This window comes from Schistocerca nitens, chromosome 11 (genome assembly GCF_023898315.1).
Source record: "Schistocerca nitens isolate TAMUIC-IGC-003100 chromosome 11, iqSchNite1.1, whole genome shotgun sequence".
In the NCBI taxonomy this organism is placed as follows: domain Eukaryota; kingdom Metazoa; phylum Arthropoda; class Insecta; order Orthoptera; family Acrididae; genus Schistocerca; species Schistocerca nitens.
Window position 1 is genome coordinate 8,957,480 of NC_064624.1, and position 72,089 is coordinate 9,029,568.

Consider the following 72,089-nt stretch of genomic DNA (forward strand, 5'->3'; position numbering starts at 1 on the left):
TGTAGAGGGTTATTCTAAATTATGCACCTATTTTCAAAACTTCGTATTTATCCAGGTAGAAGTCCAAAATGAACAAGCTTTATACCAATGAAAACAGGAAGTTTCTAAGTTTTTCATAATGTCTGATATCAATTTAATAATTTGTAATTAGTTTTTAATAATTAGATACGTGATTAATGTTCAATGTGGCCACCATTGGCAGCACAGCAAACATCGACGCGGTAGACAAACTCGTCCCACACAGGCGAAAGCGTGTCTGCTGCTACTGGGTACACGGCGGCGGTGATCCGGTTCCACAGATCTCTCAGAGTGGTCACTACAGACAGGACATAACAGCTTCCTTCACACAAATCCATCAGAAATAGTGGCAGGGTGTGCGATCAGGAGACCTCTGTGGCCAGAAATGTAGAGCCACGTCCTCAAGTCTCCTGCGACCGATCCAGCGCTGAGGAACGGAGTCATTCGAAAAGCCACGTACATCACAGTGCCCATGGGCTGGAGCTCCATCCTGTTGGAAAATGAAGTACTGGGAATCTTCCATTAACTTAAGGAGACAGCCATTGTTCCAACATGTCCAGCTATGTGATTCCTGTTACAATTCTTTCCGCAAAGAAAAAAAAAGGTCCATAAACCGTACGACTATGGCGCAGAACGTGTTGATCTTCAGTCAGTTTCTTTCATGTTGCAATGGTGAACATGGATTTTCCAAACCCCATATGCGAACATTGTGTGTGTTGACTTTTCCATAAGGTGGAACGCTGCTTCATCGCTAAAAATTACACGCTGTAGAAATGCATCATACTCCATCTTTGCTAGCACACAACCACAAAATGCGAGGCGCTTCTCTTTGTCATTGGGGCTGAGAGCCTGGGCAAGTTGTGATTGGTAGGGCCTGTACAGCAAACGTCGTCTCAGAACTTCCCACACAGTTGGTCGGGGTGTTCCACATCTCGACTGGCTCTATTAGTAGACTTACTGGGACCGTGCACAAAACTTTCTCGAATCCGTCGATCATCATCCTCTGACACACATGGTCGTCTTATGGTTTTTCCTTTGTCCACTCTCCCAGAGTATGCTTAAATCGCTTAAACCAACGGCTAATGCTAATGGAAGTTGGTGGTTGAATACTGAATTTGGTACGAAATGCCCAGTGCACTACAATTTGCGACTCACTTCTTCCGAACTCAAGAACGCAGAAAACTTTGTGCTCCTCAGTCGCCATCTCACCGACAGTGAAACGGAATGATGGGCACATTCCGCGCGAACTCTACCGGCCGCTTCTGAAATCTTCACCACCCGCCCGCCAAAAACCTGGAAACTTCCTCTTCTCATTTTGGATTTGTACTTTAATACAAATTTTTGAAAATGGTTCCATTATTTAAAATAACTACTTGAATACATACATTATTTTGAAAATGGCTCCATCATTTGGAATAACCCTGTGCATCTACATTTTCTCGCGACTGTTTGAATTAAAGTTCAGCTGGTGACAACAATAGCAGGCCGATGCAGCCCCATCTATTGATGGTTTACGATGCCACCGCCGCCACTGTTTGGAATCTCCCGTCGCCAACATCAAGAAAACCCAGTTTGTTTATTTCGACTCTGAAATTTTCAACCACAGTCTGACTATGTACTAGTGATGGGCTAAACTGCGATTTTCCGATATCAGTGATTTCTGTGAATGCTACTTTTCAGTATCTGCTATTCTTAACTGCGATTTGTCGCAGTTAAGAGTCGCAGTTAAGGAATATAGGTCGTGTATCCCTCCGCCACTGCTATTTCTGCTACTTCCGCGATTTCTGCTACTTCTGTGACTTCTGCTACTTCTGCGATTTCTGTGACTTCTGCGATTTCTGTGACTCCTGCTACTTCTGCGACTTACTACTGTATGAAAAAGTTACATCTGTCAACACGGAAAATTGCATCGCAACAAACCTGTCATTGGCAAGTATGTTTTACGTTTTTTCTTCCGTTGGCTTTAATTTTGTATTAAAGAAACAACTGTGAAAATATTAATAGTGTAATTAATATGTAAGTAGCCGTACAGTACCGTAATAGTTCGTATTTAGAAAATGAATTCTAACATATTGTTATGTTCACAGGTACCTGAACTACATTTCAGTCACTCAGTAAAGTGATAACTGAAAACATCATTGTCAACAGATCTGAAGAAATTGCCACTGCATCTTTAGACCGTTTTCGTCAGACGATAGGTTAGTTTCTAAGCGTTTCGATGGACTTAATTACTTCAGTGAGATCGTTCTTGCAAATGTGATATGCATTATAGCAAATATTAGCAATCTACTCTGTCAATTATACTTCTAGTAATTAATGACAGCAAAAATTGTTTAATAATCCTTGTGTTTTTGCAGACACAGTTCTGACTCTGATTACTGGTTGCTGTACGTATCTATCCACATCAAGGCTGTTGGGAGGGACTCGTGAAGATTCAAGACAGCTCTTAGAGGATTTGCAGTTTAAAAGTGAAACAGTTGTGAAATAAGTGTGTTAATGATTAAGCTGTGTTTTATCGAAGTTGTTGTGCGATTTTAAAGGAATAATAAATGTCAAATACAGTGAGTGAATAATAAAAATCTCATTTTCCACATGTTTAAGCCGTCCTATACCCATAATTTTCCGCCACTTACTTATTAGTAAACACTTGTTGGAGAGCGACATGCCCCCCCCCCCCCCCCCCGCCCCCTTTCTCCACAATCTTGGTGTGACACTGACCTGTAACATATCCCAAAGTCTACAATATGCATTTTGAGGCTGTTGATATGAAAGTGGGAAGTACAGATCTTCCAGTTAAATCAGGAATAGCTTAAGTGCATTACTTGAAAGTAACACAGGAAAAGCTTACTTATGTAGGTGGTAGTAGTGTCGGCAAAAAGTTCTTGTGTGTGAAGTTGCCATGTAGAACACCAGGTGTAAAACTTTTCTCCCGAGTCTTGAACTGTGTCGTAACAAAAGTGAGGCATTCATATGACACAATAATACTGTCTTTATTTCACTACACTTATACAGGTGTCTGAGTTCTGCTGTGTTAACATTGCAAAGTCCTGTAGGCATGTGGAGTATTAACCAAAACTGTCATATTGGAAGCAGAATCAAACACATTTGTTACGTTGCTTGATATTTTCAGGAGAAAACGGCAATGTTGCTTCTTATTAATATAATACATTCAGAGTCACAGCAGTATTTGACCAACCATAACTGATGCTGAATGTGCATGTCGTCATATAATATGAAAGGCTTATTTCAATAGTGGTACAAGTCCATTACCTCCACTTTTCTGTCTATAATGCTTCTGAAATTAGTGATCCAAACAAACATAAATAAAGGTTCATCTCTAGCAAGAAGCCATATGCTTGAATATTTCTGGTATCTCAACTGCAGATTTTTCAGCGCTCATGTAACTTTACGACTCTATATCTCAAAATTAACAAAAATGGACTTGTACCACCATTGAAATAAGCCCTTCATATGCACACACAGCACATCGATCTCGTGAGGCACAAGGCTCTCATAACGAAGTACGTACGTCGGTCAACAGATGACACTAGGAAAAGTATGTTAACTGCGCTTTTTAGTTGCTACTTGCGACTCTTAGTTGCGATTTGTCACAGAAATCGCAGTTTGACTCGGTAGCGAATAGCGTAGTATGAACTTTGCTCAACAGATGGCAGTGCTAACCGCGCTTTTTAGCTGCTACTTGCGACTCTTAGTTGCGACTTGTCACGGAAATCGCAGTTAGACTCCATAGCGTACTGCAGAGATGGACGTAGTACGAACTTCGGCCAACAGATGCCACTGTTAACCGCGCTTTTTAGTTGCTACTTGTGACTCTTAGTTGCGACTTGTCACTGAAATCGCAGAAAGCAGTGCTAAATTCGACCAATAGATGGCTCACGTCTTTGAATGTGAAATACTACTTGCGACTGCTAACTGTGACTGAAATCGCAGTTAGATTTTGTAAAGTTGCTACTGTGATATCTGTGACTTCTCAGTCACTGCGATTTCTAACAGATACGCGATTTCCTGCCCACCACTACTATGTACTAACGCTTGCTCATAAGTTACGTTCATTCTGTATCATGGCAACTAATGCTCATTATATCGCATACGATTTACATTCGTTTTGTATAACGGGAGAGTCCCTGTTTTGACTAATGATACAACTGTCATTGCACTGAAATTTTTCCCGTTTTGTAAGACAGTTCTTTTGTTCTGCTTTCTATTCACAAATTGAAATTACGGTTATCTGTATTTTTAACGATTACGATATCCCACAATCGATAAATCGCACTCGGTTGAGGTCGGCCAGTGTGTTGAAGTGTTTACCTCTCGCATGAGACGTTGCTGTCTGGAGATTTTATTTTGTTTTATTCTGTTCTAGCCTAGTGTGCACATCATCATGTCAAGTTGGTTGCACACGGCGCACGCCGTGCTTTTGCCACAAGGCTGAAAATGTTAGTATTACTGTCATGCTCCAAAATTTGCCTTGAACGTGATCTAACTGCCGTCTTAATTCATGATGTTTGCACAACTCTATGGGGGATTTGTTACGAAAACTGTTGACAATGAAAGTTGTAAATAATTTAAATGTTTAACTACTACAGCTCTCATTTTTTGTTCAACTGCAGGTAACCTTATGTTCTTTTAAACAAAACCAATCGTGGTATACTACAAAGTACAGAAGTAGTGGTTTCTTTTCATTAATCATTGATAACATACTTGTACCATTCAACTTCACCAGAACTGGAAAGGTGCTCAAGTAAAGAATGATGGCTTCATTTTCTTTTGGCTGATTTCAAGGAACAAGTGTCAACAGTTACACCTGGTGTATACTGGGAAACCGCCACCATAACGATAATGTGAGCACAGAGCATTTCCAGATTGAAATTCTCCAATTTTGACAACTTTTCCTCAAGCATCTTAAACCTACCTACTCCTCTGAACTGAGTGTTGTTAATCACATTCCATATTCCAATGAAATATGCTTTCCTTCTCTGTATCAAAGTAACCTTCTAAAAATATACTGGATATCAATTTTTGGAACACTACAGTAAGTATTCAGTGTCTCTTACCAAATATTATTCCTGGAGCATTATATATATATCTTCAAAATCATTGTCGCAGGTATATAAAACAATGGTGATTTCAGTATCTCTCAAATTTCTGCACATTCCCATAAAGCACATAATTATATTGTGTATTGGTGATATTAGTTCCTTGGATATTAGGCTGTCATTTGAGGCATGTTTCTGTGCATAAAATTTCATCTCTAAATGTTGCAGACACCCTCACCCTCAGAGGTTACGAATACTTTGCTAGTTACTTTTTGAAACAAGACCCTAAAACCATAATGACCAAAAACAAATCCGGGTCACAATATGCTACACTGTGTATTTAATAGTTTGTATGTTCACAAACGCACAACAAATCATAACAGCATACTGTTTACAAACTTTGTGTTATGTCCTGTATATGATATGGGCACTTTAATTTTTTGGTGCTTAACATGATGTTCATATCATATGGTCTTTGTGTTGTTTGTATGTACATTAATGTATGTCAAGTGTAGCTGATTAATAACACAAGGTTATGCGTTTGTATTTCCTAACCCTCTTAAATAGTCCATCCTATAGCTTCGTTACAAGTTACACATCATGCCTGCCCATTTGATTTCAGTTGATTTCATGTTGAAAATAGTGTCCCTAGAATTCTGATATTAAGTGAATACAGCAGACCATATTGTGCAGCTGCAGTTTGACCCATGTTCCCACTTGTGACATTTTTAGTTTCTTGTGGAATTGCAGTTTTACAGCTAGCTTTATCATGGAACTCCATAATTTATGAATCATGAGAGAGAGAGAATATTCCGTGTCTCTTGAGAAGGAGAACAAAACTACCCTACTGCACAGCTTTTTCCTCTGGTTTAAAGCAACAACACCAAGGTGGGAAAAGGTAAGAGACAGTTAAGTAGACATCACATTAGGCTGTACATATATATTTCTTTTTAAAAACATCACAATTACAAAAAAATGACAATATAATTATAACCATTAGGATTTCAAACATAAAAAATATCGTTTCACCATTAATGTATCTACTAAACATCTTCATTTCATTCTTGTATTGCTATAAAACTGAATTCCTCTTATTGTTTATTACTATTAAGATATGTCATCTTTGGATGCATCGAGGTAGAATAGCAGGTGACACACTTTGTGCCACAGAGGGGATGGGCCAAACAAAAAACCAAACAGCATGGGAATGTGGGATTTTATGTAAATTTCTTCACAATCTCCTGTATGTCTATGTGCGTATGGGGGGGGGGGGGGGGGGTCTGGAAATGACCTGCAATTCTCCAAGAAAAACCCATGGTGGAAGGACTTGTCACCTTACTGAAAAATACACCAACAAAAATGAAGAAACCTAGCTGAAATACGAACTCCTAAGCAAAAGGTCTGGACAATCAGAATTTGATACAAAGCAACTACTCAGAATCGCAGCACCGAGGAGCAACAGAGGAGACATAAGTATGAATGATGGACACATGTTTTATAAGCTATTTTCACGATCATGCAAATGTCGAATTTTAGTGAAATAAAGTTTCTGGAGCCTGTTAATGTTTTTTGTGTCTTTCCTGATGCAACTAGTATTGTACAACAAGGAAATTTTCGTTTCTATATGTAATATTTGAACGCTCATTTTCAGTTGAGCATTTTATTTGTCATAGTTCCAAAATAATGTGGCTGTTTGCATGCTACAAAACTAGTATAGTAGAAACAGGTATATGATGCCACTCCCAACTATTTGAAATTACTAGTCTACATCAAAAATAAGACACCAACATGTTCCGGTACAAGCTGAAAAATCAGTGCACAAATATATGTAATATTTACAGGCACCAGGAAGTTTATTTCATTAGTTGTACTACAAGTCACGAAAATTTTTGAACGGCAGCTACTTATCACATTCAAATTCATCTCCCCACTGTTGCTAGAAAAAACAGAATCTTGTCAAGGCCTCTGTATATGACAAGAAATGAATCAGAACAGATTAATTCAGAAGCAGATAGGGTACCTGCCACCTCCCACCATACCATTCCTCATGTTAATGCTGAAACTGCATAGACTATTTTCAGAGGACTGTATGTACCGGCAGTTGGCTGAACATGACAGAAAGCCAATTGCTGAAATGGGAACGGGAAGGGGTAGCTATGCACAGCCAGCCTGATTACCTTGCATGTTCACAAAACATGCTTCTAGACAAGAGATCAGGTCAGAACAAAACCATTTATCATTTGTGAGGTCGTGTCTTCATCTGCTTGACAAAACTGTATAAGTGAAATAACGATTGTAAATGTGGACACCACCCTGTGCACTGAAATATACCATCACTGACACTCTTTGTTCCTGAATTAGTGTCAAAAGTTTATACTCCTGTATTGAAATATATCTTTAAAGCCTTGCAAGGGAATTCAGGAGGTTAAGCAGACCACATTCCTTTGAAATGATTACCCTACCACCCTCTGGCCTTCAGAGAAGTCTCTATTGATGTTCAATTCAGACAATTATGTGGAGAGAGGCTGATCTGACATTACAGAACCAAGAGCTGGGGCAGCAATTCAACTAATTTGAATTTATAGGATGGAGAACCAGACTAAATACTAATATAAGTTAAAATAAAGATCCAAAAGACAGTTTAGAATCACTAAGAAAGTGATCAGTTTGTTGTTGAAATTTAGTCAGCAAAGCTTCTCTAACTGTGCACTCATTCATGTTCAAAGCATTGAGGACCTTCGCATTTCCTTGGCCCAGTAATCCTTTTCCAGGTGGAAAAACACATTACTGATAAACTGATTAAGAAACCTTAAGGAAACAAAGAAAAAAGTCACTAAATTCTGTACTTTTATTGATAAACCCTCTATTTTTAATGCTATGTACAACAATAAAAATTACAAATAAAATCCCTGATGTTCTTCAGGAACCTTGTGTCTTTAATATAGAAATGGAAAATAATCTCAATTTATAATTAATAAACAATTTTAATCATAAATACCTGGGAGGAAGTAAGTACTCACCAGGTCAATATATTCTCTAATTTTCTCCCCCACTGGTAAATCGGCACAAAAGCCTTTTTCATAAGTCTCAATAATAAAGACCCTATAAAATGAGTATAAAACTGTGACTGGTATAATTCTGACAATACACACGACATAGGAACAATACACAATGGAAGCTGGGCACCCGTCCACAAATGTCATTGTGGACGACAGCTCTGAACTAGTGTGGGTCAATTAATCAACAGGCAGGGGCTTTTCCTAACTGTGCAAACTTGTTCTCAACCCAGATCACTAGATCACGCAATGCAACTTTTTCCCACCCTTCAGCCCAGAACAAAGTTTTGCAGTCATCAAAGCATCTATCACCGAAAACATTGCCAATCAGTCCAAACTACTAACAAGAAAGGAGGACTCTACTATAAGCTGATACTGGCCAGGAACAACCCACAAAACTGTCAACAAGCCTCTCAATGAAGCAGGAAACAATGTCACTCTTTGTAAAAAATATATATACTAACAATAAACAGAACTATACTAAAACTATCAATATTGTCCAACTGCAGAATTTACATCAGCATAAATTACAAAACAGTACCTCCTGTGAAGGATATTATAATAATAATAACGTTTGACCCCAGGTAAATAGGGGAACATGCTGAAAAATAAATTATTTCTCAAAAATGTGTGTATCCATAGCAACAGAATAATAGTAATAAAATTATTTCACACAATTCTTAACAACAAAGGAAAAATTTGTACAGGTGGAATGTATACACCTACTGTTATTTCTTTAAAAAAGCATAGAGTCAGAAGTTAGCTTTAAAACAAGCTTGTAAAGTGTGTGTTTTCTGCCTGAACTCCTTATACTTATTAGGAAAATCTCATGTACAGGAACAATAGAAAACTCACTATAGAGTAACCATTACTTGCACAAGTTCATAGTGTAAGTCAAGATTCTGTCCTCGACACGTCTGGTCGCATCACAAAATAATCTGTCAGTGATCACCCACCCACCCTCACACACACACACACACACACACACACACACACACACACACACACACTAAGATTTTATCAGAATGGAAAGGGCACCAGCAATATTGTTTGTGAGTCATCACTTTTGTATCCATTTGACTTATTTCACAACTGTCTTCAAGATACACACTTTCCTAGTTGAGCAAGAAAAACGGTATGTTCACAATCTATGATGCCACTGGGGAATTAACCACATACCCGACAGATGTTTTCTCTCAATTTATAGTATAGATCGTACAAACTAAGGTACGCAATGTCCCACCTGAGTAGCAGACACTATTTACAATTGTATCGCCTGAACAGATGAGGTGAAATAAATTTATCCACAGCCAGCAGAAAATGCTGTTGTCAGTATGTAACTCCTCATGAAGCAAGGAACACACTGGCTTGTGAGCAAGCCGGATCAAAATCTAGAGTTTAAGTATAACCTTGTCCATGCTTAAGTGGAACATTGGTTTCCACACCAGTGTGCAGAATCTTCCTCAGACATAAGAGCCCTATAGGCAGTAAAGTTACTAGAAGGATATATCTCCTCACATATCAAAGTAGATGCTGTTCCATCAGAAAGGAGAAAAAAAATCCACTTGTGCAGTTTTATACTTTTGCACATCTGATCACAGCAGGATTTTTGCAACAACCTTGCAATCTACGTAGACAAAGCCATCACTATGCAGGATGCACGTTGTCGATTATGGACTCGAGCTAATTTACAATGTCCAAGACTGTAATCCACATTCGTACATGTTAAAAGCTTCAGAATACCTTTGTGTTCAAGGTAATCTAGCTCCCAAATATTGTGGGGTCAGAGGCAGACAGCCCTCATCATACACCCAATGTCCGATACCTGTAGTCCCAGGTAAATGTAGTCTAAGCTCGGGTGTCTGCTCTTTACATTTATTGTGCTGCAACCACAACTTGACCGTAGCGCCGTGGAGACACACCTTGAGCTGCTCCGGGGACTCTGCGCCAGTGTGTCTCGCAGTGCTTGAGCATGTGGTCCTTGCGGATAAAGCCCTTTCCACACACGTGGCACCCGTACGGCTTGTCACCTGTGTGGATGCACATGTGGCGGCGCAGGTCGGTCTTGTGATTAAACTGCTTCGGGCACAATTCACACTTGTACGGTTTATCCCCAGCATGCTTGGAACAGTGCCCCTGGTACAGGTCGTCCGTGGCAAATCGCTTGCCACACCGATTGCACTTGAAAGGCTTGTGACCCGAGTGAAACGACTTGTTGTGCTGGGTGAGGTAGCACGCCTTGTTGAAAACCTTACGGCATTCGAAACACTTGTGCTGGGGGCCACCGGACACCGCGGAGCGGGCGAAGGACCCCGAAGCACTACTGCGAGCAGAAGAGTCCAGTGCGGGTGGCGTCGTGGAGTCGGCCGTGCCACTGACCGTTTCGGGTCGCCGTTGTGTCGGCAGTGTGCTCCTCGCCAGGGGTGGCGTCGGGACACTGACCGGGTTTCCCTCACCGACGGCTTCCAGTGCTGCCACAGAAGGTGCAGCTGTCAGCATCAGGAGCAGTGGCTGTGGCTCCAACTGTTGGCTGTCCGCTTCTTCCACAGTAGAACAAGGAGTCTGTACCGGTGACGGTAGGTCACACCCTAACTCCTGCTTGAGGTTGAACCCCACCTGAGGAAGTTCTGCAGGGCTGCTCCCCTCTTGCTCGTAACCCAACTCCTCCTTGAGGTCGAAATCTCCCCGAGGTAGTTCCAGAGGGCTGGTCACTTCCTCAGACTCGAACTTTATCTCACTGCCCAGGTCGGGAACTATCGCATCTGTGACGTACTTGTGCTCGTCGTACGGTGTCTCGAGCAGGTCCAGCTGGCACCCACCAGACGTGATGCCAGAGAAGGAGGTACCGACCTTCCCCGCAGTCGAGTCGTCCAAGTCGCCGTCGTCGCCGTCGATGTCAGCACCGATGTCGTCGGCACTGGCAGTAACGGTGGTGGTTTCGGTCCCCCCCACGTTCCCTTCAGCTCCTACCAGCTGCCCGAAGGATGTAGGCTGGTGGTGGAGCTGTGCAAAGCCAGGCAGTGAGAACAACCCGTCAAAGGGGTGGTACTGCCGCAGGCCTTCCAGGTCACTGCTACCAGAAGGGAGGCCTGAAGAAGCCAGGCTCTGCCCCCGAGCCAGCGGGATCAGCGTCGGCAGTGGTCCGGCGGCGCTCAGGCTCGAAGAAACGTGGGGGGTGTTCGCGTTTGGGTGATGCTGTGCCAGATGGGGGTACAGCTGTTGCTGAAGAAGGTGCTGCTGCTGCTGTTGCTGGTACAGCTGCTGCTGTGTCTGTTGCTGTTGGGACTGCTGAGGTATGTCGAGTCCGCAACCATTGCTGTGGGGTTTGTAGAACTGCTCCGTCCCTAGTCCCGGCACCACTTGCTGTTGCGATTGCTGCTGCTGCTGTGGCGGCGGCGGCTGCTGCTGCTGCTGTTGTTGTTGTTGTTGCTGCTGTTGCTGGAAGGTATGCAACTGGTGTGGGAATAGTGTAAGACCCGCCCCTCCACCAGCTACTGGGGGTGGTTGTCCTAGTAGTTGAGGGGGCGGTGCCTGCTGTTGCTGCTGAAGAGGTGACACCTGAGCTAATGCTGGAGCCGGTGGTGGCTGCTGCTGGGGTGTGATGCGCCCACCACCACTGCTACTACCAAAGGAATCGTCACCGCCTCCAGGGCTGGGGGCAGATGCCGGAGAGGATGCAGCCGAGCGGTGGTTGGTTGTACCTGTGGGCACAATCATATATTTACCGGAAATCTACCAGTGTGCTAAGGCTTGGTTAGATCATTTGACAGAAGTTACGAAGACTAGGCATTATGATTGGTATTTATTTCACAAAGTGGAATCCTATTTCTGAGCAGTGAGTATGCAATCCTGAAGCAGTGGAATGGTTTGGATCAGAACTTCAACCAGATCTACAATAACAGCAAATCAACGTTGCCTAGTAAGTCACAGCATGAATACTGGAAATTGTCATGGCTGTATATACATTTATATAAACATTTGTACAATGCAAAAAGAAACACCCCCCCCCCCCCACACACACACACACACACACACACACACACACACACACACACACACCTGCGCGCGCATTTCTCTGTGTCGAAACTTGAGTCTATGCAGGTATGCAGGGAAACGATAGCCAACAAAGTCAAGGATGGTGCTTCTATTTCTTCCTGAGATCGATATGAATGTGATCATGTGGAACACTACTTCACAATATCTGGGCGAACTGCTACTGCTACTGCTACAAAACCGCAGAACAACCAGGAATTTAGAATGCCAATGTTGAATAATCAACGTAGTAATGGAAGGACTGTGCAATGCCACACTACTACTCGAAGTGTCAAGGCCCATCAACTATCTACGACAAAGGAAGATCCGTGACAGCGTGTGTTCCTTTCAAGTGACAAGGATTGGTATCAGAACAGGTGAAGATATAGTCATCTGGAAGTGTGGCAACACAGATGTGTCCACTCTCCTTTACGATCATTTGGATGATTTTTTTTGTTTTGGTTTTAGGGCGCAAAACTGTTATGGTCATTAGCGCCCGGTCCGTGACTTAGGAAACAGTAAAAAACCGAAAATGGAAACCAGCAGCAATGGGAACGAAACTCAAAAAATTGGAGAAACTAAAAGCAGGAGGAAGGCTTCAAAATCAACTACAGAAAGAGGTTGGTTGTCCCCAAAAGAAGCTTCAAATGACTGACGTCATTTCACTGGCACTAATAAATTCGAGAACGCGGTCGGCTGAGTGCGTGTCATCTGCTAAAATGGACGATATATCAGGCGACAGCTGTAGACGGGCGCGTAACGGAGTAAAATAGGGGCACTCAATTAAAAGGTGTCTTACCGTCCACAGCTGAGAGCAGTGGGGGAGGATCGCCGCTAAAAAGATGTCGATGGCTAAAAAGACAGTTCCCTATCCGGAGTCTAGTTAAAATTACCTCCTCCCGACGACGCGTTCGGGAGGAAGAGGTCCAAGCACAAGGAAGAGCTTTCACTTCCCGCAATTTATTATGGGGAAGTGTTGACCAATGCGCGTGCCATAAATGAACACGACGACATAAAACGCTCCGTAGATCGGCGAAAGGAATCGATGGGATAGCTGGCCGAAGAAGAGAGACTGCAGCCTTGGCTGCAATATCGGCCGCCTCATTTCCACAGATACCAACGTGTCCCGCGAGCCAGAGGAACGCCACCGAAACGGAAGGTTGACAGGTCCTAGATGTAAGGAGGGTGGAAGAAATTCCTTACGTCGCCACAAACGGTCTTACTAGGAGAAAAACGGAAGCCGGTTGCGATGCTCCAAGAGTGGAGGCGATCGAGACATCCTTGAAGACGTCGTTCAAGAAGGCTGGTCCGTTGAGAGCTGTAGTAGATCGCAAAATCATCCACAAAGAGGGAGCCCGAGACATCGGGAAGGGGAGAATCCATAATTGGATTTATAGCGATGGCAAACAGTACAACACTCAGCACGGAGCCCTGGGGTACCCCGCTTTCTTGGGAGAAAGTACGGGAGAGAGTGGTGTTCACCCGCACTCTAAATGTGCGCTATGCCATAAATTCGTGAAGAAGAAGGGGCAGCCGACCTCGAAAGCCCCAAGAGAACAGTGTGCGGAGGATGCCTGTCCTCCAACAGGTATCGTATGCTCTCCAGATCAAAAAATATTGCTACTGTTTGGCGTTTCCGGAGAAAATTGTTCATGATATAAGTGGAGAGAGCAACAAGATGGTCAACTGCAGAACGATGCTTTCGGAAACCGCATTGGGCTGGTGTTAAAAGACTGCGGGATTCCAGCCACCAAGCTAAACGGTAATTCACCATACGCTCCAAAACCTTACAGACACTACTCGTGAGAGAAATGGGGCGATAGCTAGAGGGGAGATGTTTGTCCTTTCCAGGTTTCGGAACGGGAACGACGATAGCCGCCCGCCATCTTCTGGGAAAAGTACTGTCGGTCCAAATTCGATTATAAAGGCGAAGGAGGTAACGCAGACTATGGTATGATAAATGCAGCAAAATTTGGATGTGGATACCATCCGGTCCTGGGGCGGAGGAGCGAGAAGAAGAGAGTGCATGTTGGAGTTCCCGCATGAAGAAAACAGTATTGTAGCTTTCGCGATTTTGAGAGCAGAAAGCAAGAGGTCGCACTTCCGCTGCACGTTTCTTCGGGAGAAACGCCGGCGGGTAATTTGAAGAGCTCGAAATCTCAGCAAAGTGTTGACCCAATGAGTTAGAAATTGCGACGGGGTCCACGAATGTGTCACGCGCGACAGTGAGCCCAGAGACCGGGGAGAAACTAGGCGCGCCTGAGAACCGTCGAATCAGACTCCAAACTTCCGAGGGAGGAAGTGAAGGTGTTAAATGAGCTAGTAAAGAATTTCCAGCTTTCCTTCTTGCTATCACGGATGACGCGACGGCATCGCGCTCGGAACTGCTTATAGCGGATACAGTTGTCCAAAGTAGGATGGTGGCGGAAAACGCGAAGAGCAAGTCGCCGCTCACGCACTGCGTCACGGCATGCGTCGTTCCACCAAGGAACTGGGGGGCGCCGGGGCAATTCGGAGGTGCGTGGTATTGAACGTTCCGCAGCTGTAAGAATAACGTCTGTAATATGTGTGACCCCATCGTCGACGCTAGGAAAGTGACGGTCATCGAATGTCGCTAGAGACGAAAAAAGTTTCCAATCGGCTTCGCCAAACTTCCAGCGTCGCGGTCGCATATATGGCTGTTGAGGCTGCAGTCTAAGGACACATAGAAAGTGGTCACTCGAGTGTGTATCACCAAGGGCGAACCATTCGAAGCGCCGAGCTAGCAGAACAGTACCGACCAAAAGGTCCGAATGAGAGAAATTTGTCGTGGAGGCAGACAAAAATGTGGGGTCCCCAGTGTTGAGGCAAACTAGATCCGCTCGGTGGAAGACGTCTAGCAGTAGTGAGCCACGCGGACAAGGATGTGGAGATCCCCAAAGCGGGTGGTGGGCATTGAAGTCCCCAACCAGCAAATAGGGGGGTGGAAGCTGACCAAGATATGCTCGTGCCATTGGTGTAGACGATGGAATGTATGCAGTACAAAGAGAAAAAGTATATCCAGAAAGAGAAGGACAGCGACAGCTTGGAAGGAAGTGTTTAAGGGGATTGGGTGATAATGGAGAGTATCGTGGAGAAGAATCATGAGTCCTCCATGGGATGGAGTGCCTTCAACAGAGGGGAGATCAAATCGGACGGACTGGAAGTGGGGGAGAACAAAGCAGTCATGGGGACGCAGCTTTGTTTCCTGAAGACAGAAGATGACCGGCGAGTAGGATCGTAAGAGGATCGACAGTTGAATTCATCCCGATTGGCTCGAAGGCCGCGGATATTCCAGTGGATAATGGACATTGGGTGAACAGAAAATGGAGGAATGTGACCAAGGTTGCTGTCAACTCAGCGACTGCTCAGAGCTTGCGACCGACAGCATGGAATGGCATTCAGCCGAAGGCAGAAGATCCTGATCCATAGGTTGTTCAGGAGCAGCTCCTGCCACCAGCGATCGGCCGGTTGACCGGCCACCAGCAGTGCGCCTCGGCGACACAGAAGACGGCCGAGGGCGATTTCCGCCAGGTGGCGCTGTGGATGGGACACGCCTTGGCGGAGAAGGAAGTATGAGGTTTAGATGAAGGAGGAACCGATGGTGGTGAAGTTGCGGTACGTAAAAAATCTTCACGAGTATGCTCTTTTTTCGAAGTCTTGGTGTCTGACTTTTGGGCTCGAGATTTAGCAGAACCCGACGAAGGGTGAGCCATAGAGAGGGCAGTCGAAAGTGGGGAGGTTGAACGGGCGATCTTTGCGCTGGCCGATCTGACGACCGTGGCACTAAAGGTAAGGTCACCAGTCTGCGTGGCCGCCTCCTTTGTTTGCCGAGGAGAGGCAAGGACAGTGCTGTATTTTCCTGTCTGAGGCACGGTGGGCTTTCGACTGGCGAATAATTTTCGAGCAGCAAAGTTCGACACCTTTTCCTTCTCTCTGATTTCTTGAATGAGCTTTTCGTCTTTAAAAATGGGGCAATCTCGAGAGGAAGCAGCGTGGTCACCCATACAGTTGATGCAGCGAGGGGATGGAGGTGGACAAACACCCTTATGGGCATCCTTGCCACGCGTAACACATTTGGCCGGATTGGAACAGGACTGGCTGGTGTGATTGAACTGCTGACACCGATAGCAACGCGTAGGGTTTGGGACGTAAGGGCGGACGGAAATTATCTCATAGCCTGCTTTGATTTTAGATGGGAGTTGAACTTTGTCAAACGTCAAGAAGACAGTACGAGTTGGAATGATGTTCGTGTCAACCCTTTTCATGACTATGAACAGCCGTTACGCCCTGGTCAGACAGGTAGTGTTGAATTTCCTCGTCGGACAATCCGTCGAGGGAGCGTGTATAAACGACCCCACGTGATGAATTTAAAGTACGGTGTGGTTCCACCCGGACAGGGCAGGTGTGTAGCAGTGAAGTACACAGCAATTTTTGAGCCTGGAGGGCACTGACTGTTTCTAACAACAAGGTGCCATTTCCTAATCTGGAACAAGACTTTACAGGACCTGCAATTGCGTCGACACCTTTCTGAATAATGAAAGGGTTGACCGTGGAGAAGTCGTGACCTTCGTCAGACCGAGAAACAACAAGGAACTGTGGCAACGATGGAAGAACTGTCTGTGGCTGAGACTCAGTGAACTTACGTTTGTGAGCAGACATAGTGGAAGGTGAGGAAACCATTGAGGAAGAATTCCCCACGATTACCGGTGTCTCCGATGGCGCGCTCCTCCCTTGTGGGGGCCCCCTCTGAGGGCACTCCCGCCTTAGGTGATTGTTCACACCTCACGTCACACCTCCCGACAAACGGACGGAGGGAGCAATCGGCACCTTCGGAAGGTATCAGCTCGGGTAATCACCCCTCCCTGGGCCTGGCCACTGACAGGGGGTACGTACCTGTCTACCCGGGGCGGGGAATTACACGTTACCCCGTCACCGGCTACGCATGGAAATGCGTGGGTCGGCCTTCAGACACGCACAGGGAGGAAAATAGAGAAATGAAAGGAGAGAGGTCTCAAACGCCGCAGCGGAGAAAAGGGCAAAGAGAAGAGGTAAGGAAAAGAGAAGGACAAGGGAAGGACGAAGACTTGCAAGCGGAGAAAGCAAAGAATTTGTTACAGTTTCGAGCGTCCTTCTCCGGACGTATGCACAAACCATACTCCCAGAGGGGGAGAAAGGGAAGGAAAGAGGCGGAGGTGAGGGGGGGGGGGCGAAGATTGGGGATGGGGAAGGATGCGGAATGGGAAGGTATGCAGCCCGGAAAGGAAGGAAGGTCACATTAGCTCGGGGTCCCTTGCTCGCTACGCACGTATCCACAAAAGAGTTGTGAACCCCCTGGGGGGTTGGATGATGGTGTGTCTACCACCAGTCTCTTAGCAAACTGAACCACATTCACCCAACAAGCAGCCGTGCGGCCATACTCACCAGAAGCCACTGCAGGATCGGGCTGGCCACTCTGCTTGACAGCATTCTTATGCAGTGTGGTGTTGTAGTGGCGCTTGAGGTGTCCCGAACTGGTGAACCACTTGTTGCACGCCGAGCAGTTGTACGTCTTAGGGCGGCGCAGCTCGTTCGCCTTCCAACTGCCGGAGGCCGCCGCCGCCGCAGGGGAAGAGGCGGCAGCAGGTGCCGGGGGTGTAGGTGCACCGTGGGAGGTGGGCGGAACTGTCCCCAGGGGGCTCCCCGGGGGCGGGTGGTGAGGCTGTTGGAAGAGCTGCTGGTGATGTGGCAGCTGGTGCTGTGCTTGGTGCTGGTGCTGCTGCTGGTGCTGCTGCTGCTGCAGCTCGAGGTAGTGGTGCGGCTGGAAGAAGGTGAGCTGCTGCTGCTGCAGTGGGAACTGCGGGTGGCCGTGCCCGTGCACGTCCATCATCACCAACTGCTGCTGCTGGTGGTGCTGGTGCTGCTGCTGGTGCGGCACGTGGTGCAGCAGCTGCGTGTGGTGTGCACCACCCCACAGGGAGCCGGGGTGCAGCCCGTGAACCCCGTGGGGAGCGTCTCCCTCGTACACGTGCACCTGAAATGTCATCTACAATTACTACCGTGGGGGTTATTCGTGCTGTAACCGTTAGTTGACTACTGAAAGTTAACAAATGCCCATAGAGACAGATTATACCAAGGAAATAATTTCTGGAAAAGCAGAAACTGCTAAGAAGCAATCTGAAATAAGTGTTTCTGAAGACTTTGCCTAGAGTATAGCCTAATATGAAGTGTAAAGTGGGTGAAACAAGATCAGACAAGACGAGAACAGTTATGAAATGTGTTGTTACAGAAAGATGCTGATCATCATATGGGCACAATATGGCAAGAAAGGAATCAGTTGATAGCAACCAAGAAATTATTAATTTGGTAATGGGGTGACGTACACTGGGTAAAAATTTTAGATGAAACCCTAGGCATGACTACAAGCAACCAGAATCAAATGGATGTAGACTGGATCACTTATTCAAAGATAAACAGACACTAACTGAAGATCACAACAACAACAATTAAAACACGAATATATGAGGCAGGAAAGAACTTATTGTCATGAAAGCTGAGTGATTAAATAGCATTGCATACCAGGACACGGACTGCACACACTGCCATCGTCATTTCTTGTTATGATTTTGAAACCGTATCTTATTATGTATTATGTAGGGATGGAAAAACAACACTGGTAAAAGAAGTGGGTTGAGGGCTGTGGACTATCGTGACAGTGGCCTTGTCCCCATTATTTCCACTGTGTCAGACAGCTAAGGCTGTGGTAATTTCCTGGACCCATACTCAGGAAGATAGGAGGCTTGAGTCACCACCTGGCAATCCATGTACAGTAGTGACTGACTATTTTGTTTAAATTTTCGGATACCAGGGCTGTTCGTAAATCAACTCTTAATCTGCTGCTGAAAATTAAGTGCTTGTGTATTCACATTGCTTGCATATCTCGAAACGATAGTTTGAAGCTGGTATTGTATCCATCAGCTACCTGTTAACTTTTGCGAGTAAGAAACAAATAGCTGCAATTGACAATTTAAGTCTCTCCCCCCCCCCCCCCCCCCCACTTCTGACAGGGGCTGTGTCATTCAATTTCCACACACGGGAAGAACAAAATTGTCATCAACATTCACCATTGATTGTGCCTTTTGTAAGGCGATGCAGCTGAGAGATGGTTATGTAAGGGAATGATGGAGAAAATTTTAGGCTAGTTGTACAAGTTTTCGTGATGAAAATGGTCAAGAAAGACTGCTCAAGCTTGATCAAAAACGGAATCGTGTGAAGTGTTGCAAGGATGGTTTGCAGCTGTTCAGGAAGAATCCGCAGGACTAAGTGTCATTTCGTCACTGTGGATGAAACATGGATACATTACTATACTCCTGGGGCCAAAGAACAATCTAACCAATGGGTTGCCCAGGGAGAATCTGCACCAAAAGAGCCGCAAACCATTCCTTCGCCCGGAAAGGTTATGGCAACTCTGTTTTGGGATTATCTGCACAACTCTCTTTTGGGATTCCCAAGGGATTATCCTCATCGATTATCTGCAGATGGGTAAACTCCTACAGGTGCATATTATTCATCGTTATTGGACCGTCTGAAAATCGAGCTGCCCGAAAAACGCCGGTGATTGGACCGCAAAAAAGGCCTTTTCCATCACGATAATGCACCAGCAGACACGTCAGCAGTTGTGGTCGCAAAATTAATGGAAACGGGATTCCAACTCGTTTCACATCCCCACCCCCCACCCCACCACCACCTATTCTCCAGACTTGGCTCCCTCGGACTACTGTTTGTTCCCCAATTTGAAGAAATGGCTTGCAGGACAAAGATTATATTCAAATGAGAAGGTGATTGCAGCAACTAATAGCTATTTTGCAGACTTGGACAATTCTTATTATTTGGAAGGGATCAACAAATTAGAACAGCTTTGGACGAAGTGTATAAGTGTAAAAGAAGACTATGTCGAAAAATAAAATACGTTCAGCCTATTAAGTCGTTTTTATTTTTGCACGGCCCTCGTGCACAGGGCCTCTGAAGCAGGATGGGCAGGCGAGTTGCCCGTGCCTAGAAGCCACAACAGGGTCCGCACCTACCGCAGTGAACACTGCGGAATTAGCCGAAATTTCTGCTTGAACACACTAATCCTGTTAGCTGTAACTACTTAAAGACATTAATGCTAAGAGCCTGGACCGACGCAGCCAAGCAGATGCAGTATTGTGTTATTCCTCAAAAGCCTTCGACTCTTACGATTTCAATCGTTAGTAAGGTAAGTGTGAACATAACGGAGAGTGAGGCGAAATTTGTAAATGCACTACGGGTGTTTTCGTAAGTAAGTAGACCACAGGGTGTTATCTTGGATGGAAAGTAGCTTCTGAAGGGACACGCGGACGTAGGTGTTTCAGCAGCCCATACAGGCACTATAAGTTGTCCTCTTTTATCTTGGTTTCAATTTATAAACGATTTCCAGCCCGATGTATTTTTTCGCGTATATTTTGCCGTAATGTGTTTCCCACGCACCTGAGAAGACAGTGCAGTGTTTCGCGTGCGAGTGCATTTGAAACAAATTGTTTAAAGCAGCATTTGCAAATGTACTGAGGCATTATTTGCCGTTCGGATTGACCACGACAGTGGCATGCTACAGGACTACAGGATGGGAAGGGGGGAGGGAGGGAGGGAGGGAGGGAGGGAGGGAGGGAGAACATGTTTCAAAGGGAATTTCCCTGGTATCAACTATCAAAGGATGGCCGCCGTCCGATGCTTTTGTTCGGGAATTAGCGTGACATTTGGTCTGCTAATCACGGGGACCGAGACCCCGTAGGGTGCAGGCTAGCAGACAGCTGACGGCGGATAGCGCATGCTTCGCGATCCAAAGATTTTTAGCAGTGTAATTACGTGCAATGGGTGTTTCGTGGCGGTATTCCTAGTGCGATCGGAATTAAAAATGCGATCGTACTAATTACTTATTTTCTATGTATTAGACAAGACCTGCATCTTCCCAAACACCAGAGAATGATGAGCAAGAGAGATACAACCCCTGCAAAATGAATCTTTTTTATAAATAAACAATATAATCCGCAGACGAAATTTTGGGAGACTTTTTTTTTATCGCTGGCATGTGAGGATTCGCGCTGCGACGCCCGAGTGCGCGAATTTAGCTTCACCGAGGAAGCAGGGAAAGAACAGAGAGGTACCAGTGAAGTAGACAAGGCAGGGATGATTCAACTTCAAATGCAAAAATCAGACACTACAGAGCAACTGTAAGGAATATGGTTCTATGTGCAGCTGAGACCATAACTACAGGGAGACATGTGGAACAACACGATAAAGAGGAAAGTACTGTGGTCATTAAAGTGGATATGAAGACATAGCGAAATATTGTTCTGCAGTAAGACAATATCGGGGAAAAAATCAAGGCTGAAGAGGGTATGGCTGGTGTGACGTTACTGGGATGAATGTGGACAGAATGTTCGAATTGAGCATTAATGTGAAAGCAATGGAAATCTGAAGAGGTACGTACATACTGACCCATAGGACAAATACCAATAACAGAAGAGGATAGAGAAGCACAAGTGCATCAGACCAGAGGAGTCTGAAGCTCACTGAAGAAGACAGACTGAACTTAACTGAAAGAGTGGAGTGCTTGTGATTGGAGCACACGCCGTATGTACCGGCAGATAAGACGGTAAAGGAAGCATTGAAAGGCAGCCAGAGTCGGGATCCTCTTATACAACGGATTTAAAACATACATTTAAATTTATATGAATTAAACCATTTTAAAATAAATTACTCAGAAATGTATTTAAAACACTGAATAATCCTCATCACTTGAGGTAAGCTGCTACGTAAGTACTTTCTCACTTCCGTTGTTGAGAAGATCGTAATACCGGTCCCACTCTGTCTGCACCTTGTGAATCAATTTCCACTTCGTCGTCAGTATCACATAACAAATCGCCCTTACAGCGTTTGATTGCTGTTTCCAGTTTCACTTTTTCCCATCATTTTATCACAAGACCACACAAAACATCAAGTGATGCAGCCCGCATAGCTCCACCTTTTGTAAATGACCTTTCGCCACTCATCAGACAATTGTCCCTTCGTTCACGCATGTGCTCTCTGAATGTTTTGTTCAGAGACGCCTGAAGATTGTACCATCCAAGCCAACCACCTGGTATTGCAGCGATGTTAGTATTGCTTCATGCTATGTGAGTTTTGGTGTTCTCACTTACGTGATAGTGAAGCATATCCCACACCAACAAACTTCGCCTCTGCCACACATTTTCCATCCAAAAGTTTACACCATTGTCGTCCCTTCCCGTGAAGATATACAAAAATGCCTCGTGGAAGTTTTTAGTTAAGAGCGGAGGAGCGGGTTTCAGCTTGAAAATGTGCATAGATTTCATTCCATCTGCCATGCATATTAATACTACAGCAAACCTTTTCTTTTCATGGCCCGTACTTCTAACAGTTTTTCGCCAGTTATTTCCACAGCTCTATTGTTTATCATATCAAAGATCATCGGCGTTTCACCCATATTTACAATATGAGATAGTGGAAAGTAGTTGTTTTGCCTCACACAAATAACAGACTTGTGAAATCTCTTAATTTTATGGTAAATATCTTTCAGTAATGTCTTCGAAATTTTTTCGTTCTATCTTGCTTCGTCTTTTCTTTTTATTGGTTCCATCATTAGGCACACACTTCACAAATGTCACGCCGATTAAACGTACAATTAAACTTCTGGATACACAACACAACCTACTACAATACTTGTTAGCTGTACATATGAGTTCCTTACTCGACACGTGCTTCTACAGGAAAAACCGTAACATTGGTGAATGAGGCTTTTGCTTTATGACGTCTGGAACCCAACCGTAGCAATTGTTTACGAGTACACAGCTTGTATGTCCACAAAACTAAATATCCAATACGACGCTCAAGCATATTACCCGAGTCAGTGTGCGTATTATTTTCCAGATGTCCATTGTTGTAAACTAAATTTACACGTCGTTAATAGATTGGGAATCATCTTGTAGGAGTGATATACAGTGAAAACTATATATTTGACGAAAATTTATACCTCGTCTTATGTGAAGGTCGTCTTATCCGCTGAAACACTCGGTATGTAAACCACGGATGGTACACACACCGTATACACCGATCAGCCAAAACAGTATGACCACCTACGTAAGATCCGGCATGTCCACCTCTGTCACAGATCACACCGGCCTCGGCAGGTTGCTGGAGGGAGCTGGAACCTCATCTGCACATACAAGTCACCTAACTCCATTGAGTTCAGGAGAGAGGGGGCGATGAGCTCTGACGCCCCACTCAGTCGCATCCCAGATGTGTTGTGTTGGGTTCATATCAGCGAGTCTGGGGACCAGCACATCAGTTGGAACTCGCTACTGTGCGCCTCGAGCCACTCCATCACACTCCTGGCCTTGTGACTAGGCGCATTATCTTGTTGGAAAATGCCACTGCAATTGGGGAACACGATTGGGGGGCGTATTGCAACCAGTGTACGATACTCCTTGGCCGTCGTGGTGCCTTGCACGAGCTCTACTGGACACATGGAGGCCCACGTGAATGTCCCCCCCCCCCTCCGGAGCATAACGACGCCGACGCCAGCCAGGCTTGTCTCCATCCCGACGTACAGGTATCGACGCACTCGCGCCCTCCTATCGGCTTGATGGAGAAGTTGTCAGGAATTCGTCAGGCCGTGCAACGCCCTGCCAGTGCGCCAGTGACGATGGTCGCGTGCACATTTTTCAGTCGTAGCTGGTGTCGTGGCGTTTACACTGGCACATGTATGCCTCGTCGCCCACAGAGGCCCATCGTTACGAGTGTTTGGTGATGGTGGTGGGTGATGTGGTGTGGTGTGTGTTGATGGTAGTTACACCACAGTTCGCTGCCTGTCCTGTTTAACAGTCCGCCCCGCCTACGACACCTCACATCTGTAATGAGGGGTGACGGCACAACCCCTAAGCGTCTGGGTGTGGTTTCACCTTCGTTTCGGCTCGTAATGAAGAAACTCACCACAGCACTGTTCGACCAGCCGACAAGTCGCGCCGTTTCCGAAATACTGGAGCTGAGCCTCCGGGCCATCACGAGCTGCTCTCGGTCAAATGTTGACAAATCGTGCACCTTCCGCATTCTACACATGGGTGGTGCGTTCACTCACAGTACATGAACCACGTGTCAGAACTGGTATATATCTATAGTGGGTCGGTGGTTATAGCGTTCTGGCTGCTCAGTGTAATGGGAAGTCAGGTAGGGCGACCTGGAAGAGCGGTTGAGCGAAATGGACAGTGTCTTTAGAGGAGGATATAAGATGAACATCAACAAAAGCAAAAGTGGGATAATGGAAAGCAGTCGAAATAAATGAGGTGACGCTGAGGCAATTAGGAAATGAGAGGGACTAGTACATTAAACTTCCTGGCCGATTAGAACTGTGTGCCAGACCGAGACTCGAACTCGGGACCTTTGCCTTTCGTGGGCAAGTGCTCTACCAACCAAACTACCCAAGAACGACTCACGCCCCGTCCTTACAGGAAGTTTCATATCAGCGTACACTCCGCTGCAGAGTGAAAATCTCATTCGAGTAGTAGATGAGTTTTGCTGTTTGCACAGCAAAATAACTGACGAAGTTGATTCACAATGGGAAGGAAAGATTTTCTGAAGAAGGAAAATGCGTTAAAATCGAGTGTAGATTTAAGTGTCAGGAAGTGTTACGTGAAAGTATTTGTACGGAGTGTGGGCATGTACGGAAGTGAAACATGGACGATAAATAGTCTGGAGAAGAAGACAATAGAAACTTTCGAAATGTGGTGCTACAGAAGAATGCTGAAGATTAGATGGGTAGCTCACATAATGAGGTATTAGTTGGTTGGGGTTTAAGGGACCAAACAGCAAGGTCATCAGTCCCTTGTTTCAAATGTGGTCCATTCCGATAGTGTGACATCTCAGAAATATCAGAACGATAAAAGGGAAAAGGCTAAAAAATGTAAAGGGCAGTCATGTTGTCAACGGTAAAAACAAAATGAGGTAAGTCAGCAAGAGAACGAACCCAACACTATGCTGAAGCAGCAGAGGCAAGACCACCTGCGACTTAAAAGGTGCAACCGCTAGAATGTAGACGTACGTATGGGAAAAGGAGACTAACCAATCCTAAAAAAAAAAAAAAAAAAACAGAGTAATAGGGAAAGAAAAGAGGATCTCGGCAGGGAGGGGAGATGGGAATCTCCAAACATGGCTTACAGTGGGAGATACCCCAACACTCACCGCCCTGCCCCTACACCAGAGAGATTAAAAACCTTAAAACTGAGAATAATAACTACTTTCCCGGAGGAAACCGAGAACCAGAGAGACCATCCGGGAATCGTCAGCCAACATCAAAGGTAAAGTGTTGGGGAGCCTATACTTAGCACGCGGAGCCAAAATAAGGGGGCATTCAACCAAAAGGTGGGCTACTGACTGGAAGGCTCCACAACCACAAAGTGGGCGTGGTTCATCACGCAACAGAAAACCGTGGGTCAGCCTGGTATGGCCAATGCGGAGACGACACAGTGTGGTCGAGTCCTTCCGGGAGAGGCGAAAGGAAGAACGCCACGGGCCTGGTGTCACCTTAATCGCACAAAGTTTATTAGACAGGGAAGTAGCCTCAAAAGAGGTGGCCCATGACTGTGCGAAGTGGGATTTTATGTGAAACCGTAAATCCGCTGCAGGAGGGATTACAGGAAACGGGGGGTAAGTAACTGCTCCCCCAGCCAAACGATCAGCGAGCTCATTGCCCGGGACACCCACGTGTCCAGGGACCCAAAGGAAGTCAACGAAACAAGCAGCACGGTGAATATCAGCGAGATTGTCATGGATGGCAGAGACCAAAGGATGGCGCGGAAACCACCGGCCAATAGCCAGAAGGCCAATCATTGAGCTCTTACATAACAAAACGCAGTTGTGTTGGGACTGTTTAATGAAAGTAAGGGCCTGGAAAATTGCCATCAATTCTGCAGTAAACACCCCACATATAGGTGGCAGCAGATTTTCCGTGCCAACTGAGGACGTGAAGGCATACCCCACGATCAGCAGATTTAGAGCCATCAGTGTAAAAAACAGCATCCCGAAATTCCCATAAAATTCGGCGGAAAACGGAACGGAACACCATCAGGGGGATGGAATCTTTCAGACCTCGGCGGAGATCCATCTGAATTCTAGGACGAGGAACTAACCAAGGGGAGGGGGTGGAGGGAGCGAGGAAGACAGGACAAAGAAGGAAGGTGAAAATCACGGCAAAGAGACGCAAGGCGTGGCCCAACAGGTAAACCCGCCCGTGGGCGGGAGTCGGGTGCGCGACATACACGGTCTGGGAACAGGACAGAAAAGGAAGGATGTGTGGGAGAGGAACGGATAGCGAGTGCATAAGACACCAGAAGCTGGGACCGCCGAACAGAAAGGGGGGATCCCAGCTTCAACCAGGAGACTATCAACAGGGCTAGTAGGGAAGGTACCGGTGGCCAAACGGATACTGCAGTGGTGGACCGGATCCTGCAGGCGCAGTGTGGAAGGAGCAGCCGAACCATAAACTTGACAACGTAGTCCAAGCGAGACAGAACTAGAGCACGATAAAGACGGAGAAGGAGGGAGCGGTCCGCACCCCAAGAGGAGTGGGCAAGGAAGCGATGGACATTGAGTTTACGGTAACATCCTACCTTCAGAAGTCTGAGGCAGCCAATTGAGCTTGTTGTCGAAAAGAAGACCCAGGAAACTAAACTGTGGGACCACAGGTAATCATTGTGCATCGAGATAGAGCTATGGATCAGGGTGGATCGTAGTATGGCAACAGAAGTGGACCACCCGCGATTTTAAAGGAGAGAACTGAAACCCGTGTGAGAGGGTCCATGCAGAGGCACGCCGTATAGCTCCCTGGAGCTGCCGCTCTGCAGAGGCCATCGAGGAGGAACTAACCCAAATGCAGAAATCATACACATACAGAGCAGGGGAGACCAAAGGACCGACAGAGGGCACAAGTCCATCGATAGCAATGAGGAAAAGAAGGACACTCAAGACAGAACCCTGTGGGATGCCTGTCTTCTGGGCCCGTCGAGAACTAAAAACAGTACCAACCCGAACCCTGAATGACCAATGGAACAGGAACTGGCGGATAAAAATCGGGAGTGGGCCCCGAATACCCCACTGATGAAGGGTAAGTAAGATGTGATGGCGCCAGGCCGTGTCATAGGCCTTGCGTAGGTCAAAAAAATACTGCAACCAAATGGCGGCGCTGGGAAAAACCTGCCTAACTGCAGATTCCAAGCGAAGTAAATGATCGATTGGAGACCGTCCCTCTCGGAAGCCACAGTGGTAATGGGGCAATAGATTCCGAGATTCGAGGACCCAATTGAGCCGACGGGCTACCATCTGTTCTAGTAACTTACAAACAACATTAGTCAGACTCATTGGCCGATAGCTGTCAACAAATAGGGGGTTCTTACCAGCCTTAAGGACAGGAACCACGATGCTATCCCTCCACTGCGAAGGAAGTCACCCTGGAGCCAGATGGAGAGGATGTTGCTGTCGTGGAGCACTGAGATGTTGAAGCAGTTGGTTATGTATGGAGTCTGGGCCAGGGGCCGTATCATGAGAAGAAGAAAGTGCGGAAAGAAATTCCCATTCAGTAAAAGGTTCGTTGTAAGATTCTGACGGACAAGGGGTAAAACATAAGGTGGAAGCTTCAGCCCGCTGCTTCCGGTGAAGGAAAGCAGCCGGATAGGAGGCTGATGCTGATGGCATTGCAAAATGGGTCGCAAGATGTTCCGCGAGAATCAACGGGTCCGTACAAAGGCCATCTGGGGAGTGAAGGCCTGGGAGGGTGGACTGCCGATGGCAACCTTGAAGAGAGCAAAGTTTAGCCCATGCCGTTGACATAGGGACAGTAGAACCGAGGGAAGAAACAAATCGTTCCCAACATATCCGCTTGCTCGGTTTGATTAAATAACAGGCTTTAGCACGAAGGTAATAAGGCTGGCAACGAATGGGTGCCTCTTAAGCTGTTGCAAAGCTCGACGGCGATCACGGATGGCAATGGCAATGGCCGTACTCCACCACGGGACTTGCCGGCGACAAAATGGTCCAGATGAGTGACGTACAGCAATACAACCCGACAAAGAGGGAAAAAACACGACCTGTGCAGTGTACATAGGCCAATCGGCGCGTTGGAAAGATCAACGAGATAACCTGTCCACCGGATAGCGAGAAGGGAGAGAGAGAATCAACGGGAAATGGTGACTATCACAAAGGTCGTCGTGTGGCGACCAGTGTAACGAAGGGAGGAGAGAGGGAGAAGAAAGAGAAAGATCAATGGCAGAAAAAGTACCATGACCGGCACTGAAATCAGTAGGGGCGCCATCATTAAGAAAAGTCTTGGTCTGTAATAAACAGACCTAAGAGAAGACCTCGTCTAGATGGAAATGCACTGCCCCACAAGGGATGAGCATTAAAATCCCCGAGAAGGAGGAAGGGAGGAGGAAGTTGCTGAAGGGCTGTTAAGGCAGCAGGTGTAAGAGTCCTGTCAGGAGGGAGATAAAAATTGCAAAACCGTGACCTCAGAGTCCAGGTGGGCCCTAACAGCAACCGCTTCCAATGTAGTTTGAAGAGGAATCCACGCGCTAGCAATGTCTGTACGGACCAACGTACAAACGCCACCAGAAGCCCGCAGGGGTCCGACCTGATTTCGACAAAAAACACGGAACCCACAGAAGGTCGGTGAGTGATCAGTGAAATGAGACTCCAGTAGAACCACACAAGCTGTAGAGTAAGACGAAATAAGGGATTTCAATTCCGGAAGGTGACGGTAGTATCCAGTACAATTCCATTGGATAACCACAGAACGTTGATTTAAATGGGGGTTGAACAGGCTAAAGCCAGGCATACTGCCGGGTCACCACCCGTCACCGCCAAGGATGGGGCGACATCCATGGACGACAGGTCAGAATCTGGTGGTGAAGCCGTGGATGGGAGCTCTGGTGACACCAGAATGATTGCCATGACAATTATCACACACAGGAGGGGTAACACAGGGACCCCCCCTCACGGAGTGGACGTCCACAGTCACCACAGAGAGGGAACTGCGAACAGCGGGAAGACATGTGGCCAAAACGCAAGCACTTAAAACACCTCACAGGAGGTGGGATGTACAGCTTCACATCATATCGATAAACCGTAATCTTTACTTTCTCAGGGAGGGTATCCCCTTCAAAGGCGAAGATAAAGGCACCAGTATCAATGAAATTGTCCTTAGGACCCTTCTGAACACGTCGAACAAAGTGAACACCCCGCCGTCCGAGATTAATAATGAGGTCCCTGTGAAAAATCACACCACGAACCATATTCAGAGGGGTGTTTCTCCTCAGGCGAGACTTGCCGACAAGACTCACCGCAGGAGAAACACCCCTCTGAAGATGTCCAGCGCAGCTCTGGACGAAACGTTAGGAGCTGAAGAGATTCATGGACCACGACCTTACATCCCGGAAGGTTTACCAGAAGATATGTCATCCGGTCGTGGTGGTGGTTAGTGTTTTAACGTCCCGTCGACAACGAGGTCATGAGAGACGGAGCGCAAGCTCGGGTTAGGGAAGGAAATCGGCCGTGCCCTTTCAAAGGAACCATCCCGGCATTTGCCTGAAACGATTTAGGAAAATCACGGAAAACCTAAATCAGGATGGCCGGAGACGGGATTGAACCGTCGTCCTCCCGAATGCGAGTCCAGTGTGCTAACCACTGCGCCAACTCGCTCGGTCTCATCCGGTCGTGAAAGCCTTCATACTATGATCATATTTAGAGACTTGTGGGGGGTAATGGATACAGGAATTGTGCCAAGATGGATACAGGCACGAAGGGCCGCAGAGTGGGCAGCTGAAGCAGTTTTGATCAGCAACGAACCCGACCGCATCTTGCTCAGGTAGTCCACTTCGCCAAACTTTTCCTCAATGTGTTCCACAAAGACTACAGGTTTGGTATTGGTGAAAGTATCCCCATCAGTCCTGGTGCAAACCAGATAGTGGGGGAAAGGTTTCGCCCCTAGCCGACGGGCCTGACCTCTTCCCAGAGGGTAGCCACGGAAGATAATGCTGAAGGGGTACGAGAAACAGCACTGGAAGAATCAGTTCCACGCAGAGAGACGGCCGCAGAAGAACGGCCAGAGTTCTGAACCCGTATGTGTTTGATTTGCATAGTGTCCGCCCCGATACCACCCACTCCGATCAGGGGCTCTCCTCAGATGCGCCTCCCAGCCACAGCAAGTGCTGTCTGGCACAGCGGCCATTGCCGGGAGTTCCGATGCTCCAGAATGACGAGCAACCACTCCGAGGCTCGCACGAGGTGGTCACAGCTCAGGTATCAGAAGTGTGATCCCTGTGTGTTCAGGAGGCTCAACCTAAAGGGTACATAGCGACCCCACCACACGGGCTGGCTATGCACCCTAGCATCAGACGACGACACGAAAGAACAGGTGGAATGAACTAGGAGGGCACACGTCGGAGACACTAGGTAAGGTGCTCACACTACGGAAGAGAAATTTAGTAATGGAGGTCAAACCCCAGAGGGGGAGCAGGGAGTGCCAAAAGGAGGTGGTGGTTACACAGCAAAGGTAAATTGCAAAACCAACAGAACCAGGAGGATACTGGGGGCCAACATAAGCAAGGACACCAAGAGGAGGAGAGCAGAGGGCGAGGGGGAAGGAGCAAGCAGGGGAAAAGAGGGGAAGAGGAAGCCCCGGAAAGAAGGAAGGCTGCAATAGCTCAGGGCCCTGTGCTCGCCACGCACGTATCCACAAAAGAGTTGTAGACCCCCTGGGAAGATGAGGAGGTATTTAACAGAATTGGAGAGAAGAGAAATTAGTGGCACAACTTGACTAGAAGAAGGGATCGGTTGGTAGGACATGTTCTGAGGCATTAACGGATCACCAATGTAGTATTGGAAGGCAGCGTGGAGGGAGACGTAGGGACGAATACACTAAGCAGATTCAGACGGATGTAGGTTGCAGTAGTTACTCAGAGATGAAGAGGCTCGCACAGGATAGGGTAGCACGGACAGCTGCATCAAACCAGTCTCTGGACCGAAGACCACAACAAGTCACAGTTGCCACTAGTGTGCGAGACTCGAGAATGGTGCGAGGGGCTGAGAGAAGAGGGAAAACCGACCCGAGAAAGGACAACCTGTAGCCCCGTACGCGATACTGTGCATAATGGAACTTTTGTAGTAGAGATGAAGATGGAGACATGTAGAGACTGACGGTGCACACCTTGTGAGAGTCCAGGTCGAGGATCTCTGCTGTGGCTTCCTCCTCCGTCTTGACGGGCCTCGGCGACGCCTCGCGAGCGCGCCGCTCCACGTCGGTAGGCGAGGGCTGCGGGGCCGGCGACGCCGACGCAGACGCCGAGGACGCCGAGGCCGGACCGCCGTTGGCGGCCGACGGGGCGGCCACGGACGGCGTGGGCGGGTGCGCCGACGCCACGTGGTCGGCCAGCGCGCGGTCGCTCTCGCACACGTGGCCGCAGCGCTCGCACTGCGCCGGCGACGAGGGCGGCGGCGGCCTCGCCTGGGCCTGGGCCGGGGGCGTGCCCGCCTGCGGGGGTGGCGCGTGCTGGCGGTACGGGTGGAAGCGCAGGCCGGAGGCGGACGGAGTCGTGGAGGACGACACGCCCACGTCTCCGCCACCCGGCACGAAGTGGTCCGGACCCGGGGAAGCTTGGTGGTGGTGGTGCTGTTGCTGCTGTTGTTGGAGTTGCAGCTGGTGGTGGTAGACGGGGCCCTCCTGCTGCTGCTGGTGGTGGTGAGGCAGCCCGGGGAACAGGGATCCGCTGCCGCCAGAGAAGGCGGGGTGCAGGGCCGGGTGGAAGGCTCCGCCGACCGAGGACGGCGACTGCGCGGGCACGAAGCCGAACTGAGAGGCCGCCGAGGGCTCGAAGGGCGAAGGCGCGCCCTGCTGGGCGTAGTAGCCCCCGGAGGGCGGCCTCGGCGGCCCGGGCCCGGGAGATCCCTTGCTGTCCTCCGGCGACGACTGCTGCTGCTGCTGCTGCGCGGGCCTCCGCCGCCGGCTGTTGGCCGAGGTGCCGGCGAGGTGCTGGTGGTGGTTGTTGTTGTTGGCCTCCTCCCCAGGGACGCCCCTGGCGGCGGCGGTCGCCGTGGTGGCCCACTTGCTGAGCAGGTTCTCCTTGTGGTAGTGCAGGTGGACGTCCAGCGACTTGACGCTGTCGAAGTAGAGGCCGCAGTCCTTGCAGTGGTTGGCCGGGCCGCCGGCGGACGCCGTGGGCGCGCCGTGCGCCGCCATAGCCGCGTGCTCGCCGGGCTCTGCTACACTGCCACGGAGAAGCGGCGACCACTCCCGAACACAAAAGTCGAACTAAAACGGGAGAAAAGGGGGGAAACGAAAAACGCCCGGCACTAAGTGTGCCCAGCGAACTAAAAAAGTAAAAGAAAGTCAGTGGAGACTCGTCTTTCTGCGCTTCATACTCGTCGCACTAGAGCACTCTCTTCCTGCGGCGCAGTGGCGTCCAGTGGGTGACAGGAACGGCGCGCCTCATGGCCGGCCCTCTGCGTCACGCGGCGCACCTCTGCGGGGCTATGGCCACTCCGGACCGGGATGCGCCAGCTCCGGCTCCCATGTCCTGCGGGCCAAACACATTCCGTTAGTCCATCACCTCCACTACCAGCTGTACAAGCACGAAGCCGGAATTCCCCTACAGATCGCATCTGCAGCGCCATCTGCTGTTGACGAATGTCGAGACACAGCAACCCGAGTACTACAGAGTCCGCCCGGCTAGCCGCGCAGTCTAACGCGCTTCTTCCCGAGCGGGAAGGCGTGCCGGTCTGGGGCACGGATCCGCCGGGCGGGTTAGTGTCGAGGTCCGGTGTGCCGGCCAGCCCGTGGATGGTTTTTAAGGCGGTTTTACATCTATCTCGGCTACCCTTATTGCGCCTCAGTTACACCGTGTCGCCGATTTCTGCACAAACACTGTTTCCACGTCCGTGTACACCACAATTATTGTAAGACGCAAGCATTTAGGTGACATTCGTCTATTATGAAAGGCTCCCTGATGGGGGGAGGGGTCCACTTGGAACCGAACCGCACAATAACCCTAGGTTCAGTGCGGGGTGGCGGTGGGGTGGGTGGACTGCTGCAGCCTGTTGGGTTGTGAACCACTGACGGCTACGGGGGGACGAAGCCTCTCCGCTCTTTCTAAGTCTCCAGCTTCACACACAGAATCCAAGTTCCACACATCGGTGTCTGCTGTAATCGTGTCAAGTTTATTGCCCACGAACTACGACTTGCGGGCAGCATTGGTCTTCTGTTATCATTTGAACAAAACTGCTGAAGAACCGCATCCAGTGCTTCTCGAAGCTTTCGTCGAACATGCTGTTGGGAAAACAGTGTTTCGAGTGGTTCAAAATGTTCAGAAGTGGCGATTTTCACGTGATACACGACGAGCACGGGAAGCCGCCGAAAAAGTTCGAAGACAACGATTTGCACGCCTTATTGGATGAAGACGATACTCAAACTCAACACGAACGCGCGAAACAATTGAATGTGACGCAGGAAGCCGTTCCTCTTCGGTTGAAAGCTATGGGAAAGGTACAGAAAGTGGCAAAATGGGTTCCACGCCACGTGAACTGAATCAAAGACGCCAGGCAAATCTGAAGACCACTTGTGAAATGCTACCCGGCACATACAAAACGAACTCGTTTCTACATCGAATAGTGAAAGGTGACGAAAAATGGATACATTTTGAGAATCCTAAGCGTCCTAAATCGTGGGTGAATCCAGGCAAACCATCGACATCCACTGCAAGACAAAATCGCTTTGGAAAGAAGACAAATATCGTGTTTGGCGGGATCATAAGGGTCTCGTCTATTATGAGCTGTTAAAACCTGGTGAAACTTAACACTGATCGCTACGAACAGCAAAAAGATCGATTTAAATCGGGTCAGGGAAACAATCGAGGCGTTCCGCTGGGAAATCCTAGGGAATGCGCCCTACCCTCCACGCTCGGCTCGTAGGGTTATCATCTACTTACATCACTGGCATACGCTATCGTGAACAGCGCTTGTTTGCACGAGAATGGCTCGCTGACTGGTTCATTTCAGAAGAAGAACTGCTTTTTTAGCGTGAAATTTATAGCATGGCCGAGAGGTGACACAAATGTATACATACCAATGGAGGATTATTTCGAATAAAATACTGTTTATTACTTTCAATAAACAGACGCGTAATTATTCCAACCAAATTCCCGTTCCATAGTTCTACACCTGGTAGGAACACGAGTACACACAATACGCTACAGCAGTCCATTACCTGTCATATCGAACCCCCTCTGACCAATATGTTACCAGTATACTCCCCAGATTCTTTGAAGGGCGGAACTTGTACGTATGGAACAGCTTGAAACTTCTGCTTACTTTACAGATGAGTTAACACGTGACCTGTTGGACATTAAACACGTAATCGAAGGGTCAGTAAGGTTTGAAACTGCGTTTAGTTCGTTGCCATTCACTACATGGCTTCATTCTGAAACACACGGCTACGAGCGCGGGGTAGCCGCGTGGTCTTAGGCGCCTTGCCGCGGTTCGCGCGGCCCCTACCGCCGGAGGTTCGAGTTTCGAGTGTGTGTGTTAGCGTAAATTAATTTTAACTACTGTGTAAGCCTAGAGACCGATGGCCTCAGCAGTTTGGTCCCACAGGCACTAAACACCACACGGCTACAAATTGGAACCCTTACACTACGGACTGCTGAAACGATTTCGTGAACATTTAGAAGGGAAAGAACAAAAAAGACCCCAGACACAGGAGATGTATGTGGAGACCTCTACACACACGTGGTAGCTTATCCGTTTACCGTATCCCTAGAAGGATGGATATCACATCAGCTTTATGTTCAAAAGGTAAACAAAAAATATGTTCGAATTGTGGGGGATGGAGTGTAGCTGCTCCGTTCAGTACACTTTATGGAATCGTCGACGGCAAGAAGTGGGACAGAAGTGAGAGATTTATGAGAATCGTTGTAGCATAGGGAGATCTGTTGAGTATATGATGTGTGAACGTATAGAAGAATCTGCGAGGTGGTGTTTGTCAATAAACCACATATTTATTAGTTACGGACCAAGGAGCAGTCTCGGTAAGATAAGAATTATTCAGGAGTTCAGATACTGGAGCGGCAGACTAGCCGCAGAGAGAACACGCGAAAATGAGTGGGTCTAGGGAAAGCCATAACAAGGCAGCTAAACTGCCTTGTGGAGAGCAATTCTCCAAGATTTGCAGCAAATGCTTCATGAACATCATGCATTGGTCAGGCTGTTCAAGACTGCTTTAGAGCGCATGCCAAGTGATGACTATAAAGTTGTAATCAGAGCAGATAAAAGACCAGCTGGAACACATGAACGCACATTTAATGCTCCAACAATCGACGAAGTGGCAATCCTGATTGTTGGTGAAAACTTGGAAACACGTGATATTGTGCTTACACGACGCAATACTAGGCAACTACAAAGAATATATGAAACACACTGTTCGTATGACGCGTTACAATACCCGCTGATGTTTTGGCAAGGAGACGATGGATATCACTTTAGTATCAAAATGATTAGTCCATTGAATGGTAAGATCAATATCATTGTTTTCATTTTAACTTGATATACATTTTATTCTGTTTGCTTTTGGTACACAAAAAAGTTGTCACTCCTAATTTAGTAGAGAGTAGCTGTATGAGTCGTTAACCTATTAGGGGTTCTAAAATACAATTTTTACTGTATTTGTTTCAGGTGAGGAAACTACCAAGAAGGTTAGTTCGATGAATTATTACCATTATCGTTTGATGATTCGTGAAAATTCTGACAATCATTTGTTGCGATTTCGTCGACTGCTTCAACAATACTGCGTTGGCATGTACGTTAAAATCGAAACGGAGCGCCTGACTTTCATCCGGTTGAATCAAGCTAAATTGCGTTCGGAAGCGTATATTCATTTACGCGATGCAATAAGCACAGAAGGAGATTCATAAAATGTTGGTCGATTGACTATTTTACCAGCGACATACACAGGTAGCCCGCGTCATATGCATGAATATGCGCAAGATGCAATGACATATGTTCGTCATTATGGTCGGCCAGATCTATTCATTACATTTACATGTAATCCGAAATGGATGGAAATTATTCAATTGATGCTTCCCGGACAAACATCAAGTGATCGACGCGACATCACCGCACGGGTTTTCAAGCAAAAAAATTCGGTCACTAATAAATTACATTGTTAAGCAACACGTCTTTGGGATTACTCGATGCTGGATGTATTCAGTCGAATGGCAAAAACGAGGTCTACCGCATGCTCACATTCTAATTTGGTTAGTAGACAGAATTCGGCCAGATCAAATAGATGACGTCATATGTGCGGAGATTCCTGCTCCTGAAACCGATCCAGACCTACATGATGATGTAATCACGAATATGATTCATGGACCATGTGGCACTATCAACCGCCAATCACCGTGCATGGTCGACGGCAAGTGTTCCAAACGGTATCCGCGAAAATTCACGGCAGAGACCATTACAGGCAACGATGGTTATCCATTGCATCGGCGTCGATCGCCCGATGATAATGGTAGAACTATCACAACTAAAGTGAAAGAAAACGATTTCATAGTTGACAACAGTTGGATTGTTCCATATTCGCCACTTCTTTCCAAAACATTCAAGGCACATTGTAATCATGAGTATTGCAATTCGGTCAAATCTATTAAATACATTTGCAAATATGTCACGAAAGGGAGCGACATGGCGGTTTTTGGTATCCAAACATCCAATATCAACGATGAAATCACGCGCTATCAAGTTGGTAGATATGTGAACTGCAATGAAGCAATTTGGCGTATATTCCCATTCCCTATTCACGAACGTTATCCCACTGTTGTACATTTGGGGGTGCATCTAGAGAACGGTCAGAGAGTATATTTCACAGCGTCGAATGCTGCTCAACGTGCCGAAACACCTCCAGCGACAACACTGACCAGTTTCTTTGCGATTTGTCAAAACGATCCGATCGCACGAACGTTGCTTTACTCGGAAATGCCACGTTATTACACTTGAACGCTACATCGAAGAAATTTCAACGTCGGAAGCAAGGCGATGCAGTTCCTGGTCATCCAGATATGCGTTCTGCTGATGCTCTTGGTCGTATTTACACAGTTCATCCGAAGAATGATGAATGTTTCTATTTGCGGTTGTTGCTGGTACATGTTCGAGGGCCAACATCATTTGAATCACTACGAACTGTTTCGTGCAGCATGTCAAGAGCTGAATTTGCTTGAAAACGATACTCATTGGGACACGACAATCGCTGAAGCAATTATTTCTGCATCTCCAAGTCAGATACGCACATTATTTGCTATCATCATTTCGACATGCTTCCCATCGAACCCACGTGACCTGTGGAACAAATACAAAGATAACATGGCAGAAGACATTTTATATCGAATTCGTGTCAGCTCAAGAAATCCCGATCTTGAGGCGAATGAGGAGATGCATAACCAGGCTTTGCTCTTGATCGAAGATATGTGTTACCTCATGTGCGGCAGTTTGTTAGGTTAGGAATGCCAGCGCCAGATCGCGGACTGAATGACGCATTTAATAGAGAATTGGAACGTGAACGTGAATATGATCCACATGAACTAATCCAATCAGTTCAAACGAATGTACCACTGTTGAATCCTAAGCAGAAGGAAGTCTATGATACACTGATTAATGCAATTGATGATGGAAATGGTGGCTTTTTTTTATGCCCCCGGTGGAACTGGGAAGACATTCCTCATGTCATTGATTTTGACCACTGTACGTGCGAGATCCGAAATTGCGGTAGCAATTGCTTCTTCTGGAATAGCGGCCACATTGTTAGACGGATGCCGTACGGCTCACTCAGCGTTAAAATTGCCATTAAACCTTCAAACTACTGAACAACCGACATGTAACATTCCGAAACACTCCGCAATGGCCAAAGTTTTAGTAGCATCAAAAATCATCATATGGGACGAATGCACAATGGCGCACAAACGCGCATTGGAAGCACTAGACCGAACATTAAAAGAACTGCGCAATGACTCGAGATGTTTTGGTGGTTCAATGATTTTATTATCTGGCGATTTCCGACAAACACTACCAGTAATTCCAAGATCTACTGCTGCCGACGAAATAAACGCTTGCCTCAAAGCATCAAATCTGTGGCGATATGTAAACAAACTTCAACTGTCTGTAAGTATGAGAGTTGCATTGTTGAACGATCTATCTGCTGATGATTTCTCGAAGCAATTGCTGACTATCGGTAATGGCAGTGTTCCTGTTGACGAATCGAGCGGTTTGATTTCATTTCCTCCAAATTTTTGCAATTTCGTCTCATCAAAAGACGAGCTTATCAACAAAGTATTTCCGGATATCATTGCTAACCACAAAAATACTAAATGGTTAAGTGAGCGAGCAATTTTGGCAGCTAAAAATAAAGATGTAGATGACCTCAATTTTATAATTCAAAATCAAATCGTAGGTACTCTGTATTCATTCAAATCTATGGACTGTGTAACAAACGAAGAAGAAGCCACAAATTATCCAACTGAATTTTTGAACTCCTTGGATGTGCCTGGTTTACCACCGCACAATTTACAACTGAAGGTTGGCTCGGTAGTCATCATGCTTAGAAATTTAAACCAACCAAAACTGTGCAATGGAACGCGTTTGGTGATAAAACTGATGAGCAATGTGATTCACGCGTCGATACTTAAAGGAAAATTTAAAGATGAGGAAGTTCTTATTCCAAGGATTCCGATGATCCCAACAGATATGCCCTTTCAGTTTAAACGAATTCAATTCCCGATTCGTCTTGCCTTCGCCATGACGATCAACAAATCACAGGGCCAATCCTTGACTATTTGTGACCTCAATCTAGAAAATGCGTGTTTTTCTCATGGTCAATTGTACGTGGCATGCTCACGTGTCGGCGAACCATCCGCATTATTTGTTCTTGCCGTTTACCACAAGGTGCTTGAATGAAAATCCGATTAATGAATTAATCAGAGTGTATCCCAACCTGCACAACATAGTTTTCAATGATTTTTTTCTGACATGTGTTTGAAATAATAATTATTATTATTATTTTAATTTTTATTCTCATTCTGTATGTATTCATCATCATTCATCAAAATAAAATACTTTTATATTTCTATCCATATTAATATTATTTTGTTCAAATGGTTCAAATGGCTCTGACCACTATGGGACTCAACTTCTGCGGTCATTAGTCCCCTAGAACTTAGAACTAGTTAAACCTAACTAACCTACGGACATCACAAACATCCATGCCCGAGGCAGGATTCGAACCTGCGACCGTAGCGGTCTTGCGGTTCCAGACTGCAGCGCCTTTAACCGCACGGCCACTTCGGCCGGCAATATTATTTTGTATCGATGAATTACGTTCATCAAAGCCTAAATTAGTTCAGCTAAAAGGTAACACGACATTCATTGACTGTTAGGCGGTACGAAGTTCGCCGGGTCAGCTAGTGTAAGAGATAAAATAACAATGTCAAGAGAAGAATGGTAACAAAGGACTTTCTGTAATGCGATGTATTTTATCTCCATGCGGTTACTGGCCGAGGAGCACCCACAAATAGCTTGTTAATTGGATACAGGGAGACCGAGGACAAGAAAAATGTAGGTGACGAGAGGTGCCATGACTAGACGCTCACAAAATGAAAAATTAGTGGCACTTACGACGCGACACGTCGCCCTATGTACACCAAACAAACTCGCCCCATACGTGAACAAACACGTGCAAACGGAAAAGGTGTTGCAGCCATGGCGAAAATCTTGACAACTACCGAAATGTGGGCAGACTTGCTGAGTTGGTAAATGTAATTATCACCTATATGTACAATGTCAGTTTACTTAAAACAGTATTTTCCCTGGGGCCTTGGTACACTGTCGGTACCTACGGCAAGAGGCCGTAACACTTCGCCACACACCTGATCCACTAGTATTAAAGGATGAGCGAACCTCCCCTCGAAAATTACAGCAGTTCCAATCAACGCACGTGGCCTTTCTCAGCCAACTGTTATGGGATCCAGCCATTAGCGCCGACAGGATGACTGTTATGGGAAGGCAAAGAAAAAGGCATCTTACTCAAGCAATGTAAAAAAGATGTGAAATTTACACCGAAAAGGAAATGGATAGTTCTCGCAAGATAATATTCAAGTAACGAAGTATTTTAGAAGCAACCCGCACTCCCGACGCTAAGGAATCTAACTCAAACGGATAAAACAGCTTGAAACTTCACAAATACTTTACTGAGTTAAGCACGTAAATCATTTATGGTAGAAGACGCAAAGTCGTACTCGTAATTATGAGTCTATTGCCTTTATTAGTGTCGCACTGTCCGCTGTGTGAGTAAACCAGGCAGCCTGCGCTACGTTGCTCAAGAACATGCAAAGTAACCTCAACAGTTTGTAACGAACTGTCTTTTCGATCTAGAAATCAAAGGGAAATTGTACATAATATGTTCCACCACAGGTAATTGAAAGTCAGTATAAATTGTGGGACAGTTCGTACAAACTACGTTTGGCGAGACTTCTATCAAGGTGTGTGTTACTAATGAACTACATCTCTGCTCAGTAGTAGCAGAAGTTATCGTCGGACTCCCAACTAAATGAAGTCAGCTTAAGATCATTACTCGCCGCCGTCTACTAACCCAGTGTTCCGACAACTTGGACTTAAAAGCTGACTTAATTAAGCGCAAGACAGTAGATTAGTCATTAGCAGTAGACTTTATGTTAGACCGACATCCAGCTCAGACTGTAACGCCGGCCGCGGTGGTCTCGCGGTTCTAGGCGCGCAGTTCGGAACCGTGCGACTGCTACGGTCGCAGGTTCGAATCCTGCCTCGGGCATGGATGTGTGTGACGTATGCTGGTCTACAAGGAGTTGTTGAATATTAATGGCACTTATGGTTCTGTTCCAGTTGCAGGTACCAGTAAGAAGGTATCCAATCTCAAGAAGATCGCGAGTATATCTGTATTGTCAGGTCCTAAATACTTTTTAGGTCTGAAATTGAATTAGGTTAGTTAGGTTTAAGTAGTTCTAAGTTCTATGGGGCTGATGACCACAGCAGTTGAGTCCCATAGTGCTCAGAGCCATTTTTTTTTCAGACTGTAACATTCCACCAGTCAAAACAAACGCTACTACAAAAAAGGTTCCATATACAGACTTCTCTGCTGTAACTTGCGGCAACTAAATATCTCGAAAAAGACGGATCGTACGGAAACTGTTCTAGGTGAAGGGAAAGTTATTACCAGTAAAGGATCATCTCTCTGTGGTAGAACTGGCCTCTCCTAACCACCCCCCTCGCGTCGGCGGGGTCAGCTTTGCAATTTTCAAATGGGGAACCCCATTTTTATTGAATATTCTGTTTCAACGAAAAAAAATACCCACGCTTTACTCAAACCATTGTTTCCCATTCGTGGTAGATGACGCAAATATCAAAAGTGCCCGTTTTTGCGATCAAGGACACTTTTGATTCCATAGTTCATTGAAGATGTAAATATAAAATTGCGTTTCAATGATCTGTCGTGTCGAGAGCGCGAGAGGGCGAGAGCGCGAGAGGGCGAGAGGGCGAGAGGGCGAGAGGGCGAGAGGGCGAGAGGGCGAGAGGGCGAGAGGGCGAGAGGGCGAGAGGGCGAGAGGGCGAGAGGGCGAGAGCGCGAGAGGGCGAGAGCGCGAGAGGGCGAGAGCGCGAGAGGGCGAGAGCGCGAGAGGGCGAGAGCGCGAGAGGGCGAGAGGGCGAGAGGGCGAGAGGGCGAGAGGGCGAGAGGGCGAGAGCGCGAGAGGGCGAGAGCGCGAGAGGGCGAGAGCGCGAGAGGGCGAGAGCGCGAGAGGGCGAGAGCGCGAGAGGGCGAGAGCGCGAGAGGGCGAGAGCGCGAGAGGGCGAGAGCGCGAGAGGGCGAGAGCGCGAGAGGGCGAGAGCGCGAGAGGGCGAGAGCGCGAGAGGGCGAGAGCGCGAGAGGGCGAGAGCGCGAGAGGGCGAGAGGGCGAGAGGGCGAGAGGGCGAGAGGGCGAGAGGGCGAGAGCGCGAGAGGGCGAGAGCGCGAGAGGGCGAGAGCGCGAGAGGGCGAGAGCGCGAGAGGGCGAGAGCGCGAGAGGGCGAGAGCGCGAGAGGGCGAGAGCGCGAGAGGGCGAGAGCGCGAGAGGGCGAGAGCGCGAGAGCGCGAGAGCGCGAGAGGGCGAGAGCGCGAGAGCGCGAGAGGGCGATAGCGAGAGAGCGATAGCGAGAGAGCGATAGCGAGAGAGCGATAGCGAGAGAGCGATAGCGAGAGAGAGGGGGGGGGGGGGGAGAGAAAAAAAATAGCTACCAGCGAATTACAAATGGAATCTGGCAGTTCAGCCAAATAACTGGTCACAGCAGTCTATAGGGGTATGAAATGGAACTACCACATAGGCTGAGTTGCAGGTAAGTAAGCGGCGGATGTAATTTCATTGGCAGAACACTGTGAAAATTTAATCTGTTTGCAAAGGAGACTGCTTACAGATCACTTCTCCATTGTGTCGGAATACGGCACTACGTTCGGCAACACCTATGTAAAATAAGGGTCTGGCACAGTTGTTAGATCGGTTAGTGATGCTACAATGGCAGGTTATCAAGGTTTAAGTGCGTTTCAACGTAGTGATATAGTCGGCGCACGAGCGATGGGACACAGCCTGTCCGGAGTAACGGTGAAGTGGGGACTTTCCTGTACGACCATTTCATTTCACCAGTGTACCGTGAATATTGGCAATCCGATAAAACATCAAATCTCCGACATCACTGCGGCCGGAAAAAGATCCTTCAAGAACGGAACCAACGCCGACTGAAGACGATCGTTCAGCATGACAGAAGCGCAACCCTTCCGTAAACTGCTGCAGATTTCAACGCTGGGCCATCAGCAAGTGTGAGCGTGCCAATCAGTCAACGAAACATCACCGATATCGGCTTTCGCAGCCAAAGGTCCACTCGTGTACCGCAGATGACGGAACGACACAAATCCTGGGCCCGTCAGCACCGACGTTGGACTGTTGATGACTGGAAAAATCTTGCCAGGTCGGACGAGTCTCGTTTCAAATTGTATGGAGGGGATGGATGTCCACTGGTATGGAGACAATCTCATGAATCAATGAACCCTGCATCTCAGGAAGGGACTGTTCAAGCTGATGGAGGCTCTGTAATGGTGTGTGGCGTGTGCAGTTAAGAATGATGTCCGACCCCTGATTCATCTAGATACAACTCAGACAACTGACATGTACGTGCATCCATTCGTGTCCACTGTGCATTCCGACGAACTTGGGCAATTCCAGCAGGACAATGGGGCACCCCACACGTCCACAATTGCTACAGAGTGGCTCCAGGAACACTCTCCTGAGTCTAAACACTTCTGATGACCACAAAAATCCCCAGACATGAACTGTATTGAGCATATCTGGGATGAATGAGATTTTCACTCTGCACCGGAGTGTGCGCTGATGTGAAACTTGCTGGCAGATTGAAACTGTGTGTCGGACCGAGACTCGAACTCGGGACCTTTGCCTGACGCGGGCAAGTGCTCTACCGACTGAGCTACCCGAGCACGACTCACGCCCCGTCTTCACACCTTTACTTCTGCCAGTATCTCGTCTCCTACCTTCCAAACTTTACAGAAGCTCTCCTGGTTCGCAGGAGACGAGATACTGGCAGAAGTAAAGCTTTGAGCACCAGGCGTGAGTCGTGCTTAGGTAGCTCAGTTGGCAGAGCACTTGCCCGCGAAAGGCAAAGGTCCCGAGTTCGAGTCTCGGTCCGACACAGTTTTAATCTGCCAGGAAGTTTCATATCTGGGATGCCTGGCAACGTGCTGTTCAGAAGAGATCTGCACCCGCTCGTAGTCTCACGGATTTATGGACATGCCTGCAGGACTGATGGTGCCAGTGCCCTGCAGCAATACTTGAGACAGCAGTGGATGTCACGCCACGTTGTGTTGCGGCACTTGTGCGTGCTCGCGTAGGCCTGCACGATATTAAGGAGCTGTACCAGTTTCTCTGCCTCTTTAGCGTATTAAAAACAAAAAACAGTGGCTAGCACACAGGCACAATCATGTAGAGAACAGGGGCAACAGCCCCCTTTCATGTTCCAGCTCCCACCGGGGCACTGTGTCCGTCAACCTACTTTATCATAGACCGTGCGCGTGTCGAACAGAGAATAGTCCATCTAGCTCTATTGTTCGGGGTCTGCAATTTTAAGTGATGGCAACACTAGGCGTACCCTTTACAGATCAATGAGCGACCCCGGTGACGATAAACGCGCAGCCCTTGCAGGGCAGGTCGCGTGAGCGAGACAATGGCCCGCGGAGGATTTTTGTGGCGGGTAATTGGCAGCCGCGCGCAGCGGGGAGCCCCTCGAGCTGCTGCCACCTGTTGCAGCGCCACGCCCAGGTGTCCGGCGCACGCTCCGCCGCGTGTCTCAGTCTGCTGGGCACGTGCGTCGCCACGTGTCGCGGCACTTACCCACGTGCTTTTTTTTCCCCCTCCTCGCTGCCCACACGTGGGCAGCCGACTGCGGACAACTGGGCCCTGGTGTGGCGCCGTGCGGCAGGTCGCGGCGCATGCGTAATGAGACGTAGCCAAGTAGTGAGGGGGGAGGGGAGGGGAGGAGGCGCGGGGAGTGGGCACGCAGCTCATGTACAGTGCAGTCACACCTGCGCTGGAACAGGACCGGCGCAGAGGGGTAGCGTGCCGGTCAGACGCAGCGGGCTGGTCATTAATTACTCGCACCAAGAGACCTTACGCCTTGTTACTGGCCAAGGAATAAAACAGCGGCGTCGCCGAGAGGCAGTTCATCTGGAGTTACTGAAGTCCGCCACAAATTCCGTCGGATTATTGAAGTATGTAGGGCAGGTAAAATCGTGACACTGGAAGCAATATTTATGTCGCAGCTGAGAATTAGAAGTGTGGTATCGCCGAGAATTGACGGTGCCGCTAGGAAGTCATTGGATCTCGATAAACGCGAGCAGCAATATCGCGATACGATAAACCGCAATCGCGATAGGCTACAATCCAACCTTCATTAAAGTCGGAAACGCGATTTCTCCTCCTCACACGAGGCATCACAACAACGTTTCACCAGGCAACGCCGGTCTACTGCTGTTTGTGTATGAGAAATCAGTTGGAAACTTTCCTCGTGCCAGCACGTTGTAGGTGTCGCCACCGGCGCCAACCTTGTGTGAATGCTCTGAAAAGATAATCACTTGCATATCGCAGCATCTCCTTCCTGTCAGTTAAATTTCGCGTCTGTAGCACGTCATCTTCGTGGTGTAGCAATTTTAATGGCCAGTAGTGTACTTATATGAACAGACACAATATTCGTGTAAGTATATATCTTTCATTTCCGGTTCATACAGTGTCAGCTTCAACGGTACAAAGCAGTTCTCGAATATTCGGACATTTTTGTCCGCCTTTGAAACTTCTGAGCGCTGTCAAGGATCAGAGTTGTCATTCACGTACGTGATGATACAAACTTTAACGGATGATGGGGAAGGGAAAATGTATCAATCTGAGGCAATGGCAAGGGGCCCGCAAGTCGAAAGGTGTAAGCGAACATCTGTCTCTCCGGCACATCTCACAGTGAACATACTGCAAGCTCTATCCTTCCATATTTACAGAGGACGTAGTATGGGCCCAAGACAGTAAACATGAGCTCTGGAGTCGCTACCTGAAGAGCTACGGGCACTTTTTCATCTTTGCTACTGTGAAACGTCTCTTCTACTGACGAAGTGCTCACAGGTCTTTAGAGTATGCGTTTTAAGAGTCCACAATTACCGGACTTTCTTTTCTTGTTTTGGTCCATACTACCACCTCTAAAAATATGGAGAGCCCCAAGATCTTACAATAGAAGCTCCGCTGTGAGTCATTTCAGAACGATAACTTCAGAATAACTTTCGGCTCGATCCCTCAACTCAGATTGATACATCAACCCCGAAAGTTCCTGACAACACAATCACTCTATATACAACTTCAATTGTATAACTGTAAAGAATTTCGCTGTGAAGTGTCCAATATTAGTATACTTTCTCACGACCGGTATTCCGGTGTTACACCCTACTCACTATGCTAACAGCACAGCAACACAGTACAGAATGCTTTACGCTTTGTCCCTGCGTTCTCATTTCCTTTACTACCGAAGGTATTAACAAGTTGAAATTTTGGTAGACATTTTCGTACTATCAGTGTACGAGGGATGGCACTGTGGTTTTCGGCTACCATAAATGTAATCAGTCATACGCTACTCATAACAAAGTTTTAAAAATATGAAGAGTAATGTTAGTCGACGTCTCCTGTTCCCGACCAACTCCAAAAATAATAGTTTCCCACCGCAGTTCCGTGAACCTGTGCGACGCCGCATGTGTCGAGTTGTCCACCGTAAACAAAATCATCTCGGACCAGCTATGTTGCGCTGTCGTTGAACGAATCTGGGGATCTATTAGTGATTTCCAGTGCATAAAATAACAGGTTAACTGGCGGTGTAATGGATAGTTTTTCCAGACGCCTCTCTGTGCAACAGAGCGGACGCGAACCAGCGGTCTACTGTGACGGGTGTTTGCAGAATATCTGCGACACGCAGAAGGTAGGGCGGGAAACCCAGAACCCAGTTGCCTCTGTGTTCACGGCAATTAGGGCAGATGGCTTTCGGGGAACGGCCGGAGGGAAAGAGAAATGTTGTGAAATCCTTAGCATGTGGCAAGCAGTGGATGGGGGGGATAGCAATGTGTGCGACGTGACATCCAACATGTCGGCATTAAATGATGCCGACCGTGTAGACTTACCGCACAATGCACCTACCACTCACAGCTCTCCAAGTGCCGAATCACGCATTGCTTTTAGAGCACCTCAACAAGAGCCACTGGACAGCGCAACTCGTTACCTTGCATACTGCAACCCGACTCTACAGAGCGTCAATGAAAACTGTTTACAACATACCATAGTGGTGTAGGCGAAATCGAGACAAACAATTTGATATAGGACACTGCATCAAGCCGTGAAATAGCATCGATTGGCCTACAAAAATTGCCTAACCTAAAGTGCATACATGCTGCGCGAGATTTCGACTAAAAAATTGTCTCACGGGGGGGGGGGGGGACGACAAAGTCTGAATGAACTACGCCTATGGCAACAAAAATGCAAATCAGCTTTTTTTTTTTAGGTCTGATTTGACTGGGCTATATGTTTTTGTACGGGGTGACTATTGCTTTGTTTCTGGGTCGTAACGTTAGCGGCATGACTCGTCGCCACAAATGACCTTTGCTGCAAAATCTGGATCAGGCTGCAGCTGTTGTTTCAATGCACGACATCTATCAACAAGTCGTTCGGCAGTCAGAACCTGACCAACAAACTTGGCGGCAACCGGTTTCATTACCAAACCTTCCCTTAAAATTCGCTAATCCACTAATCTGACAGTAGATCAGTTGTCTGTCGACGATCTGTGAGCACAAGGTCTCGATTTTTTTTCAATATTTTCGTCGATTCCGGCAGTTGATAGACGTTCAGAACGATGCTTGTGATCGATCGACATTTCGCCATTTTTAAATCGAGCAAAACACACGTGCACTTGTGTTTTTCCCACAACGTTACTTCTGTAAGTTGTTTTCAACACAATCAGTTTCAGCAGTATTTTTACCGAGTAGAAAACAACATTTCACAGCTGCACATTGTTGACTTACACTTTCCATCACAAAAAAGAAACAAGAAAAAAAAACAGCGCCAGCAAGAACACTCACTGCAGATAAACAGAACAAGCCAGATCGACAACATAGACGGCAATGAGTTGCGCTATATACGCCCAGCGGCAGAATTCCGTACTACACAAGCTCCGCCCGCGGAATTCTTCTTTCTAACACACTTTCTCTACAAATTAAAGTCTGGTACAATTTCTAAAAATGCCTCGCACACTCCGCTATGCAGTGGTGCGTGCGTAGTTCCAAATGTAGATGTAGAACGCCAATTCCTAGCTACGGCGCACAGCAGTGGCGTGGAACCGCTTCTGTGGAAGCCAGAGGGAAAGAAAATGAGATTCGCAGAACGTACTGCTTGATGGAAGACAAAGTGTTTCCTCGAGTTACGAATCTCTCCCGGGCTGAATGAGTTTCCCATTAAAATGACGTAGCAGATTTCGCCGAGCTGTAACCACTCGTAAAGGAAACTCACAAAGCAGTTTCCACTGACCCGACAGCGCACGGTCAATAGTGAGTACTGTACAGACAACGGACTTCTCCATTCTGGTTGCTGCCTGCTGCCGCATAGCATCTTAAATACTGCGGACTCCCCCCACCCATGTTCAAACGGACTCTCTAAAGCTGTACATTCTGTACTCATACACTCGGTAAATCAAGTATTCTCTAGCCATACTTCAGTTCTACAATTGTTAATATCAAATTAACAAGTCCCGAATGACAATTGTGGAAAAAGAATTTCACTAAACCCATTAAAATACGTTTAGTTAGTAAAATGTAAATAATAATTGTTAGAACATTAACATTTGGTGAAAACAGAATAGAAAATTTGGTGCAAAACGTAAATATAAACACCACTCACGGATAGTATTTTGAAATAAATTTCCTACAGTAATTATGTCGGCTTTATAGCCATCCTAAAGTGCATGTTGACCGCTAAAATATGGCTGACTTGTCTGTGACATGTCACCGACGAAAGAACGTATTTCTTGTCTGACATTTCAACATGCACTTCATAAAGGCTACAAAGCCAAAAACAATGAAATGGTGGATATTTCTTTCAAAAATTTCTATGTGGCTGTGGTCTACTCAGTGGCAGATACATACATATCCAGGGCAGCTGTGCAGCTGTGCTAAACATTATCAAAATGAGTGAAGCGGCAGTTGGCCCATCTCGGAAGTCGCCAACAACCCTTACCGGTAGGCCTACGGTTAGAAGGAAACCAGTATTACGTAGCGATCTGGCAGAATTATATTGCGTGTGATTGAATGCTGCGAAAGGGAAAGGGAGCAGAAAAAATTCCTTCGCCCCATTTACAAATCTTCGGTGAGAGCTGCTACATACACAGGCCAAAGCATGCATAGCATTGGAAGATTCGAACAGTTTTCGAAGAACCATCCTGGCGTATCACCACAAACGCCTGGCAAGTAAAGGTCAGTTTGCATTTCAGATATTTTGTTCGCGATCACTTTGAAGGAGTCCCCTATTTCGTCCGAATTACATTATATTTCATTTTTCCTTGCTACCGTATTGCTTTGTGTGGAAACACCACTGGTTACTGTATTATTTCGAAACACACTCATATTACAGTACATTTCCAAATGGTTTGTGAGCGCATAGCAGACAGACATACATACATTTCTTTTTATATAGATAGATTTTAATGTACATGACGATTTTAGTTTCGTTTACGAACAACATTTAAAGCGAGTTTTACTTCCAAGCCTTTCGTCTGCTTTCGTGTAAACATGACGCGCAATTTGTAGTGGCATCACTGCAACTGGTAGGCGTGCCTTGCCCCCCCCGAAGGGCTCCGCCCCCTCGCCGGCCAATGCTTCCTCCTCCCCCCGCACTCCCTTCACAACTCTACCGTCTTACAGTTAACACACTGTACACGGAACGCAGTGAAATCAACCATTCAGCTGCAGACGCAGTTTTGCAATACCCAACAAATAAATACAATTAAAACATGTTAACAACATATTTCTTTCATTTGACAACAAATTTAGCATTCTTGTATCAAATTTTAATTTTTTATGAATATCCCATTTCCATGACATTCGTAACTAAGAATAAATATATTCTTTTACTTGCGAATTAAACATGTATCACCATTTCAATGCAATAACAACACAGAATTCAAACAAACGTAACTAACAAGTTGCGCCCAGTGAGAATCTAGCCATCCATCAACCACGCGATTTAACCACTGGAAGGCTACGCACTAAAAACCAACGCCTGTACGTTTAAAAAAAAGCTAATTTTTCGTGCTTATAAGCGTTGGAAATGTTCAAAATCGATTTTTGTGTGCTTCAAAGTATATCGGACCGCTGTTCGAAATTTATGTCTAGGCACTAAGCTTCCGATATGCGAAGTACGAAGAAAACTGAAACGCCCACTTCGATGAGGTCTACCTAGAACGGAAGTGTGGGAGAAATTGTTTTTTTCGCAATTATATTCGTGGCTGTGTGCGACATGGCGAGCTTATCGTCCACAAAGCAGCGATAACATCGCCGTTAACGGGTTCCTCCATTACAATGACCTATCTCGCACAGAACATTGTTACGTAATAGTGGCCAGTCATCGTGCATTCTCGGAACCGGTCGTACGCTGTCGGCTCCATGGCAAGGGGGGAGAGGAACAACAGAAGCTCGCAACGGACTTCCGCTTTCTCCGGTTGGTCAGCATTTTCTCCCGAAAAAAACATGACTGTGCAGACTGATGGCATCTCACCGGCGCGCGCGCGCGCGCTTATTAGGATAACTAATCTCTCGCGCTGACCAACGCAACTTTATTCCGGGATATCGGCAGAAGAGAATAGCTAAGGAATTATTCATCAGATGCAAGACTTGCAAACGGATTTTGCTGTAAGGTGCTGACGTATACGTTGCCCCCTTGTGCATTATGAATACTCCGCGTTATATTGAACATCTGCAGAACGGGCACGCGTTCTAACAGAATAGGTCAGCGGAGTTTATTGAAACTTACTTCTAGCTTTTTTATTATCTTGGCCTTAACCCTTAGCTACTTCGGACGTTCAAAGGAACAATTACTATGGAGGGATCACTCAGACCGCCTTTTTATTTTTCTGTAGAAAAATCATTTTGGTGAATATATATTTTTATAACTTCCTGTTGTTCATTACACTTCTTGGAAACAGACTTAATGGAAATTTGCTCAGACCGCCTTTTATTTTTCTGTAAAAAAATCATTTTGGTGAATATATATTTTTATAACTTCCTGTTGTTCATTACACTTCTTGGAAACAGACTTAATGGAAATTTGCATATTTTAAGCAGTGCAGAATTTAAAATACTTTTCAAATTAAAACACGGCGAAATTTGCAGTTTATTTTCATTTTGTGTATTACTAAAATAACAACACATAGCTAGCCCACTAACTCACTCACAGATCGCCATCACCGAGATAGTCTTACAGATTCGCAACATAACTTTTGTATTCTTCTAAAGCCCTGAATCAAATTTTAGTGCTTTGTGCTTGCATGCATTTCACGGAGATCCTCCTACAATTCTCCAAGCAAATCGGACCACCACACTGTTCAGATGGATATCTTGTTTTCCACTATAAACGAGGACAACAAAAGGCTGACGCTTTTCGTTTTTCAAAACGTTGCTGAAGTATTTGATGCTAATATCGCAAAAACAGCAATTTTTCTCCGAGACTTGCCAGAATCCGTTACAGTCCAAGCAGCTGCAAGACAATGTCGGGTTGCCTTGTTCTTACATTAGCGGCTTCTCTTCACTCCATCGAAAAGATCTTTGTGTTCTTACCGAAGAAGTGCGCTTCTTCATAGTCATCACCTGTCATCTTCATCACTGAGTTTCCTTGTCCAAATTCGCATCATCATCATCACCACCACTAAATACTCCAAATCAGGCTCATTATCACTGTCATCAAAGTCTTCATCTGAAGATACAGTGAGGCGATCTTGAACGCCCAATTACGTCTCGCATAGAAAACGCTGCAGTCAAGTTCTAGTTTTCTTCACCACGGAGAAACGATAACGTTCGGCAAAACACGACACGCAAACACTATGGCACGTCTGTGAGACGTCTCAGTACCCAAAAACATAGAAATTGCAACAACAGTGCCAATTTCTGGCACGTGTAGCTTGGCATGCAAAAGAAAGGAACACAGAAGGCTGCGTCACCTCAGAGGCGTGTGTGGAATAATACAAGACAAAAAACTGTGTCGGTCTGAGACTATCTATAGCAGAGTGTTAAGCACCACTGACCAAACAGCTTGTTATATGTAGCCATAACATGTAACTTTGGCAAGCGTGTACATGTCGTCATCGACATTTCATTTCAAGGCTTGCAAAACTGTCTTAGTCGATTGTCGGTGTTACTCTGAAGTGAAACGTGAAGGAAGAACCACAGGTAAACGAAACATGTACTGTCAAGTATTCTGCAGGGTTGTCAAAAAGTCGCATGTTATCAACGGAAGGAATCACTCATGAGTTCACAAGTGCTATCGCCAGACCAGCGAGTACAATCACTGTAGGTTTGTTAAAAAGAATGGGGTACCATGGTTGAAAAGCCCTTCGTGACACGGATCACTGGAAACTAGTGTTAGTGTTACAGTATAGGGGTGGTTTTCGCGGTTAGGCTATGGTCATAAAAAAAATGTGGAAACATTTTACAGAATTGTCTACTGTGAACAGTGGAAGAACTGTTGGGAGACGCTGACTCAGTTTTTCTCTATGGGTGTTCACCCTGTCATAAAGGAGCCTCCATGAGACAATGGTTTGTGGAGAAAAAGAAACATTCCTGAAAAGGATTGACCTCCCTGTAGTCCCGATATGAACCGAATGGAAGACATTTGGTGTGAGTTAAAACGTCGACTTCGCTACAGACCCGAGTATCGAACATCACTATCTTCTGTGGTTTCTGCTATTGACGAAGAACGAGCTGCGATTTGTCCGTACTAAAGCGTCCCATGCAGAGTTCAAGCTGTCAGAAAGGCGAGAATGCGTAATTGCCAACCCACACCTAAGGGCACAGCCGAAATATTAGGCTGGTACCTTATTTCGTAGCGTCTTTGTTTTGCACGTTGGTATTCCGGTTGCTACGAGTTCATTTAAAAACTCATTTTTTATTTGTAGTTCGCTGTTGGTATTTGACTATACATATTGTCATTTTGTCGTACGGAGATGATGACTGGAGCTGTGGGGAGCCCAAGTGGAGAAATCGGAACATTTCCGACACATTCTTCTGCTCGAGTTCAGTAGACTGTGGGGACAATGCCACCAGACAGAGCTCGGCGAGAAAATCTTTTTAAGGAGGATCGTTTTGAAAGGGACATTCCAAGAAAAGGAAGACCAGTCGGGTTTGATGATCATTTAAGGGCGTTAATCCACAACGATGCACGTCAGCGTACTCAACAACTTCCGAAAGCGATGATCATTCCATCATCGTGCGATATTTGTAATGGGTAACGTTCAAGAACGGTTTGTATGGGTACCCCATACTCTAAGCCAAAAATCACAAAAATCAGGGGGTGCCCAGATGCGCATGTCTGCTTCCTCGTCATCAATTGGCTGGTAAAGAACACAGATCATTCGTAGCCCGTATCGTTACCGGAGACGAGAAATTGTGCCTTTTATGTTAACGTAAGGAAAAGAAAAAATAATGATCGAAGTAGACGTAATGAATTAAAATTTGTGCTGTGGCCGGGACTCGAACCCGGGTCTTGTTGCTTGCTCGCCAGATATGCTAACCATTACTGCACGAACTGCCTAAGCTGAGTGAGTGTCCTCCCAAACACAAACTTCAGTTCATTTTTGCCTTATATAGCGTCACCAGTGCCGCAGCACTAATTTTAATTCTTTTCATCTGTTTCGACCATTATCGTAGATAATAAAGAGAGCTAAACGTCTCAGGGAAACAGTTATAAGAATGAAGACCTGCGGGCATCCACAGAAGATGTCACGCATATGGTGTAACAGCGACGGTGTGGCGTGCCAGGAAGTGCTTCTCCGACACCTAACTGTCACTGCAGACATTTATTGTCAACAACTGAGGCGTCTTGCAGGCGCAATCCGAGAACGACGACCAGGAAGACTGCGTGAAGTGATGGCAGTCCCCGAAACCGCCAGGACTGGACTACACAGCGGCTGACGTGGGAAGCCATCCGCACCCACCTCATTCGCCTTATCCTGCGCGCTCTATTGAACCTTTACGGAACTTCTTTTCCGGATAAAAATGGGCTCCGAAAATGGCTCTACGAATTTACTGGATATAGGTTCCACCTTTCCTGCGACACTTTTTTTTTTTTTTACCCAAACGTGTTTCAGCACCTCTTGGCAATCGTTATTGGGTTTTGTTTATTGGGCAACTGTAAAGGTGAACATATTTTAGGTTGTGACTCTCAGAACAAAATGAGCCTGATAGACCGTATGTTCGTTTCTGTTCTTACCTCTATTTTACATTATATGGTATTCCAGGGCCATCTGTTTGGTGTTCTGCACTGACAGCTTATCATATGCAAACCAAACGATGTAAATGTGAATTAATCAGCGAGTTAACCTGTCCCTCGACTTTAAAAACGTGATTTTGATGTTGCGACATGTTTTGTGTACATATTTGTTACTACTCACATTTTCCTGTGACTGATCCTCCCCCTACCTCGTTCCGAGGCCGCTGTACACACTCATTAAACGTACTTTGCGTATTTTCCATTCTCCAGTCACCTTTTTCACTTCGCGAAAAGCGGTGTATGCTATATTGTGTCTCCTAACCCCGTCGACGGTCATTTGTTCACGAGTGAGTTTGGCGTGGAATTTCACTTTTGTTTACTTCTACTTCTCTTTTTCTGCGTGTGCGTAAAATTGCGTGAATTTGGAGACCAGAAGCGAAGTCCAGGTATTCGGACAGGACTCTACACATAGTCTTGTATCAGACTTTTTACAGATATCCTTACGACAAATCCGACGCTTCTATTCAGGACTGCCTGCAACTTATGAACCGCCCTCCACAGGAAGGCCGAAGAGAGAAACGCATGACGAGCTGTTGCCAGCCAAACAGGTGGCGGAAGCCATAAGAGCATACTGGTCGGGGACTCGCTTCTATACACTACTCGCCATTAAAATTGCTACACCAAGAAGAAGAAATGCACATGATAAACGGGTATTCATTGGACAAATATAGTATACTGGAACTGACATGTGATTACATTTTCACGCACTTTGGGTGCATAGATCTTGAGAAATCAGTACCCAGAACCACCTCTGACCGTAATAACGGCCTCGATACGCCTGGGTATTGAGTCAAACAGAGCTTGGATGGCGTGTACAGGTACAGCTGCCCATGCAGCTTCAACACGATACCACAGTTCATCAAGAGCAGCGACTGGCGTATGGTGACGAGCCAGTTGCTCCGCCACCGTTGACCAGACGTTTTCAATTGGTGAGAGATCTGGAGAATGTGCTGGCCGGGGCAGCAGTCGAACATTTTCTGTATCCAGAAAGGCCCGTACAGGACTTGCAACATACGGTCGTGCATTATCCTGCTCAAATGTAGGGTTTCGCAGGGATCTTAACATATCTGAAATGTAACGTCCACTATTCAAAGTGCCGTCAATGCGAACAAGAGGTGACCGAGACGTGTAACCAATGGCACCCGATACCATCACGCCAGGTGATACGCCAGTATGGGGATGCCGACACACGCTTCCAATGTGCGTTCACCGCGATGTCGCCAAACAGGGATGCGACCATGATAATGCTGTAAACAGAACCTGGATTCATACGAAAAAATAACGTTTTGCTATTCGTGCACCCAGGTTCGTTGTCGAGTACACCATCGCAGGCGCTCCTGTCTGTGATGCAGCGTCAAGGGTAACCGCAAAGCGTAACCGCAGCCACGGTCTCCGAGCTGATAGTCCATGCTGCTGCATACGTCCGTATTACCCTGCTGAACCCACCGATTCCATATTCTGCTAACAGGCATTGGATCTCGACCAACGCGAGCAGCAATGTCACGATACCTTTATCAAAGTCGGAAACGTGATGGAACACATTTCTCCTCCTTACACGAGGCGTCACAACAACGTTTCACCAAGCAACGCCGGTCAACTGCTGTTCGTGTATGAGGAATCGGTTGCAAAGTTTCCTCATGTCTGCACGTAGTAGGTGTCGCCACCAGCGCCAACCTTGTGTGAATGCTCTGAAAAGCTAATCATTTGCATATCACAGCATCTTCTTCCTGTCGGTTGAATTTCGTGTGTCTAGCACGTCATCTTCGTGGTGAACCAATTTTAATGGCCAGTAGTGTAATTTCGTTTTAATTATTTTACGTTAAACATTGTTTTCCCAGAAACAGCTTTATGGTGTTGCAATACAATGTTCCGAGTGTGTTTAACAGCCGGCTATTCGAATGAAAGAGGGCAGATATTTATGAAAGTACAACAGTTATGGATTAAAAATAAAAAATCCATAACGTGACACGACGGGCTGTTCCATTCGTCGTGGCAACAGATTGAGCCTTCGAGCGATAACGGCCATTTCTAACTGAACCAGACGTGCGTGTTCGAGCAGCAAAAAGGCATGGACACAAGGACACCGACTGAGGTGACTGCTCATCTCCACCGTATTCGAGGTCAAGACGAAACTACTCTACGGGAATTGGCGCACACATCTCACCGGGTGTTCCCGGCTGATGAAATTCAAACCCGTGTTGGACAGAGTGTTGCGTAACGCGCGTCTGACGCAGCAGCATCCGTGACCGGCACCTCCCACGCGAGAGCCGCAGGACCACGCTGAGAATTTCGACCGGAAGTGAGCCGAAGCGGTCCCACTGGCAGACGGGGGGGGTTTCGAATTCCCAGAACTGTGTCGGCGTCCCCCTGCCGCGCCGATGACTTTAGCACTTTAGGTCCGTTTGAGCAGTTGCCAGAGAGCGCCCCAGAAAACACGCCGTACTCTTACGATGACGTAGGGAGCCAGTGTTGGGTCTTTGTTGGTACGCTTTCCGTCGCACTTCTGCTTATAATATCAAGGGGGGGGGGGGGGGGGGCGCATCACGTGGCCATGTGCAACCCTGCGGCACGTTGTGGAGAGGGCATAGGGAGTTGTACCTGCAGCAATTGCTTCATCGTGTCCTACACAGGTAAGTACAGGGTGTACACGAAGTCCGGAAACAGTTTCAATTATCTATTGCACAAGAACCAAACACTGTGCAGACATCACACATGTCATTTTGGAGAGAAACCCTGAAACTTTTTCTTCGTGTATACCACTACAGCGTAGTTTGGTAATTGGCTGATAGTCAGCGCTAGTCGCTCGTACCCTTACATTTTGCTATGTGGTGACTTTGGCTTCAATTTTCTTTTAATTCGTACCTCCAATATTGTTATGTAGCATTTCCAATCAAGTTTACATCCACACAGACTGCAAAAAGCTAGTACGACTGAATAAAAATTTGTTCCAAAAATTAAAGAAACAGTTCCTTGTATAGCCTACACCAGAATAAAGGACAATAAATTATTTCAAGACTACTTCAAAATGTGTAAAAAGTTAACAAAGTCGTGTTTGAGGCAAAGAAACTTAAACTGGGAGTTTATATTTTACTCTAGGAACACGTATAAAGCCATGTGGGGAGTTAAAACGATAAAAAATTGTAAGTTGTCAGTCTACAATTTAGCATAGAACGGCATTCCATTAATTTAAGATGTAAACAACACAAATTAAGAAATAACGTTAAGCCTAGAGGGAGACAAGTCTGTTGTGACTGAGAAACATTGTTTCACGAAAGGCATATTTCTAAAATTCTGCTAAAGCTGTCAATATATTTGAAACAAAATATTTAATTTGCCTCCTTAGTCAGCTTCAAATGAACATTTACGTACGCTTGTACGTGTATAGCATTAAGAGACTTTACACTGTCATAAAGAAACAGGACCTGAGACAATTCACCAAGACTATTGGAATTTCATAAACCATACTAAAATGCATAATTCCAGTTAAAGTGCACCATTGCATGTCCAGATTCTCTCTGAAGTACCTGATATTCAGTTTTTTATGTGGTTTTCGGGATACCAATTGTCTTCAAGTACCAGTACCGTATTATCTCTCGCTTGGTTCTTTATTATGGTATAACGCCTTTCGTGCCCGGAAACGAAAATGTGCAGTTGAAATTGAACAAAGTTTAAACTAGCCAGTGTGCAATGAAACGCTTGGTTTCAAATAAATTGACTTCCTCGGCGGAAAAAGATTAATAGGAGCAAATTTGTCTAGCACAGTGACAAAAATAACTTCATTAAGAAGATTAGAATAGAAAGTGTGTTTGAATTCTTAAGGGACCAACTGCTAAGGTCATCGGTCCCTAGAATTACACACTACTGACACACACACACACACACACACACACACACACACACACACACACACACACACACACACAGGCCCGCCCCCAGAGGAGTCTAACATCCGGCGGGATGGGTCGCACAATCCTTGATATGGCGCCTCAAACCACGCGGCCAAGACGATTACTGGTTGATTGCTAAAATGAGGAAATAATAAATTCAGAAAATTGGAACTACTAACTTATTTCAGTCTTCCATCATTGTGGAAACTTATATTAATTCACTTGTTGGCTCCCGGCCGCAGAAATGTGTTTTGGCTATAACTCAGATGGCTCTGCGCAGGCGCGCCGCGTTAGCTAAGTTTTTCCAGGTAGCATGCGGCTACTTGCTGCAACTGCTCATACTGCAAAACAGCCACACATTAAGAGCCGGAGGCGGGGGAATGCACTGCTCATACGCGAACTCAGCTCTGCGCATGCGCACGAGCCCGCTGCCAACTGCTCAACGAACCCTTTGGCGCCATATTCGCCCTAAGACCAGAGGCAACAGGCAACAGGCAAAATGGCTCGGTACACTATCTATTCTAAACGGCGCCCTTTTCTCCAGGTAACAGACAAGGTTCCGCGTGACCTTTCAAGACTCCATGCCGAAGAAAATTTCAGTTTTTGAAAGGCCCGCTCAAAGTATTAGGCATCATAACACAAGTAACACAACTACAGAGACTACATAGGGTAAACATTGAACGCCTTACATGAGCACTTGTCACACGACGTACATACCACTGCGATCTCTTTGTATCCGATGGTATGCCTGCGCCCATTATATGGGCATACCGCCTGAGTTTCGCCATTAATTCTGTCACCAGCAGAAGAGCTGCTAGGCGAAGGCAGAGCAGTCTCCTACTCAGGCTACCGGACGCTCTGCGAACGTCACCTCAATCTCTGCCCGTGGCCGCGTGGCCGTGGGAACCAAGCCGATACACTACGCCTGATATCGGCCGCAGCGAACTGGCTGAAGGTGGGAAGACTTTGCAAGACAACTGTCATAATATGGGCAGCAATAAGAGGCAGAACACTTACAGAGCAGTGACAAGGGCCGGCGGGTTTACACCTTACTCCCGAAAATCAGGGGACGGTCACTAATGAGGCCCGTGAATCCAAGAAGAAACATGGTCCACTTCCTGAATCGACATGCCCCTTGCCCAATGCATTTATAACATACGTATCTCAGTGAAAGGGAAGAAGGCACTTGTGGGAACAGATGTTCCCCGGAGTACGTCGTAGTAAACTGCCCACTTCTCACACAGACTGGATGACTAGGGCACAGTACGAGGAGTTGTTTCGATCCGACTGGAGACGATACTGCATGGGAAGAAAACAGTAGCGCGGCAGGTTCGATCTCAAAAAGCGCTGCACCTTCAATACGTAAACAAACAGCAAAATAGACCTGACATGAGACCCTGGGCACAGCAGACAACACCTCAGAACAAGATGGCAAAAGTAACCCAAGAAATAATACAGAGGATAATAACGTCCTTGACCGAATTAACTAGTACCTACAGACACGTAAAACCTGTAAAGTAGATACTTGCACATAGCCCAATGACAGCAAGAACCAGCGCTGGGATCGCAGCTCGACGTCTTTCTGGTGCCTTCCTCCCCCCCCCCCCCCCCGAACTATGGTGGCAGGGGATCAAATTCAGACCTAATGTTCTGTATCATCATCATCCTATTAAATCATTCTTTGTGTCAGCGGAAGTGCCTTTAAATACTCCATCGGATTCGGGAGTACCAGCAGCAATGCTGTTGGCTGCAGATGACTCAGCCCGCGGCGCTGACCTCACTCGGACGGAAATCCCTGAGTGGCGCAGGGAATGGCCGATGAAACCCTACCTCGCGATCCGGCGCACACTGCAGAAGGGCCGATGCGTACGCGCGCCCGTGCATTTACTACCTGCAACAGGCATTCTACTATCAACATTGGTATAAAACCTCAGTCGGAAGTATTCGTAACATGTTTGAGAACCGCAGTTTACTCGCAAGAAAAACTTCCAGTGTACCACGGATCGTCTGTACGATTAATCGTAAAGATGCGTTAAACATGTGTGAATATGGCGTCAAGCTGACCATTTACAACTTTTTTCTAATTTTTCATAATTTTGTTAAAATACGGATATGAATTAGTTACAGCTACCCTCTACCTTCTCCAAGTAAAAATTCTACGGAGTAGAAAAACTTCAAGAAAAAACTAATTCGGTTTTCAAATTTTACTTCTGTCTGTCGGTCGTTTTAAAATATTGGGTAAGTGCCCAAAAATTTGTTGGCTGCATTGTGCATTCCTTTTTGTGCCAAACGCGACCTTGATATGGAGTAACGTATGTAATTTTGTTCCGTTCTGGTATTGTAATTAGGTAAATCATTGTCGCCTTTCAACCGAAATTGATTATTTGCAAAAATACTTCAAAACACTTCAGTGTGAAGCATCAGTCAAAATGCTAAACTCACACGAACCAGTAATATAAAGCAACCAAAGATTATAACTACTTAAATATGTAGTGCCCTACCTCTGATCATTCATTAATAAATTGTCGACCATAGCCACATAGCAATTATAAAATTGTTTCATTCTTTACAACTGCCGGCCAGAGTGGCCGTGCGGTTCTGGGCGCTACAGTCTGGAGCCGACCGACCGCTCCGGTCGCAGGTTCGAATCCTGCCTCGGTCATGGATGTGTGTGATGTCCTTAGGTTAGTTAGGTTTAAGTAGTTCCAAGTTCTAGGCGACTGATGACCTCAGAAGTTAAGTCGCATAGTGCTCAGAGCCATTTGAACCACTTTTTTTACAACAACTTGTTGAAAGTTTACTATTGCAAAAACATGACAAAAATATAATGAAATAAAAATAGAAAAATTGGCAGACTTAGTATCAAAATCTAATTCTTACTGCTTCTGCACAGTTGCCGTTCTTTGAGAAAAGTTGAAAATGCATATTTATGGCGAAACAAGGGGTACTGTGCCCTGGAACAGATTTTAAGTGACTATCACAGTTTAAAATTCACACAAACTTAATGCCATATTACTCAAAGGAGTGACCGTTATACATTTTTGTATCAGAATGAAACCACAAGAAACAACTAGGTGGAAACAACTAGTAAATACGCAAGATACCATTGTTGCACCTGAAGATCTGAGTGTATACACTGGAAATATGTCGTGGGATGACATAAGAAGAGTAACTGAAGCTGATAACATTGTTTTATTTGAACTTCTAGAGGAATGACTTCAACGGCCCCACCGTGCTCGGTACTTGCAGACGAGTAATAACGGCGAACGTGCGTCGGTAGGTAGGTCTTGCCAGTCTCTCACGTTTCGATAGCTTACCTACCGTCTCTGCTTCCAGTGTTCGTAGGTTTGTTGGAGGTTTGCGATAAGCATCTTTTAAACACGAAGTTTAAAAAAAATTCAAGGAAGTTTAGGAACTGTATATTTGAAATCCACGCATGTCAGATGTAACAGACGTAAATCACGACGACTACTTAAAGCACTCACGCAGAACTTTGCGATCTATATGAGACAAAGTATTTTTGAACCGTGTGGATGCTACCGAGCCACTATATTCTACTGTGACGTAGGATATAAATTCTGATGAACTGGGTGTGTCATTCTTGTAACTGATATACATATTCATGTACATTCTCGTAAATTTGGTTATAGATAGTAAAAATAACGTTTTAATTGAAAATTGAATGCTCGTTACTTGTTTTATTTTCACACGGTTCGTGTGAAACCTAAAGCGGCCACATAAAAAATACACGCAGAGTGGATAATACAATCTATTGTAATTTCAATTTCCCAGATATTTCGTAGTAATTACCTATGAAAGACGAAAAATAGTATGGCACCCAAATCGCCATATCTCCTACACTTATCCACTCGACTATCTGTCGTATATCAGCAGATGGTGCTCTCATAATTTGCACTAAAACAGAAAATAAGTTTTGGAAAATGGGAAACTTTAAGGAACGAAGCGAAATTAGAAGTTGAGAACTAAAATAAGAACGTCTATTGAACGTAGCGACCGATTATTCTCGATGTAGGCAGGACAAAGTAATATACGAGAACCGCGGATTGTGCCATAGGTTTTTTCCCACTGATTGTCGGTTGCAAACAAGCTTGACCTGGCGGTTAAGGAAATTCCACACATTGCGGGTGACGCGTTATCAAATGCAGATGTCTGCGTAATTTGATGCGTGCCCAACTCAACTCTGCGACGCCGAGGAGCCGTGACGTCATCAAAGATACGTCATCTGCAGGAGAGCGGGGGCGGTGGGACGAGGAACGCGGGTAGGGGAAACAAGATCCGCTGGCTGGTGATGGAACGTTGCGCAAGACTCCCGCAGTGTCAGCAGAGTCGTCGAGGTTCGCTCCCAGTTTGGTGGGAAACAGCTGACCTTCGTTTACAGTCGAATGTTGTTATCAAAAAAAATCGACTACAACCACTGACAAACTGTTTAATTTCATACAAAGCACTTTGTGGTCTGTTCTTTCATCTTCTACATCATTTGGGCTGATGTTTAATTGATGCTGCCGTTGTGCTCCGTAAACATATATTCGTCACACCAACGCTGTCATGGGTTATTTTACACTCACGGGAAATTGAAGTACCCTGTGGCGTTTCTGTCTCCATGGCAAGGCTAATGTGCAGAATTTCATTATTTTCACTAACAGGTGGATTCGCGAGGAACGCTTGTGTATATAATTTATAAATATATGGTGCAATCTGGATGAACTACGACGGCAAACGTCAGGCTTTTTAAGAAATTTCCTGGCATCTGCTACTCTTTTAAGTTATACTTGATTTTTGATTCAATATTCAGATACCTAACGTCATTCTCTGAATTTTAATCGTAGCTCCATCCAGTGGCCTGCAAAGAAAGTTACTGCAACGCCAGACACGGCTTAGTACCAGTGCGAAGCCAGGGGGGTTCAATAGTATACCATCTGACTGCGAAGACTAAGAATGCCGTAGAAATACCTGCACAAAATTCATTTAATCTCCCACAGCGTACTGTGTGGGCACGCCATATAGGCAACAAATTAGATTTCCCTTCCTTCGTCTGCTCTGATGTCTACATATGATACTTTTTCGGTTTCTATTGCCATCGAAATTTAGAGCATGTACATTTGGTTTCTTTACTGAAACACCGCCGTACAAAAAATGAGTTTCATTAATGTTCACAATAATCATGGTCTGCGTGGTTCCGGTAAACAATTGCCTACGTCTTCGTCTACTGACCGACCTTACGCAGAACAAATCTCTTCTCCAACAGAACACAGCCAGTTATTAACCACCACACCATTTCGAACTATGTATACGTCCTGGGTCTGCATCTCACGTTCAGGCGTGGTAATGCAACCATCTTCGTGACGCAAAAAATTCATAGCTACTCCTATGTTGCAACCTTCTTTGGAGACTTGTTTATCCTGCGATCGTGTTTTTCCGCAATACGTAACGCCCATTATGTTTCTTTTTCTTCTCGAGTTGCTGCTTGAAATATTACACGGTAATTCCTTCTCTGCAGTTTTAATCCTACTAGCTGACGCTTGTAAGAGCTGGAAAAACGGGTGCTTTTAGCGAAATTTAAAAGCCATAAATTGCATGGCATCTACAGCTACTCAAGTACGAACAGCGCAAATAAGCTACTGAATTCCAGTCGATACAGCCACAACGTAGAATTATATAAGCACGCCGTACTAAACGGTCACCTCGGTGTGGCACAGCGCTAATACCGTGTGAAACAACTTCGCTCCAGGAGAAAGTTCCGAACCGTTCCCGGTAAAGCAATGGCGTTACTGTTGCAACCCGTGTAACTTACGCAAGTTCGGAATTGGTATTACGCAAAAGTGATTATCGAAATGCGTACGTTCTATTTTGTACCGAAAGCTCGTCCATCCCTGTTCAAACAAATTTCGGGCTTGCAGCCGGTCGTCGTTCAATACTTCGCACGATATTTCAACTGGGACCCTGCCAGTCCTCTTCATGTCGCACACTGGCGAAAACGTCCTCCGTTCCGCAATACAGAGCGTACTGTAAGTATTCTGCGCATGCGTCGAAAACTTGATAGTTGAACCACACTGCCCGCCGGCAGCGCCCTCGCTGGTGGAATAGCGGAAACAAAAATTCGTCTATCCCTGTACCCGATGAACACAACAATGTGTACTTGTTGCGGTACGAGAGAAAAGGGGGGGGGTGAATGAGGGGGAGAGTGAGCTATCGCCAGGGGTAAGGGGGGGGGAGGAGGTTGGTGATACTTGGGAATTTATCCTTAGACCGCAGTTTAAGTACGTAACACAACTGACACTGTCTTCTGAAATTACCTGGATGCGCACCCCTTATCAATATGTAAGTTCACCAAAATTTCCACAAGTTCACGGGTAACGCCAGATTGAATTTTTGAGAAAGTTCACTGTACAATTATTTCCATTCTTCCCAAAACTCGACGTTGCCCCCCGTCTTAATACTTAGTTGACGGGACCTTCATTAAAACAAATCCCTTCCATTGTGGTAATGAAAGAGCTAATCGAACGACTCTCATAAGAAGCGCAGCGAACTGATATCATTAAAGCTGGTTTTAACAAACCTATAGCTTTCAGTATCATAGGAGGCGTATTAACGTGGTTTTTATCAGAGTCACAGTGCGATAAAGCAGCGGAAGAGGGATGGAGCACATAATTACGGGGGAGGGAACGACAATATAGCGGAACAACATAATTACTCCATCCCTACAGCCCAGGCCATAATTTCGGTCGTACACAAGCGGTACCTAAACCTCCAAGGTAACAATTATATGGAACGTAAGAGGACACGAGATAGAGTGGACCGCCTTAGGTAAGGTAGCAGGGGCCGGAAGCGAATGCTCCAGGCCTGCAAGTTCATCTCGCACGAGCAACACTACCCCGAAGTGCGATAGCAGTCGGTCCCAAAACATCGACGTTTTTAACGAAATTAGTAAATGATGAAATTATAGAACAGCGTAAAGAGGAACTTACAAATACATCTAATAAATTTATTAATCGAAACACAGTAATAAGGTATGTATGTGTCGGATGTGTGATGTCTATTTGTGTCCACTATAAATAACAGACGTTGACTGCGAGTGGGAACTGATTTAAATCAATGGGGGAGATTGCTTGTGTCATGTTTCGTAGTGCCTGCTGAATCAGATGGCTGTCTGTTCTTTCGGACATACCCGGAAGGTGCACCCCAGGCTGGAACTCACGGGAATCGGCCAAATGCCGCGAGTAATGAGGGTAATGGGCGACGGGCACTACGTCAGATGTGTGTCGATAAGTTGAGAATTTGTGTCTGACGGGAAGCGAGCTACAGTAGTCCGTGGAGTACCGATGACCACTGTGGCCGGATGGCGAAGGGGGTAACCCATCTGCAGGAGACCGAGGTTCGAATCCCAGCCCGGCACAAATTATCAACTTTCCGTTGGTTTACTTCAATGTCCGCTCATAGCCAATGTCTGTAATTCCTCTGTGCCTTAACAAAAAGTATGTTAACGTGTGTGCGTGCGTGTGTAAAGGGTTGTCCATTGATAGTGACCAGACCGAATATCACACGAACTAAGCATCAAACGAAAAAACTACAAAGAACGAAACTCGTCCAGCTTAAAGGTGGAAACCAGATGGCGCTATGGTTGGCCCGCTAGATGGCGCTGCCATAGGTCGAACGGATAGCAACTGCGTTCTTTTAAATAAAAATAAATTTTTATTGCATATTCGTGTAGTACATAAAGTAATATGAATGTTTTAGTTGGACCACTTTTTTCGCTTTGTGACAGGTGGCGCTGTAATTAAATGACGGGGAGGAACTTTTGAAAATACAAGAAAGCGCGCGCGTTCCTCCACTACCAAACAATTTAGTGGATCTGAAAAATGGAATCTACCCTGCCGTTACACACGTTACGTCAGATTTGATGCAACGAGTGTCGGAAGAAATTGAGCAGCAGTGGGATGTTTTGGACCGGTGCGAAATTGTGTGTAAAGCCTGTGGAAGTTGTTAAGTGCTCTCATTCACAAATAGTTGATCGGTAAGGTTTGGGTAACTTGAACCCCATGAGTTACTTTCTCTGAAGACATTCAGAGTTTCCATGAGCAACACCTGGTACTGCAGATGCCATCTTTATTAAAGAGTAGATGAGATACTTTTTACTAGGTCAGAATTGTATGAAGGACGCAGTTGCAGCAGAGGTGCGTTGTTCTACCCATTCGGTAATAACAGGCGCCGCCCCAGTACTGACCGTCTCGTCAGATGTTCAGTCATCAGGCAGTACAGTGAGGGCCACGGAGCGCGCGCGCACACAGCCACTGAGGCGTCTGAAGGGGTGCTGCACGAACTTTTGGCGCGCGGCTCCTTTCGGTAGGATGACGTCGCACGCGAAAGCCATATGTCGTCTTCGGTTTCACCGCCAGATGGCGCAGAGGCGAAAATAAAGCCTGCCACAGCCGGCGTCATTCACTAATGGGCAGAGACGCAATTTTTTCGTCATTGTGAGCCGCGTGCAAATGTAGACCACTCACATCTTGGTCCTAGCACAGCTGTGATGCAAACAGACCGCGTGTCGCAGTAATTCACTTTTTATTTTCATTCCCGAAGCAAATTCCTTATTTTAAATTCTTATCTGGAAAGCCGTTGCACAAAAACGTACGTTTGACCCGCTCCATTTTTTCCTTGATTTTATTAATTACGGATATGGAGCATCGCGAGTGTTGAACGAATGGTGTCATCATCAGTGACTGCAACTAGTCGCCTTCTGTGACGGTACAGATTTGTTACTTCACTATTACCGCATTCGAGTCGCTTAGCGACTGTCAGATGGGATATAGCTCTTGGTAGCATTGCTGGGTCTCGACCACACGGAGGTATGCTTAGAGTAAGTAATGCCCCACATTTTTTTTTAAAACTCCATTAATACGCATAGACAAACATCCTTCTTGGTGTTCCACATTTGATGTTTGTTCTGTGCGCCGTGAAGTTTCCAACCGTTCTGGTAGATGGCAGAGCTGTAGTACAGCGTCAAAATGGCGCCTACATACGACTCACGTTATAAGAAGCGTACTGTTATTAGATTCTGGTGTGCAGAAAAGAAACCGTGGCGAAGACCCATAAACGTTTGTGTGCAATTCATGGCGATGCTGCAGTTGATGGGAGTACAGTTGGCAAATGCAGAAGCAGAGCTCAGCCACACTATGGCCGTCCTGTCACAGCCACTGCTCCACCACGTGCTGAGTCGCGTGGGTGCCGTTATTCGTGCCGACCGGCGCATCACAACTCGACAACTGGCTCTATAGTTGCCAGCCAGCATTGTAAGTGCGTCTGCAATGATCGAGACTCTCGGATATTCAAAGAGGTCGTCACGATGGATTCGGCGAATGCTCACAGCGGACCAACAAATTCAAAAGACCTTTGTGCCACGCATCGTTACGCTGGACGGAAGCTGGGTGCGCCACTTTGTGCCAGAAACAAAAAGGCAGCCCAGGAGTGGCGTGAGCCTCATTTAGAACAAAAGAAGAAATAGCACACAGCTCCGCCTGCCGGAAAAGTCACGGTGACAGTCTTCTGGGATTATGATGGCGTTATTCACGTGGATGTGATGGCAAGAGGGTAAACCATCGATTCAGAGGCATACCTGAAGACTGGTTAAACTCGAGAACCGTTTCAGGCGCGTTCGATCGGAGAACAATCCAGCAGCAATCTTGCTCCAACACGATAATGCACAACCGCACACGTCTGAGAACGTGGGAACAAATCGTCCAATTGGGTTGGACAGCATTGCCTCATCCACCCCAGAGTCCAGACCCGGCACCCTCGTACTTCCATCTCTTTGGGCCGCTTAAAGATTCTCTACGGGGAACAACTTTGAAGAAGACGATAGTGTCAAGTTATGCAATGAACGCATAACGTACACAGCTCTCGCGGACAAAAACACTATGAAAGCGAATGGTTGACGTGGAGCGCAACAGCAATAGCCGCATCTGCTATGCGAAAACGCCTATTGAAATCAAACGAAATACAGGGTGTATAAAAAACGCGTCAAAACTATAGACGCTCTCTAATGATACGTGCGGAAACCAGATACGCGCCAACCTGTCCCCTGACTGCCATCTGTTATGTAACAGAGACTTATCAGTAGTGCTGTATGCGGTTCCCGCACATTCCGACCCACCCTCCAGCTATTTCGCGCATCCCTTCAAATACACGTATCTCCCTTCGCATTGCGTCACATGCGTTGGTCACTCGCTCCTGTAACGCCTCCACATTGGCGATCTTCGGGCATACGTCCTCGTGGCCAGAAATCCAACCGATTGAGGTGTGGCAAATGGTACAGGACAGTCATCACAAAACGTTGCGGTGAGCCAGTGTTGCACTAACCGCAGAAGATGAGGGTGTACTGTCGGAGAGCTCGCAGTTCGAAGTAACTGACGGAAAAAGTCACCGACTAAAACAAATGTGATTTTTGGCGTCCCCCGAGACAGTGTTTTAGATCCTCTGCTCTTTCTTATCTGTATAAATGGTTTAGGAGACAACCTGAGCATTTAGGAGACAACCTGAGCAGACGTCTTCGGTTGTTTGCAGATGACGCTGTCGTTTGTCGTCGAGTACACTCGTCAGAAGGTCACTACAAATTGCAAAACGATTTAGGAAATACATCTGAATGGTGCAAAACTTGGCAACTGACCGCATGAGTACTAAAAGGAATTCGTTAAACTTTGGTTACACGATAAATCAGTCAAATCTAAGGGCCTTAAATTCAACTAAATACCTAGAAATTACAATTACGAACAATGTCAATTGGAAAGAACACACAAAATACTGTCGGGAAGGCAAACCAAAGATTGCGTTTTCTTGGCAGGACACAGAAAATGTAACAGACCTACTAAAAAGACTGCTTGTCCGTCAAATGTTCAAATGTGTGTGAAATCTTATGGGACTTAACTGCTAAGGTCATCAGTCCGTAAGCTTACACACTACTTAAGCTAAATTATCCTAAGGACACACACACACACACACACACACACACACACACACACACACACACACACACACACACACCAGGGGAAGACACGAACTTCCGCCGGGAGCAGCTGCACAGCCCATGACTGCAGCGCCTGAGACCGCTCGGCTAATCCCGCGCGGTACTTGTCCGTCCTCTTTTTGAATACTGCGCGGCCTGGGATCCTTAACAGATTCGGTTAACGGAGTACACCGAGAAAGTTTAACAAAGAGCGGCACGTATTGTATTATGGCGAAATAGGGGAGAGGGTGTGACGGACACAAGACAGAAACTGGGATGGATACCGTTAAAACAAAGGCGTTTTTCGTTCGGACGGAATCTTCTCGGGAATTTTCAATCACGAACTTTCTCCTCAGAACGCGAAAATATTTTGTTGACACCGACCTACATAGGGAGAAACGATCATCATAATAAAATAAGGGAAATTAAGAGCTTGCACGGGAAGATATAGGTGTTCGCTGTTCGAGAGTGAAATAATACAGAACTTGTGAAGACACTTAAGCCTGATTTGCAGAGTCCCTGTGTAGATGTAGTGCAAAGGCCACAGTGGTTGACTTTCTGAAAGGTTGACGTTTCCCCAACAGCGCTGGTTGGTAATTCATCGCGCAAAAGCCGGCAACGCACGACAGCTGTTAATCTATATCGTGAAGTGTAGGGCTCTCGACAGTCAATGGCAAGTCCCGATATTGAAGCCTGATGCGATACCACTACGAATGCTCGAGGATTTTCATCTGCCCACACGTGTATGTGCTACGGCAATTTACTGTGCCACCTCTGGTGAACCTTACCACCATCGAATAAATCATTAAGGCTATTAGCGATTATCAACTTTCCCTCTAGTTTTATCTCGTACTCTCGCCACAAGGAATATAAATGAAAAGTTCTCGTCCCGACCGACCGCCGTGTCAACCTCTGCCAATGGCATCACTGACATATGGAGGGGCATGTCGTCACCGTCCCACTCTGCCGATCGTTACCAAGTCGTCGCTATTAATCTGTGCACAGCCTCCTCAACTGGCCAGATGAGACTGAGCGCAACTATTTCCAGTGCTCCCTGCACGGTAAAATATCTCAGTACGAGGAACAGAACCTAGGTCCTCCGTACGGCAGTAAGGCACGGTGGCAACTGCTGCGGCCGCGGAGATGTCTTTTCAACTCCCTCTACGGACAAGCGAGCGCTACGACCGGTTAAGAATTCTGGACCACATGCAAATCACTAGCGGTAGCTCCAGGCTAGACAAGGATGCTATGCAGGTCTGAAGGAGTGACCCTGACGGACCGAGTGCCCACGTCCGAGGCTCGTTGTAAGATGGCAAACAGCGTAAAAGCCTAAAGAAAACCTCCTACGCTTTTACGGTGTGCTCATGCGCAGTGCACGTAACTATCCCAGGAGCAAGCACTATTGGAAGAGAAATTACCGAACAGATGGCGTGGACGCCCGCCGAACGCATGGAGTGAGCTGAAAACGATGGAGCTACGCCTTAAAATGACGCAAAGTGCTTTCAGAATGCCGTAACAAGGACAGGGCGACTAAACTCGACCTGGGAAGCAAGACAGGGAAGAAGGAGTAAGAAGAAGAGATTTCTCTGGGTGCGCATCGTATTAGAACAGCGTGCGTTTCGTCAAAATATGTACTACAGTGACACGCAAGACATCGCTTCTCCCACCAAGACGCGGCACCTGCGGCGCGGGCAGTGGTTCGCGGAGCGGCCTGCTGGGGGTGCTGCAGTCGCGGCCCAGTTCCCACACGCCGTCTTTTGTTCCAGAGCAGCCGCGCGCCGATTGGCCCGCGCGCCTGTCGGCCAAGGTCACCCCACAGAACAGGGTTCGACGCTGCCTTCGGACGCCCCGCAGGACAGCGAAAGCGCTGACGCGCGTTGTTGGTCCGTGACACAGCGGGCCTGCGCGTGTCGTTTCACATGGAAACTGGCGAAAACTTAAACCTGTAATGAGTCAGTGCTCCTACAACCGAGGTAGCCAGAAACGCACTTACGCAACTGTCGAATACAAAAAGATCGAGACGCTTCGAACGGATTACAGTACAAACGTTAAGACTCCGATAAATGCTTAAATAGGTTCACAAAACTTCATATATATAAAATAATGCTGTCACTAAAACGAATGCTTCGCTATCGTTAGTCGAACGATCGGAAGACAAAGAATATTTAGTGGCTTCGGATAGCTCAAAAATGAACGTCACGCTATTTCGTAACATCAGTAACGTTTTTTCATTCTTTTTGTAACAATTGTTTATATAAGTAGAAAATAAACTGCAAGCCTTCGAACCGAAAAGTTTGAATTGGTGTAACAAAGAATCGAACGGTTCCGAAATATTTAAAATAAGTAATTTAAAATAATCAACTGGGCTAGGTAAGTTTCCAAGTATTGCAACACGGTTAAAAATAAATAGCGCGGTTTCGAACAACAAAAATAAACGCTTGAGTGTTTTGAAATGACAAGAGTTAAGTTTCTTCAGTGTTTCGCACTGATTCCAGGAAATTATTACAAGATTTCACAGCTGCAGAACAATATAAAATGCAACCACAACTCTTCGTAAGAAATAGCTGAACGGTTTCTTGCACGACTAAAAAGTAGCGTAACAAATCTGAACAAACACGACGGTAAAGATTTAAAAAATGTAGCTAAACTGAAGTATGATTCTGTAAATCAAATATGCTACCAAAGTTTCGAAATCGAATAAACACCGAATTAACTTGATTCAATTAAAT

At 46.4% G+C, this 72,089-nt stretch overlaps 1 protein-coding gene across 1 annotated transcript; it reads right to left on the reverse strand.

Moving 5' to 3' along the window:
• Window positions 1-8,888: 8,888 nt before the first annotated feature.
• LOC126213336 (uncharacterized) lies at window positions 8,889-44,839 on the reverse strand. Its single transcript, XM_049941030.1, has 7 exons — window positions 44,740-44,839; window positions 32,660-32,814; window positions 31,958-32,549; window positions 31,578-31,894; window positions 31,377-31,517; window positions 17,606-18,080; window positions 8,889-11,832 (listed from the first exon to the last, which is right to left on the reverse strand). Exons 1-7 carry the CDS (start codon window positions 44,837-44,839, stop codon window positions 10,007-10,009), a joined length of 3,606 nt encoding a protein of 1,201 aa, XP_049796987.1. The 3' UTR covers window positions 8,889-10,006.
• Between the last annotated feature and the right edge of the window lie 27,250 nt (window positions 44,840-72,089).

Excerpts from the sequence above, each read along its gene's own strand:
- LOC126213336 (XM_049941030.1), bottom strand. The coding sequence starts at position 44,839 with ATGCGCCGCGACCTGCCGCACGGCGCCACACCAGGGCCCAGTTGTCCG. Across the intron at positions 32,815-44,739 it reads GGGGAAAAAAAAGCACGTGG|GACATGGGAGCCGGAGCTGG; the intron begins GTAAGTGCCGCG and ends TTTGGCCCGCAG. Across the intron at positions 31,518-31,577 it reads CCTCGGCGTCCTCGGCGTCT|GCGTCGCCGAGGCCCGTCAA; the intron begins GCGTCGGCGTCG and ends CGCGCTCGCGAG.